The sequence below is a fragment of the Carex rostrata genome, chromosome 8, assembly GCF_964058835.1.
Source record: "Carex rostrata chromosome 8, lpCarRost1.2, whole genome shotgun sequence".
NCBI lineage: Eukaryota > Viridiplantae > Streptophyta > Magnoliopsida > Poales > Cyperaceae > Carex > Carex rostrata.
This window is the reverse complement of record NC_135925.1, coordinates 8734288-8806376: the sequence shown is the minus strand read 5'-3', so window position 1 is coordinate 8806376 and position 72089 is coordinate 8734288. Positions and strand designations below refer to the sequence as shown.

The window sequence follows — 72089 nt, the reverse complement described above, 5'->3', positions numbered from 1 at the left end:
CTTCTTTTGTTTTTGTTTATGCGTACTAGCATGGTTTATTACTCTTTTACTAGAGTCCTATCTGATGCAATATAACATTTTTGGGATTGGCTCGTATGAGACGTTTCCAAGTACTAACATTTCATTCGGTGCATCTGACTCTGATCAGACCTCCAACGGTATGATTAATAGCCAATTATAATAGAGAAAAAACTATATAATTTCCCAGCGCTCTATGACTATTTACCTTATTTAGCTCATTGTGCAGCTTAGATAGGAAAAAATTAGCGAATTTAAGTAGTTAATTAAATTCAAACTCATTAGTTAATTGAATACTAGATAAAAAAAAAAAAAATCTAACTTCTAATTACAATTATCAATCAAAATTAAAAAATATATTATGATTTTAATTCTAAATTTAATCCAAATTACAAATCATGATTTCAGAGTAAAGTCAGTACGGACATATTAAATTTTGATAAGAATTCAAAATCCAAAGGGAGCACGCACACACACAAACACGCCCCGCCCCCCCCCCCCCCCCCCCCCCCCCCCCCCCCCCCAGAACCTATCTGGACCCGCCCTGGATATCAACACTGTTACCTTCAATCATAATAACAAAATTTTCGAATAGCTCGTCAGTAGAACTGATATAGCGTTTTTTTTTTGGGAGAATCCCGGAGACGAACACATCGTACATTAGTAATGTTCTTGAATAAATGAATAGACGTATTAAATGGATTTTTTTTTTCTAATTTTTTCCGAATTATTTGCAAATTATTAGCAATTTTTATGATTATTTCTGAATTATTTGTACAGCTAAAATTTAAATTGCTGGTTGAGCCTTTAGTTGTCGTTAATTTTTTTTGTTGAGCGATTGTTCCAATAGCGCATTTATGATTAATCATTCTTTAGGTTTGATTTTCGTTGATTTTGTTGCTAATAATGTTATATGTACTGAAGGTAAAGGTACTGTTTTGATAACATTATCGCAACAATGTCTGAACAAATTTAAATCGTCTGAGCTGGGATGCTTTAAATAATTCGCGAGTGATCTATATTTCGAGTAATTGTAAAGATTATAATTTACCAAATTCTAGATCCCGAAATCCATGCTCTAGATCTTTATTTCCGATTTTTTTATTTATATCCAAAAAATAAATTAAATTACAAAAAATAACCACTGTTGTGTTGAAATTTGAAAATTACCCAATCCGGTTATCTAGTAACCGGATTTTTATTTTTTTTCCGGTTACCCAATTCCCGGATTAGTGAAATGGGTCCGGTTATTGGTTAACCGGAAAGGATGGAAATGTTTGATATGTATATGTCCGGTTAATGGTGCACCGGTTTTGTGTTTTTTTTTTTTTTTAAACATAAATTTTTTTTTTGTATTAAAATATTAGAAATGTTGAATATATTTCTTTGAAAATAGATGGAATAGAATATAATTTGATTTATTAGAAAGACTGCAACAAATAACCCGGATCAATATTTTTCAGATCGGATTTTTCGCGGCTGTAAGAAAAATTAATATATTTCTTTATGTGTTATTGGAAAAAAATAAAAATGCTTAGATTCCGAGTTATTGATCCCGGTTCAAAAGTCACTTCTAGGTAATCTAGAAAATATTATGATTTTTCTAATAGATTTAATTTATTAAAAGTTGTATCTATTTTGAAAAAAAAATAAAAACTTTAATTTATTTAATGATTGTTATTCAAAAATAATTCTCAAAATAGATACAACTTTTAATAAATTAAATGTACTAGAAAGATCATAATATTTTCTAGATTACCTAGAAGTGACTTTTGAACCGGGATCAATAACTCGGAATCTAAGCATTTTTATTTTTTTCCAATAACACATAAAGAAATATATTAATTTTTTTACAGCCGCGAAAAATCCGATCTGAAAAATATTGATCCGGGTTATTTGTTGCAGTCTTTCTAATAAATCAAATTATATTCTATTCCATCTATTTTCAAAGAAATATATTCAACATTTCTAATATTTTAATACAAAAAAAAAATTATGTTTAAAAAAAAAAAAAAAAAAAAACACAAAACCGGTGCACCATTAACCGGACATATACATATCAAACATTTCCATCATTTCCGGTTAACCAATAACCGGACCCATTTCACATTTCCGGTTAACCAATAACCGGACCCATTTCACTAATCCGGGAATTGGGTAACCGGAAAAAAAATAAAAATCCGGTTACTGGATAACCGGATTGGGTAATTTTCAAATTTCAACACAACAGTGGTTATTTTTTGTAATTTAATTTATTTTTTGGATATAAATAAAAAAATCGGTCTTTATTTTCTATAAATTTTATGAAAAATAAAATATTTATTTATATCGATTAATTGTTTATTAAGATGTAAATTATTTGCGCGAATTTCAACACCCATCAAACGGTTTGGATTTAGTTTTAGATAAAATTTGTGCAAAGCCTTTGACAAATCCCAATTCCATTAAGTTGAGTCAACGATTCAGCCGATCAATTTCTATCTTTTTGGATAATAATTTGGCAATTTTGTTATCAATATACATCCAATGACACCTCATTATTTCAAGTCTATTTCACGGGACACAACTCGGTAACTGTTGAGCTTTTTTAGCAACGTCCCGCTTGAAAATCACGTTGTAAATAGCCATATTAAATTATCCCAATAACCGACATTTTTATTAATAACCAACTTTAAATATATTTTTTCACAAATAATCAATTTTTTGAATTTTTTTTAAAAAAATACCCAAACTGATATATTATATAATGGTTTGGGATTTTTATTCCGAGCAGATCGGGATTTTTTTCAAAAATAAAATAACCATAATAATTCTCAAATCGCTATATAATACAGCGGTTTGGAATTTTTTTTAACCAATTAGAATAATTGGAATGTTTTAGATATATAATATTTTATTTTATAATTATTTTTCACAGAAGACCCTGAAAGTTTATTCGCCGATAGCCCTAAATAAATTTTTATTACAAAGAATTCCAATTACATATGTTTTATTTTATTTTGTGGTTGTTTTTCATCGAAGACCCTGAAAATTTAATCGTCGATAGCCCTAAATTATTTTTTATTACAAAGAAGTCTAATTATATATATTTTATTGTATTTTGTGGTAGTTAAGCGTAATTTAGCGTAGTTAAGCGTAATTTAGTATAATTAGCGTAATTTAACGTAATTAGTGTAATTTAGCGTAGTTAGTGTATTTTAGCGTAATTCAACGTATTTTAGTATATTTAGCGCAATTTAGTATAATTAGAGTAATTTAGAACAATTAAGTGTAATTTAGCATAATTAGCGTAATTTAGCGTAATTAACTCGATTTAGCGTGATTTGCGTAATTTACCGTAGTTAGCGTATTTTAGTGTAATTTAGCGTATTTTAGTATAATTAGCGGCATTTAACGTAACTACGGTAAAATATGTTGAATTACACTAAAATATGACAACTACACTAAATTACAATAATTATGCTAAAATACGCTACCTACGCTAAATTACGTTAATTACGCTAATTGCGCTTAACTGCGCTAAATTACGCTAATTATACTAAATTATGCTAAATATACTAAAATACACTGAATTACGCTAAAATACGCTAATTACGCTAAATTACACTAATTACGTTAAATTACACTAATTACGCTAATTACGTTAAATTACGCTAATTATACTAAATTACACTTAACTACGCTAAATTACGCTTAACTACCACAAAATAAAATAAAATATATGTACTTGGACTTCTTTGTAATAAAAATTAATTTAGGGCTATCGGTGATTAAATTTCCACTGTCTTCGATAAAAAATAACCACAAAATAAAATATAATATATGTAATTTGACTTCTTTGTAATAAAAATTAATTGAGTGTTATCGGCAATTAAACTTCGAGGATTTTCGGTGAAAAAGAACCATAAAATAAAATAATATATATCTAAAACATTTCAATTATTCTAATTGGTTAAAAAAAAACTTAAACCGTTTTTTGAGAATTATTATTTTATTTTTATTTTTTTGAAAAAAATTCCGATCCGCTTGGAATAAAAATCCCAAACCGCTGTATTATAGAGCGGTTTGGGTATTTTTAAAAAAAATTAAAAACTTAATTATTTGTGATAAAATATATTTAAAGTTGATTATTAATAAAAATGTCGGTCCCAAATCTCAATAGCCACTATCAGTTTTATCAAAAAAAAAAAAAATTATCCCAATAGTAGTACAACGCACTATTCCTGAACAGCCAACAGGCATTAAGTGCTAGTTAGGTTCTGTGAAATCTTTTCTAATTGACTTTCTTTCTTTGGAATTTATTGAATAATTTGGATCTATCTTCTTTCTGATTCTTTCATTCTAATCAGATATTGTCTCACGCTACTCGCTTGTTGCATCAATCAATCTAGGTGGATAGGTGACAAACATTAGCATATACATTGAACCATACCAATATGATATATGCGGAACGTCCATTGATTAATCAATTACATATTTCAAGCTAAAACAAAGATTATTTTTTTCTTTTATCTTGCTACAATGTGAGCCACTTGAATATTGGTGTTTAATTACTAGTGACTAGTGAGTTCCTACGCTGGTAACTTTTACAATGCTTTTCAAAAAAAAAAAAAAAAAAATTACTAGCGAGTTTGTTCGATTTTGGAATTTGTTCCCATAGAAAGAGTTTCGCAGTGAATGTATATTCATCAGATGAATTCAGAAACCATAAATAAGAAAAAGGAATTTACTAAACCAACTTGATTTTTTTTATTTTTACAAAAAATCATTAGAGTCGAAATGCTATTTCGATGCAAAGTTCTTTTTTTCGGACCGAATTGTCATTTTGATCCGAGTTGCTTTTGTAGATTTTGAAAAAAAAAATAATGTAGCTGTTGGTATACAACCTGTGAAAACACCTCGGACCAAAATGCTAATTCGGTACGAGAAACTCTTTGGACCGAAATAATATCTCGATTCTTATGAGTTTTATAAAAATCAAAACAATCAAGTTGTTTTGGTAAAAAAAAATTATTTATAGTTTCTAAAAAAATCTCTCGTCTGATTGCTCCGAAATAGTTGTATTGGTTGCTTGTTTACAATATTTATTTTCATTAATGTAGACATCCTATTAACAAGAACGGAATAAGAATTGGAAATACAAATTTAAAAATAAATAAAGAGAACTAATAAATGGAATAAGAATGGGGAATATAAATTTTGATATCAGGACAACACTAGCTTTGAAAGATGGTAAAGACGGAAGCACTTTTTGTTTTGGCAGTGTATTTTTCTGCACAGGAATTAATAAACAAAATATCCAAGCGTCGGTGCTTATCTCGAAAACACAAGCTACCAGTTAAAGCCACTTTTTCATTTGTCTTGAGTTGCAGTTTGATATTATATACCAAACCAACCCGTGCGTGAAATGGGAGACAATCAGACAACTACTATGGTTATGGTTATGGATAAATCTGAAATTCTAAAAAAAAGGATATTGGTTCAAATGTCTCATATTCTCTCGTCATAATAAATATATTTTAATTTTAGATCAGACATAGTGTAAATTTCAAAATGTATATGAAGAACTAATTTTATATTTTATGAAATATTTTAATTATCTTTTTAGATTAGTGCAAGTTTACGATTTTTGAATGGTCCAAAAATAATAATTTTGTATCTATCTAAAAAAAATAGTAAACTATTTATAAAATTTGGTTTCCAAGCACGTTTAATATGAATATCATGGTGAGTGGTTTGAATTGATTATTTAGATTTTAAAAACAAAAATAAAAAATATGAGGCATAATAAGATATGAAAGATATTAGACATTTGAGCCATTCACATATATAAATACATAAATCCAAAATTCTACCCAAAAAAAAAAAAACACATTGGTTCAAATGCCTCATATCCTCTCGTCATATCAAATATTTTTTAATTTTAGATCAAAACTGTTCAATATAATGTAAATTTCAAAATGTACATGAAGAACTAATTTTATATTTTTATGAAACATTTTAATTATCTTTTTAGATCAGTTCAAATTTACGATTTTTTGAATGGTCCAGAAATAATAATTTTGTACCTATTTAAAAAAAGTTGTAAAATATTTTCAATAATTATAAAATTTGGTTCCCAAGTACATTGAATATGAATATCATGTTGAGCAGTTTGAATTGATTATTTAGACTTTAAAAATAAAAATAAAATATATGAGACATAATAAGATATGAAAGACATGAGATATTTGACATTTAAATACTTCACATATATAAACACATAAATCACTTCAAATGTCTGATATCTCTGAATATTTTTTAAACTGAAAAGCCTTTGGTCAGCATTTCCATTGACTAATTAAAACTAGATTACATAACAATTACGTGAAAGGAAAAATTGAGGCATTTAAATGTAATCTAGTTTGACCAAATATTCAGCATTATAAAATATTCAATTAATAAAAATTGAGGTATCTAAAATATTCAAGCCCAAATATAACTTGTTGATATTACATACGTAATAATATTAAAATATAAATCAAATCAAATATATAAAAACTGAAGTAATTCAAAAATTAAAACCAGAACCGATCTATTTAAACTGAAAAATCGAACTATTTAATCCAAAAAAAAATCGGTTCGGTTTAGCACCAAATACTTTTGTTTTTCTATATGATATACTAAACCATAACTTAGCAAGTGAATTTACACTTTCCATCTCTCACAAGGTGCGTTTTCTGTTTTGTACAAAGCTAAACTTTTGTTTATACTGTAGTCATGTTGGATTGTGGTGTAAAAAGTGAAGTAATTTTTTTACTGCATACTTAAGCAATCAAATCAGATGTAAACAATAGTTGTACGATGAAGTTTCAAATGAGTAATTTAAATCACTTGTTGCACACTTCGTTTGTAAGATCTACCGTCACAGGGATTCGTTTTCAATTTCTCCACAGTTCGTCAGTTATAACGTACTTAAGAGTTTTTTTTTTTTTGCATAGAAAATAACAAAAAACAAAAAGAGTATCTGATTATTTTTTTTACTCATAGAAAGGACGATAATAGTCCCACCGATTCAAAATATCTAATATTAAAATGGGTAGGAGTGAAACCTATCACAATTCATTTTTTTCAATTGACAATAGTTGTACGATGAAGTTTCAATTGACAATTAGGTGTTGTCATTTTTTTCATTTTTTTGTCAATATCCGTGGTAGAGCTAGAAATTTGAATTCAATATCCAAACTAACCAGGCAAATCAATAGTGGTAACTAGGGCTGGGCAAAAAAGCTCGAACTCATAACTCGCTCATTTACAGCTCGTTTAACTCGGCTCATTTATAGCTCAGCTCATTTACAACTCGAGTTGGCCAACTCGTTTAATAAATGAGCCGAGTTCGAGTTGGCCCTAACTCGAGTTGCAAATTATTGGTCACAATAAATTTCAAAATAATCAAACCCGAATCTCTAAACTGTTATTTGTGCTTTGAGATTCGTGCAAAATATGTTTGAACTTGTGTTGTAATACTATCACTGGTTAAACGAGTTATAAACGAGTTGTGAGCCAACTCGAGTTGATAACGAGCTGAGTTTGAACTTGTGTTATAATACTATCACTGGTTAAACGAGTTGTGAGCCAACTCGAGTTGATAACGAGCCGAGTTCGAGTTGGCTCTACAACTCGTTATTACCATCTCAACTCGAGTTGGCTCGCTCGTTTATTAAACGAGCCGAGTTCGAGTTGGAGGTAACTCGCTCAAACTCGGCTCATTTACAGCCTGGTAACCAAGCACAAGCGAACCTAACAAATCTTGAGATTTGCCTCAGCCGTGGTGAAAATTCTATCAATATGGGTGTGAACAAAAACCCTGTTTGCTGTTAGGGACAACACTACCCTCTCTAGATGTCATTCTAACATTTAACATTGTGGATCGGTGGGGCTATTACTCGCCTTTCTAAGTAAAAAAAAATGTCAAAATGTACAAACAAAAGAAAAATAAATTGTACGATTGTAGCGACTAAACATGACCGCAGTGGCTAAGTATTTTTTTTTTTGTGAATTCACTATCCGTCATTACGTCTCCCCAAAACAATTGTACAATTAAATTAAAATAAAAAATAATCGTCCGAGAAATGTGACAGCAAATTTGGCATTTTCTCAACTTCCGTTCGGAATCGAATCGTCTGTCCCCCTGGGGACAGAAAATTTCTGTCTCCAGAGTCACTGCAGAGTGGGTCCTCATATAATCCTAAACTCAAAATCACTTTAATCATAAACCTTTTAACAGTAACTGGACCCACCCCGCAGTGACTCGAAGAGCAGAAATTTCTGCATCCCGGGAGCAGAAGATCTGGTTCCCTTTCGTTATGGGATAGCAAAGATGTACTGGTTCAGGCTTCTTTATTACTCTAGCAACCGTAGCACTGCCATGAGTCAGGGCTTAGGTGGTGATTGGTGAGTCGGGGATCTGACGCTGAGCCAACCCGTGCAATGATGTGATACAACATGTTTTTCTCGTGAATTCTTCGCTTCTTGGAAATTTTCTGATGAAATATTACAATTTGGAATCCCGTTTGACCGTTTCATATGAACAAAAATTGAAAATGGGCTTGCAGCCTTTTTAATAAAAAAAATAATAAATATTAGGATGCGGACTACTTAACAACAAATTTGTTCGCTAACTTTTAAACAAGTATAAAAATTAATTTATTAATTTAATATTCGACGAGTAAGAATGTAAGATGTAGTTTATACTTTATAGTTTATACATATCACATTTGTAAAATTTTGATGAATGATTAATCGTCCATCAAATAATATGTAATTTACAGGTTATAGTTAAAGATATCTGATAAAAAAAATATACATATATTTTATATAACATCAAAATTAATAGACAATCAATATATAAAAATAACATGTCTATAATTTTTCTAACATGATTGCAGAAACAATTTTGATGTTAATTTTTTATTGGCCTATCATTGTTATGTACACAGATGATTTGTTTCGAATATGGCGTGCTAAAAGTTTGCTCATTAATTCACTCTTAATCTTTATATACAGTTTATATACTTATATAAATTTACCTAGCATATATTAGTACATGATTAAATTTTACAATTTAAGAATTTACTCTGTATTTTATTAATGGATAATATTTATAAATTTATACCCGGTAAGGATTATCTGTAGACTGTAGTACCTGATGGCGCTTGCTTTGTTAATGAATGGTTCTCTGTCTGATCTAGAATTAACATTCATTATTACTTTTATATTATCTCCAACCGACACATTTTGTAAGGTTTTAATGCACATAGGTGGTAAGCTATTGTCCTTTCTTCTTCTTTTTCCCTTTATTTAGGGTGATCCGGAGTTAGTGGCGCAACCATACAGAGATATGTAACTGTCTATTTATGAATTTTGAAGTATGTCATTAAACTCGTATATATTGCCTTGGATAAAATAAAATTCTGTCTTTAGACTTGGGGTTTTCCTTTTTCTGACTGAGCCTCAATCCTTGGCGAAATCGATTGATCGAGTAGCTGCAAGTTATGCGAAGGCTTTCAAGTTTCAACAAATATCTTTGGAAATAGAATGAAAAGAAAAGGGAAAGAAGGGTCGAACAGTGGAACTACAATAAATCTGTCATTTTATTTTATTTCAAAGGAATGAACCAATTTTTTTTTAAGATGAATGACTCTAACTATAATATAAAATATAAAATTAAGTTTTGAAGTTCAAATGTTTAAAATAGGTTGAAATTAGAGAAAGAGTTTTATGAAATATGCTTTAAAGTAAAGAATCATATGAGCTATGTTTCAAAGTATAATTTAACATTTTGTTGCTCTAATTAATTTTTTCTTAAACATAATTTTGCAAAAGAAATTGAGTTTTCAATTTGATTCAGTTGATTCTTACCGTTATACTTGCGATTCTAATTTTATCATCAACTTACATATTCTGCTTCTAATAAAAAAGTATTAATATTTTTTGTTGCCGTGCTCACGATAAAAATTCTGACTAAATATCCGTCCGCAGTAGATGGAAGAGCGGATTGTCTGTATTTACTCAAAAAAACATCTTTTGAGTAAACGTATTTCAGGCATTTGTTTTTAAACAAAATCAATCCTGTCGCAACCTATAATTCACGGGGCCTTTAAAATTAATGTGAAACTGTGGATCTAGTTCGCACTGATCTTAAAGCGAATCAGACAGTCTGTATTAACTCAGAAGATTCTTTTCAGTTGATGCGGATACGAATTCGTAGATGGACTACTGTTGGTGGATGGTTCCGTTTATGTATGAGTCTGTCCCACAGGTACCTGAGCTACAATTTTAAAAAAATGAACAGTTCAGATTAATTCCATCCATATTCAACTCAATCCGATCACTATTTAGGAATTAGGAGTCTGATTTGAGATTTGTGCCAAGCTAAAAAAGCAGTCCGGATTTTTTGCTTGCACCGAAGGTACCTGGAGTGATACGGATTCTTTATGTATACTACTATAGCCATTAATAAAGCATTATCTTTACCCTGCCACACACTGATAATTTCACAGCATGGCACAATAAAATTGACCGTACAAGTCACTGTTAACTTGCATGATCCTGATGTATGCAGCTCTAATCATTACTCTCCCAACGAGGCATGACCGTATGCCAGCGTATGGTCATGAAATGAGCTGATCAGAGCAAGTCAGGATCAAACCCCGCACACGCACGCAAATTGCGCTTGTGACATGACCGCTACAAATGCGACTTCTTTTGTTTTTGTTGCTTGCGAACTAGTATGGTTTATTACTCTTTTACTACAGTACTATCTAATGCAATATAACAATTTTGGGACCGGCTCGTATGAGACGTTTCCAAGTGCTAACATTTCATTCGGTGCGTCTGATCAGACGTCCAACGGTCATGATTAATAGTCAACTTGTAATTGAGAAAAAAATGTTATACTATCCCAACGCTGCATGACTATTTACCTCGTTGTGCACTTAGCTATCAGTACGGCGGATTCAAGATTTTGGTGAGGCGAATCAGATTTAAATAGTTAATTGGATTCAAATTTATTAGCTAATTAAATATTAGATAAAAAATAATACTCTAATTTATAATTTTCAATGTTCTAACTTCTAATCATAATTATCATTCAAAATAAAAAATATTCTAATTTTAATTCTAAAACTCAAATTACAAATCAAGATTTTAGAGGGAAGCGAAAATAATTCCGAAGGGGGGGGGGGGGGGGGGGGGAGGAGGGAGTCGGTCCGAACTTATAAATTTGTACAAGAATTCAAAATTTAGAGGTCCGAACATATTTTTTTTGAATTATGATTGGTAATATTAATTATAAGTTATAGGATTAGAAATTATAAGCTAGGATATTAGAAAATATAAGTCAAAACATTATTTTTTTATCAGGTACCCAATTAGTTAATGGATTTAAATTCGATAAGCTATTTAAACCCGATTCGATATTTTTTTGCCCCCCTGACGAAAATCCTGAGTCCGCCCCTAACGACCATAGTAACTGAATTTCCGAATAGATCATCAATAACACTGACATAAGTTTCTTTTTTTCTTTGAGAAGCCCGGAGACGAACACAACGTATTATAGTACTTTCTTGAATAAATGAATAGACGTATTAAATGGATTTAATTTTTTTTGAATTATCAGCAATTTTTATTATTATTTCTGAATTATTTGTACAACTAAAGTTTTAAATTTCTGGTTGAACGTTGTTCCAAAAGCTCATTTATCATTAATCCTTCTTTAGTTTTGATTGTCGTTGATTTTTTTTGTTGAACGATCGTTCCAATAGCACATTTATGATTGATCATCTTAAGGTTTTATTTTCGTTAATTTTGTTGTTAATAATGCTATATGTACCCTCCTGTTTTGATAACATTATCGGAACAATGTCTGAACAAATTTAAATCGTCTGAGCTGGGATTCTTTAAATAATTCGGGTGTATCTTAGGCTGCTCCATCAATGAGAATTGAACAGGTCATCTAATGTAACTATGTAATTCCAGAAACGCTAGAAGATACCGATTTAATTCTAATTAATCAACCACGGAATTCATTTGTTAAAACTTCTTTTTGGAACGATGTTTTTTTTTTTTTACTTTAAAAGCGTGTTCAGTTGTCACAAATTTTAGGGAATGACATTTAAGGTACAAGGAAAGGGGAGGTAGCACAATTGGCTAGAAAAATGTCATAGAGTTGTTATACCCAAAGGTCGAGAGTTCGATTTCCCCTCACGAACCTTGGTAGCTACTACCAAGTTTTCAAAAAAAGACATTTAAGGTACAAGAAATTACGAATTAACTTTCAGAAACCCGAACACATGAGCATGTACGAAAAGAGTTATAGAAATGTGTTAAAATGAATGTTTGGTTATATTGTAAGAATTGTTGAGAAAAATAATTATTTTTCTTTCTAAATTCTTGATATCAATATTCAATACAGTTGTTCTAATTAATAATTGTTAATATAATTAAATAAAATGATTAAATAATATGATCACAATATTTCTTAATTATTAGTTCATAACGAGGCTTTTGCTCGTAAACTTGTTAATAATTGTTAATATAATTAAATAAAATGATTAAATAATATCATCACGGTATTTTTTAATTATTAGTTCATAACGAGGCTTTTGCTCGTAAACTTGTTATCCAATCATGAAAAAAACAATTGAAACTTAAAACGGCAAATTGGTGATAGCTGGTTTTTAAAAATACAAATATGTATTTTTTTTTTATAATTTTGTTATAGTGAAAAATATTTTTGTTTCTCAAATACTTTGAATTCATTTTTATTTAACAACAAATATTATAAATTAAATTGTAATTAAAAATAAGAGAATTTAATTGCAACAAAATCTGGGAGCTGCAATTGAGAGAAGTCAAACACAAGGACAAGCTCAAAAAAAAAAAATCAAACAGAATACACGGGCTTTCACTTTGGAAAATTTTCTTTTGAACCAACATGATTTGTTTTTTTACCAATAGTTTATAATTTTTATCACATGATGGCCTAGAGTATTTCCATTTTCAGACCATAAAATACTAGAATTCACTGATCAAGTGGATCAACTAATATGGTGTTGGAGCCGAGATGGTGTATATTCTTCTAACTCGGTATGCAAGGTTATGGCAACAGGTGGATTGATTAGATGGAGATACATGGAGATTTGACGCAGCTATGCACCTCCCAAGGTTAAATTCTTTAGTTTTTTTATGCATCCATCATAAACTATTAACCCATTATACCATGAGTACAAGAGGAATGAACTATCAATTGGAGTGTACAGTATGTCAAGATTATTCCCTGGAAACGGCGTTTCGTGTTCTATTCCAGTGCAGGTATGGATCTAGTGTTTGCAGTTGTATGGGACTCCTCATTTCTCATGATGATTCATTGGCTGATACATGGGATAATTCATGGGCTGCATATCGGGTGGTGTTAGAGGAGAAGAGGATTTGGATAACAAGGGTTATGGGGGTTATGGCTGTGCTCTGGAATATTTGGAAGCATACGAATTATACCATATTCAGAGAGAAGAAGGTGCATCCAGCGGTACTTGCAGCTAGAATTCGAGCAGAGACGTAATCGAGATCAAGATGTAATGGGCTCTGTTGTCTAAGCTATTGAGTTTTTTTTTTCTTTTTGTAGGAAGATGTATTAAGCAAATATAATTGTAATTTGGTAGCTGCTACCAAAGTTTAAAAAAAAAAAAACCAATTCCATTCCAACTAGGGGTGATTAATGAGCGAGTTTGACCAAGTTGGGGTATGTTCATACTCGGCTCATTAGTTTAATGAGCGAGTTCAGCTCGAGTTGAGAAGACAGTACTGAATTGACAGCTGTGCTCATGCTTGAGTTGACTTGTGATCATTAGACGGCTCGTTAAGAAATCAAGCTTACAGGCAATTTAAATTTTGTTTTGAGTTTTTTGTTTAAGATTCCTCATTCCAAAATTAATTTTCATTTATAGAATTTAACTAATTATCATAATCCAACCTTATTAATTCGTACATAATTTAACAAAAAATTATCTATAAATAAATTTAACAAAATCAAACAGTTATATTCTTATCGGTTCTCACGGCCCTACATGTCACATACTCATAGCTATCTCCTTATCACATACCTACAAATTTGTATTATCAAAACAATAATAAAAAAACATCTTCAACAATAATAGAAATTTACTGTTAAACAAAATAAATAAATTAGTCAAAAATTATTCAGTCTGTAATTCACAAAATAAATATATTTGAGTATTGTTAAACTATATTGTTTATTGTCATTTGTTAGCTTACAAATGTTAGCAAAATCGGAAAGCAAGTGTAAACAAACCAGAATTATAGACAAATCACATTCACAAGCAACAAGCATTTATTTGAGTTTCAAGGGATTGGATGTGGCATAATTTCATGTAACTCAGTTTTTAATGAACGAGTTATGAGCGAGTTAAAGTATACTCATGCTCAGCTCATTAAGTTAATGAGCGAGTTGATAATGAGCAAATTGTAAACAAGCTGTTAGTAAACTTTTAACGAGCAAATTACGAATGAGTTACAAATTATGAGCAATTTACTCACCCCTAATTCCAACCGGTCATGTGATCTCAATTAGTTCAAATCCTATCCATTCCCATGAGATTTTGGACACGAACACGCGTAATGTTGCAAGTTAGCATTTGTGTTTTGAGTGTATAAGTTCTTAATATAGCTTTATCCGTTTGTGTTCGGATTATTCGGTTTAAATACAGCCAAATTTATTTTAATTTGTATTTGATAAACGTGTTTAGTTGTTTATTTTCTTTGATGACCGTATGGTTCGATTTTAACTGGAATAGAACAATTGAGAAACTTCTTTTACTATTTTATTATGAATTATGAAAAATGATAAAAAAAATAATCTAAAATATTGCTAATTTTTTATTTTTACCTATTTTTTATCATCTTTTAAAATCATAAAAGTTAATAAAAAAATTCAAAAATAATAAAAAATGATATTTTACAAGTTCATCATATAATTAATTTACTGAACTACTTAGATCAAAATTTAAAATTTATACGATATTTTTGAAACAATAATACATTAAGTCTTATGCTATTCATAGCACCTAAAGCTTATACTCCTATACAATTTCTTCATTTTGTAATGAGAAGGGATCCAATTAGATCTTGTTTTGGAACATTGAATTACACTGTTAATTTTTAAAATTTTCAAAGTTCAAATAGTCTTATCTAAATCGTTCAATATAATGAATATATTAAAATGTGCTTAGAGATCAAATTTATATTTTTTTGAAATTTTTTTTACTATTTATAAAGTATTTAATAAAATCGCTATATTTAGATCATTGAATTTTTGTATTCATCTTTATAAATAATAAAAAAATTAAAAATTTGATTTGCAAGTATGTTTTAACATAATCATTATGTTGAACGATGTTAGATCCACTGTTTAAACTTTGAAAATACAGACTTTTGTAATAAGTTGACAGGCAACTTCAAAAAAAGTATAAATGTATTCTTTGGGCCCCACTGGTGTGTTTTCAAATGGACATTGAGATAAATGTGCCGGACAGCGTGTGTCAGCAACAAATTATGACCGTCTGATTCTTTCAAGATTTGTGCTGCCTGCAATCTCAATACCTCCCAAAAATTAACACTTCGTGCGCTGTCGTCAAATCCTTCTGTTTAGTTCAAGTCTATTTTTCTGGTCTCTATCCAGCTGTCCTGTATCTCAGTATCGCCATCTTTGGCATTTAAGTGTAAATGACTCATGTTTAATTTAAGCCGACGAGACAGAAAAGAAAAAAAAAAATGTTCTTTAGATATTTTGGCATCTTCCTGTCAGACAATAGTTGCTTTTTTGGAAAAGGCAATTTAGTGGTCATCAATCGGCTAACCATAGTTTACAAGTTTATTCCATTCTAAATAAACTACCACCACTTGGCATCCTTGCTTACTGTGCTGGACAATTGTACTGCCTCTACCCTGAGCCATGAATTGCTCCTAAGAGAAACACAACATAACACAAAGAATAAGCGAAAAAAAAATGCACAACAAACGAGACACAACACTAAATTACATTAAACCTCGTTTAAACATAAGACGGACATTTTTTTTTTTTTGGCTTTCTCTTTCTTTCATAAAATGTACACAAAAGATTAGAAATAAACAGACAGCAAACACAGAGAGAAAAGAAAAAGGAAAAGTTAGTCTTCACACAAAGCACCAAGCTACTTAAGTACTGAACCCTACCACCTTTTACACCAGAGTAGTACACTGAGCAGTCTTTGGGTCCCACATGGCAGGAAGAAGGTACTTCCTCCCACCCAGTCCTTTGGCGTTGAAGCTAGCTCTAGTGGTGGGGTCCACTAACAGCTGGCCTGGGTAGCCCGGGTATGACCCGGTACCAAATATACCGGTACAGGCTGTGACCGCCTCTAGGGGTGCATTTGCTGGTCCCTGAAAGTATCCATCTCCGAACGGATTTGTCACAGCCGCAGCGAGTAAGGTGGCGAGGTTTATGATCATACCATCCACACCAACATCTCCATTTGGGGCACCCAATGGAGGTGTTTGGGGCCCGTAAATCGGCTGATGGAACGGCCAGGCACACTCTCCAGGGCACTGTGCGACCGAGTTCCCTACCCAAATGTATGCAAAGTGGGACCTGCCATGGCGCCCGGCTGGCGCAGAGCCATGGTGACCACACCGGCTCATACAGAACCCTTCAACTAACACATCCTCTCCAGTGAGAACAATAGCAATGGAGTTGCGGTGAGGGGATAGGCGAGAAGCAAGTTTGGTCAGGTCAGCCGAGTTGAGAGACCGACCAAGAGAGAGATCAGAATCCATGACCTGACTACCAAGGGTGAACCTGGTGGAACTGTTTTGGTACAGAGAGGTGGTGCGCCACCACGTTGAGACGGAAGGGGCAGGGGAAGGGGAGGAGAGGGAGCGAATGAAGTCAGAAACAATGGAGATATGTAAAGGGGGGACGAGACCGTACCAGAGGAGGTTTATGGTGAGGTTGCCGGTGAGAAGAGGGCCGTGATGGTAACGAAGAGAGATGGGTTCAGGTTTGACGAGGTAGAGAGAGCGGGGGGTGGTAGAGAGGGTGGCGGTGGGAAGGAGTGTGAGTAGAGAAAGGAGGAGGAGAGGAAACATTTTGAGTGGTGAAGGGTTTTCGGGTTTTGGAAATTTTGAAGGGGTTGATGTGTGAATGTGGGATTGGAAGTAGAGACTAGAGAGTGTGTTTATATAGGGGGGCTGGAGGGTTAATGAGAGGAGGAACCGTGCTGTGCACCCACACTGGTGTGGATTTTTGGGGGGAAGCCAGCCACACTGTTTTCGGCATAAATATCGTGTTGATATTTTTGGATGTGTTCTTTAAATAATTCAGATTTAATGATGAACTGATCTTTGATTTTATTTATGATTCGATATGAGCAGGAGAAAAACAAATTAGGATCAGAGAGATCTGAACATGTTCCCATCAAATTTGATAAGGCATACTCATCTTAGCGGTGACTGTATCAGTCCAGTTAATTCAGTTTTTCATCATATTTGATTTAGTATCTTCTGGGTTGTGTACAAAGAAGAATTTGATACAGTATAATATATTAGAAGGAACAAGACAAATATACATACGACGAAAATAATCACTAAAGTTCTATCATTACAATAAAATAAGAATAGTTAAATTTGTGCTATATAATACACACATATATTTTTTTAATTGTTCATTGCTAAATGCTTTTGAAGATACTCGTTATCTAATATCATCTAATATTTAGTTTGTAACTCTTTTAAATCAATACAATTTTATATGAGCTTTCAACAAAAAAATTACTGAGATTTATTAAAAAAAATATATTGTGTTTTGCTTGGATGTTTAAAAGCAGACTTTTTGTTTAATCAGTCAATATTTGAGAAATTGTATAGTGTTGGAGTCCGAATCTGTTGTAATTCCGGAAGGAATTATAGAGCCTTGAAATTTCAATATCAATCGTTCAAATATTTTTTGCACAGATCTCGAAAAAAGTAAGTTTTCATGCACAAATCTCGAAAAAGACCAACAGTTCGGATTGGAATTACAGGGTCATGTAATTCCCCAAGAATTACAGCGGATTTATTTTCATAGTTCTGACGTAAAAAGTTTTTATCTCAAAAATGAGATTTCGCTGTGTCATTGATTAGAACTCCAGCATAAATCCAAGGGCTTAAAAAGATTGTTGAAAAAAATCATGACATGACATTTACTGACAGGATTTGGTTGATTGCTTGAAATAACTGTATGGTAGCAAATTACAATTTACGTGACGATACTTATTTGAAAAATAACATATAATTGGCACAACATGTATTTACAGATCTCAGTTAATTAATTGAACTTTTCTGAAACAGAAGGAAAGTGAAACTAAACCATATCTATGTGTAGAACCAAGATATTTAGATTCTTTTTTAAAAGACAAAAGGTTTTGTTTGAAGCAGTGCTGTAAATAACGGTTTTCGGTCGTAGAACATATAAGGTGTCGTCTGGTGATTAATAAAAAATAATTGGGAATAAACGATCATACTTAAAAATAGTTATCTAATTAGTCAGAAAAATTCATTACAATTTAGTCACTGTTAATGACTAATTGACCGATTAATCGGACTAAACGGACGTTTTTTACAACACTGGTTTGAAGTATTATTAGGTTCAATGTGTTCCATCGGTATAATAACAAACTATTAATTTAGTTCTAAAGTTTCTTATTCGCTGTGTTTGAAAATCATGTCTTGTAAATAATATTGGTTTAATTTTGTCATACGATAATTGTCACTCAAAACTCATTTTATTATACCAGACGACGAGATGTGGTAAGTGGTAACCATTATACATTTGTGCTGGTTTTATAGAGAGAATTTCATGTGCACTCTCAAAAATCTTGAAATTGCATATTTCCCTCTCTAAAACCATAATATTATATTTTTCTCTCTAAATTTCAAAAACTCACATATTTACTCAATTTATTACTATCTATTCTTACTCATTTTAATTTGATAAAGTTATTATTTAAACATTTATAAAAAAAGAAAAAAAATGCATAGTCCGTAAGTGAAAAATCTCCAGTCTTCTAATTGATCGGTTTTTGAGAGTAAATAGTTCATTTATTTACTCGTGATGCTTGCATGATGGCATTAAGACATACATTTATGTGCACACATCAAATGAGCCATTCACCCTCACAGTTAATCGATTAGAAGAGTGAACATTTCTTCTAAATATATTACACATTTTTATTTTTAAATAAAGAGTGAAATTGATATTTATAAATTTAAAATGAGTGTTAACATCAAAGACAATAATTGAATAAATTTGTGAGTAAAATTTAGAGAGGTAAATATGCTATAGTGAAATTAAGAGGGTATTATGTAATATCGAAGTTATTGAGGGGCATATATGAAATTTTCCCTTCTATGAAAAAAGTTGCAAATTCTGGTCGCTAAAATTAACAATATGTATTTTTTCATTAAAAAAAAAAATTTGTATTCTTTGAATAGTTTAATTGGGGTTTGGGGAGCTCCAATGCATTCACAAATCACAATTGTCCTTGAAATGACTTCTCCTGTGTTACAATTCACGCGTATAATATATTGAAGTTCTCAGATTCTCAATTAGTTTCTAAATATTTTAATTTAAATAGAGTAAAATCACACTCTAGTCTATTCCTTTATGTGCGACCAAACGGGCAAATTATAATAATTATGGCATTAAATCGATCTTTCTTTCTTTCTTGAATGTTTTCTATAATTTTTTTAAATTTTACTCACAAATTTGAGTAACCAACAGTCCTAAGTAGGGGTGTTTATTGGATCCAGTTTTAACATAATTGAGTTAGTTTGGACCAAACAGTTCAGTTTTTTCGGTTTAATGATTTGGTTTGTTTTTTGGAACTGAATTATAACTTCGGTTCGGTTCGGATTTGTAACATATACAAAATATAATTATGATATTAATAATTGAAATCGATATCTCTTTCAATTGTGACTAATTAGATGATCTCTAGTTATTAGATGCTTGGATCCCATTAAAGGATAGCTTTTTACTTGAATTAATTAGAGCAGCCACGATTTGGGTTATTTGGCTAACTAGAAATAATGTATGTTTCAATAATGCCACAATTCCATCTGTATCCTCTATTGGTTTGAAAATTATAGCTCTAACAACATACTGGTGCAAATCAAACTTAGATGAATCTTTTTTTAAACTTAGTTTAATTTTACCCATGGATGTCTCTAATTTGTCCCAGGCAGGTATGGCTATAACCCTCTCGAAGACCGATACATCTCAGGAAGTCAACAGCAGTTGGGATTCCGAGGACGATCCTTGTCATGGTTTAGAGGGGTCAGACCTCTCTGAGTATCTCAGGGACCGTGCTGACATGGATGCCACTGATGCCGCTTTCTTCTCTACTGGCACCCCTGATCCTAATACTCATGATAGTTCTTCTCTTACAAACTCTCCTGCTGCATTCTAGATGTTTTAGTCCTTAGATAACCTCAAAACTGAATTCTAATGTTTTGCTTCTTAATGTGCTGCGGCACTATTTCTGCTGTAATCCTTTAGTCATTACTAGTGGTGCTTTAGATATCATCTGACTGCTTCACAGTTGGAATGATCTTTAGACTAAAGTTTGGTCTTTATTTTTTGCAAATGGAACTCTATATTGTATGATTATTGGTTTCTATTGAAACAGGTGGCATTAATGCCACTATTATCAAAAAAAAAAATTGAAATTGATATACGAAATGTCTGAATGAAAATTTTCAGGAAAATTTGTAATATTTTAAACAATAAGTAATTTTCTTTGTTAACATATCAATAAGATGATTAATTTAATTTAAAGTTAATTATAGACGTATATTATTAATTTGAAATTTCTTTGACATATTTAGAAACTTATATATAAAACCTGTAAATAAAATTAGGAATTTAATAGATTGTAAATGTACGGGAATAAATTAATGGAATATTTTATACACAAAAAATAAAAGAAATAACAAATTATAAGAATGAATCTTATAGTGGGACCCTATGTCATGCACTATTCTTATCTCTATTTAATTATTTCACTTTATTTCTCTCTTTCCTTGCGTGGCAAAAGCTTCTTGCGCCACAGTGGTTATTAATTGATTAAATAGGGGAGCTGCTTGCTCTTTACCGTGTCTAGTAAGTCTCTCTTCTACTTCTCACTTTTTCTCAAACCCTCTTCTCTCTCTCCTCTGTTTGTGTGAGGCAATGTTAGAAGGATTGCACTGATGTGCAATTTCTCTCTTTATATCAGCGCACATAGAGTATGTACAATCTCTTCTTGTTATGTGACCGGCCATTTTTTTTAATACTCTTAAAAAAAAAAAAAATTTAAAAATATCCTCCGATTTAATTTTTTTTTATAAATCTCCCGACGCCTAGTCCACGGACGGCCCAAAACACAAGCGGACAGCCTGGCCCACGGGCGGTCCTCTTTTTTCTTTTTCTTTTTAGAGATCTTAGTATTTTGATTTAAATAATTTTGTGAAGAAAAAGTTTTCTTGTTTAGAGTGTATGTCAAAAAATAAAACATTTGATATATTTATGAAGTGATGTCGTAACTTTTTATAACTTTGATTTTATTTATTTTTATTTTTTATTTTTTTTGGTGAACTCTGTATACTGTATATATTTATGTATGTATGTATGTATGTATGTATGTATGTATGTATGTATGTATGTATGTATGTATGTATGTATATATGTATGTATATATATATGGAGATAGACTAATGTGCTTTCGGTAGCATATGGACCGAAATACACACGGTCAAAATTTGTAATTTCAAAATCCAAAAAGTCGATCTGAACCATTCATTTTGTTCTCCATATTAATATGTGCTTGGAGACCAAATTTTACATTTTTCTGATTTTTTTTACTATTTATTAAGTCACTTTGAAAATCGTTAATCCAACGGTTTTACTGTTTTGTTAAGCCACCGTTGGATCAGCAATTTTCAAAGTGACTTAATAAATAGTAACAAAATTTTAAAAAAAATGTAAAATTTGGTCTCCAAGCACATATTAATATGGAGAACAAGATGAACGGTTCAGATCGACTTTTTGAATTTTGAAATTTCAAATTTGGACCGTGTGTATTTCGGCCCATATGCTACCGAAATCATATTCGCCTATCTTTGTATATATGTATATGTATATATATATATATATGTATATATATATATATGTAGATAGGCTAATGTGCTTCCATAAGCACTTGGCCCGACGTGCTGCCACCCCATTTTCGATTTTTCAAAATCCAAACAGTCGATCCGAACCGTTCATCTTGTTCTCCATATTAATATCTGCTTGGAGACCAAATTTTACATTTTTTGGAATTTTTTTGCTATTTATTAAGCCATTTTGAAAATCGCTGATCCAACGGTGGCTTGCCAAACAGTAAAATCAGGGGTTCACCGTTGGATTAGCGATTTTCAAAGTGGCTTAATAAATAGCAAAAAAATTCCAAAAAATGTAAAATTTGGTCTCCAAGCAGATATTAATATGGAGAACAAGATGAACGGTTCGGATCGACTGTTTGGATTTTGAAAAATCGAAAATGGGGTGGCAGCACTTCGGGCCAAGTGCTTATGGAAGCACATTAGCCTATCTCTCTCTCTCTCTATATATATATGTATATGTGTATATATATATATATATATATGGGGTCTGTCTAAATTGCTGCTGGCAGCATTTCGGCAGAGGTGCTGCCGGAGCTATATTTAGCTGTGTGATGTCTAAACAACAAATCCAAACCGTTAGATATTTAATCTATATTATAATCTACTTGGAGACCAAATTTTACATTTTTTTGAATTTTTTTACTATATATTAAGCTGGTTTGAAAACCGCTGATTTCAGTAAATTTCTGCAGCATTGAAATCAGCGGTTTTCAAACCAGCTTAATATATAGTAAAAAAATTCCAAAAAATGTAAAATTTGGTCTCCAAGTAGATTATAATATAGATTAAACATCTAACGGTTTAGATTTGTCGTTTGAACATCAAAAAATAGAAAAAACAGTGGCAGCACCGCCGGCAGAAATGCTGCCGGCAGCAAATTAGCCACAACCTATATATATGTATGTATATATGTATATGTATATATGTATATATGTATATGTATATATGTATATATGTATATATGTATATGTATATATTATACATATATTATAAAAATCGAAAAAAGAGAAGAAGATCAACAAGCTGTCAGAGCTTAGAAATTTTTGAATAAAAGCCAAGTTCTTAATTAGTGTTATATTTAGACTTTTGATATCCAACTGACAAATAAAATCAAAGTTCACCAAAAAAAAAAATCAAAGTTATAAAGAGTTACGACATCACTTCATAAATATATCAAATGTCTTATTTGTTTGGCATACACTCTAAACAAGAAAACTTTTTCCTCACAAAATTATTTAAATCAAAATACTAAGATTTCTAAAAAACAAAAAAAGAGGACTACCTGTCCCACGGGTGGTCCGCTAGTGCTGTGACCTGCCCGTGGGCCAGGCGGTCCGCTTGTGTTTTGGGCCGCCTGTGGGCTAGGCGGTTGGGGCATTTATAAAAAAAATTAAATCGGAGGGCATTTTTAAAATTTTCTTTTTTTTAAGAGTATTAAAAAAAATGGCCGTTATGTGGCTCATATAATTTCAGTAGTGAGCTTTAAGCAAGTCTAGTTGTTATTTGACTGTTAAATTAATTAAATTAAGGAACTTGCTTAATAGCTGAAAGTATTTCTGTCTTTTATATATATGGCTAGTCCAATCTGTTGTGAGATAGTTATATCCTTATAAGAAATTAAACATATTAACTCTACTTCATGGTCTACAAGTGCACATATATTTCCTTGTTTTTAATTTAATATTAGTTTCTTAATTTCTGCAAAATTAGGCAACTAAATCTTTGACCATAACAATACAATTTTGATGTATATGTATTTTTAGCATCAGTACTCAAGTTGCTTTGCTGCACTGGTTCTAATTTGCAACCCTGCTAAACTAAACTTTAGAAGAAAGCTTAATTGAGGTAGTAAAAGAAATTTCTTTCAATATAGACACACCTACATGTTTATTACACGTATCTTTCTACCTATATAGATGGTACTTTGTTATAGATGAAAGTTTGTTTCATTGTCCTTTATAGCTTGATTAACTACATGTTATTTTAAAAGAAGAATAATGCAACTCTGATTTATAAAATAATATTTACTATGATGAATGCATATAGATATAACTTACATGATCGTATATATAGAAAAATGATCTTAAATATGCATTTTTAATAGTATAAATAAAAAGAGCTGAAAGCATAATTTAAAACTGTATACTGATTTCTAAAACACAAATCTTTGATCGAGTTGAACAAATAGCTATCTTCTTTCCTAACCATTGGTTAATTTCGAAATATCTATAACATGGTCCAATGTGCAATGATGGTCAATATACGGCCAGAACCTAATTTTATTTCTCCTTTATATATTATTTATAATTAGTATTAGTTAGCCCATAATTCTTTACTTACTGGTTTAGAAAGTGATGATTTTTAGTTCTTAATTTTGAATCGGAAATTCTTTTAAACAAAGATATGAACTCGACTATTCGAATCAAACAAGCTTATCGGATGTGTTTACAGAATGACAACTTGGCTTCGAATCACATCGTACCCAACGTTATTAGGTGCGGGGGTTTACTGGCTTTGTTTTGATATTCATTTCTAAGAATTAAATTGTATTCATTTTCCATGTTGAATATTTGATTGACTGCATTATTTGAACTGTTACATCATATGCATAACACAATACAAATGAAACAGAATTACTAGTAAGTTGGATGACTTGCCATTTTGGTATGGTTTATCGATTGTTTGTTTCTTGTTTTAAACAACTGAGTGATTCCATAGTTACCGAATTTTATTGAATTTATTGATTACTGCAAAGTCTAGATCATGACTAGATTTTGACCCAGGACCCTTGTGCACATATGGTGAATGGCCTCAACTGAACTCAGTTTCGGTTGGGTAGAGGATATTGTAAATTGTGACCGTAAGGATAGTGAAACCGTGGTAAATGTCTATTGTTAGTCACTACTTATGAGAGGTGACAATATTGCTTATATTGGATTTCGTATCATTGAATTGAATTGTTCAATTTTATTAAGTGTCTGACTATAAACCAGACTGAATAGAACGGTACAAGTCAAATACAACATATACAGGTATGTGTAAAGATAGACGTGGATTGATGGTGGGCATTTGTACAGGAAAGAAGGATGGTATTTGCTTGTGTTACCAAACATGATAATATGGGTTTAAGCCAAATATATCTCTATTGAGCTTCATTTGAAATTATGTGAGTTGAGATTCGATTGAATATTGTGATTGAGCATATGCATTCATTTAATATATATAAACTGAACTCTTAATGTCAAGTTGCGAGGATTTAATTATGGATATGGATTCTTACGAATCCAGTAGCCCGAATCAAATTCTGCATTGAGAAATATCGTTGTTATTTCGCACCCCTCCCCCTTTGTGGGTTTTACAGGTTTGTCAGACGAATTGATGCGTTTATGGGTTATAATTGACAGCAGGGCCAAACAAAAGATATGGTATTTGGATTGTAGTATCTGATAGGATGTAGATAGTATTTCTCTAAATACTATACAAAATTAGTATCATATCATTTACTCATGACACTGATCGAATTGCATGGAAATGGGATAATACTGAGGTCTTTTCGATGCAGTCATTAAACAAATTTCTTAATTTTGGAGGGGTTAAAATAAGCCAAGCTATGCTCTGGTGGCAAGTGCCACTACCTCATAAAATCCAGATTTTTATGTGGCTTATGACACATAAAAAAATTCTGACCAAAGTTAACTTGAGTGATAAAGGGTGGTCTGGTTCCCTCAAATGCCAATTCTGTACAGCAGATGGAACCATAAATCATTTGTTTCTTAAATGCCCTTTGGCACAACATATTTGGTTTTGGATGGGTAGTACTATCCATCACTTCAAGGAATGGAATACTATACAAGATATAGTTTCCTTTGCTTGTAACCTAGATAAACACTCTCAATTAGCCTTCATAGTAGTCTTTAGTGCGGTTAGTTGGACAATTTGGAAATTGCGGAATGAAATGTGTTTTCAAAATAGAACATATAAGACTTTTCATTCTATCATTTTGATGATCATTGCTCTATCTAATTATTGGACAGGTTTGTTCAAGCGTCCAGCCAGAGAGTTAGTTCCCTGTTGGTTGCCAACTGATGTTGAGGCGATTCCACTGAGGGTGTGGGACCCAGAAGACACTCAATTGGTGATATTTCAACCATCTGGCGACGGTTCCTCTTCCAACAATTCTGATCGATCCTGATTCATATATTTAGAGTACTTAGATTTATTCACCTATTTTGCAAATTATATGTGTGAGGGTGAGATGAGAACCTCCTAGCAGTAGTCTATCTTTTGCGGTTTGCTTTGACATATCCCAGTAGGGGAGACAGTTATTTTGTTTTTTTTTTTTGTTTTCTCAAGTCTGGGAGTTTGTGAACTTTGGTTTCTGGAATGAAACAGGCTTTAAGCCTTTTATCAAAAAAATAAAAAAATATTTCTCTAGCATCTTCCACCACCAAATGTTTGATATATCTTGTGAACATTTTGGTTTGGGATTAATGTAATGGATTATATTGGTAATGCATAAAAAGATTCATGCCTTGTGTGTATCGAATTGGAAATATCATGGTAAGCTAGCTGTCACACTCCCGGATTTGGAGTGTGGCAGGATTGAAAATTTTTAAAACCGAAATAACCAAACTAACTGAACTTTTATATATTATGAATTTGGTCCGGACCGTCCGGGTTTATATCTTAATAATCTGATTTATTTCTTAATCAATTGCTTCAAATACTTAAGTTTATTTCTCAATATCCTAGTTTATTTCTTAATATACTTCGGTTTATTGTAAATTAATTGGTTTAAATAAAAATAATAATATATTTTGATTTGAACCGAACAAACCGAAATAAAACTTCAGTTCAAATCGGTTCGGTTCTATTTTTGAAACCGAATTATAACTTTGATTTACCTTTTTTGGTTCGGTTTCAACCAAATTTATCCGATAAACACCCCTAGTCTTAAGTCTTTTTTTCTAAAACCGAACCAAACCGATAAACACCTCTAATCTTAAGTCTTTTTTTCTAGCCAACCATACTATCTCCTCTTTCTCGAATATGTTCCATAATAAATTATTTGTATTAGACCGCGCATCGGATTACATATTTCATTGTCTTTAATTTTGATTACCCTTGTTTTCCAAATTAACAATCGTGTTTTGGAAGAGTGTTATTGAAAAGGAAACAGTGAATTGTGAGATTGTTATTCGTAAGAGTGATGAAAGATTGCGCATCACAGTATAATAATATTTTTTTTGCGGTAAAAGACAGAAAGATAACACATCTCTTATCATTTCAAATTACAGTGTTCGACATAATATTTAGAAGAAAATGCGTCATTTTACTATTTTGGATGGAAACAGATTTTTCTAATGCCCTCTTAAACATAGGATCGGAGGAAAATCGATTTGAAAGAGTCTATTACTAGACTAGTTGTTCATAACTCCATAAACTAGTCATCACATCAAAATATCAAATATATAGATTGCAATATAAAAATCAATAATAAAATAATTATCACGTTTTTATAGCGTTTAAATATGATCTTCTTAATAAAAAGTGCATGTGTGATAACGGAGGAGATGAGAAGGAATAGAAAGGGAAATTGTTATTTTTGTTTTTAATTTTGTTGTGTGGTTGGTTTTTTTTTTTTTTTGGCATTATTTATAGAGAATAATAACATAAGCTTTAAAATGTTACATGAGGTTTAAAAGGTAATTTTTGTTAACCTTATCTTCCTATTTAAAATCCAACAAAAAAAAATTATTTGTAACTTTTCTAACAAGGTACAAAATGCAACAATTGAAAGTGTAATGATATAAATATTCAAGTCAATGAGCCACCTTAAAGTAGGGGAGGAACAGCCACAAAGACCAAAAAAGTTATAAAAATATACTTCTACTTTGTACTTCTAAAAATAAATTATACAAATAATTTTGTAATTCAACGTAATTATAAATTTTTGTGCCATATCTTTGAAAACCCCATTTCAGTCACTGAGTGGATCAATTGGAAGAACTGAATTTAGTGATCAATGCATTTTCCTTTTTAGTATATTAATGATCAAGCCTGGAAGCTGAAAAAGGGGTGCAGGGCGCTTCAATTTTTTTTTTTTGAGAAACTGCCCATGGGCTTTGCATTAATTCATAAAGTCTAAAAATTACATAGTGGTAATTGAACCCATGACCTTGCATTAATTCATAAAGTATGATTAGTGTGAATTGAACCCATGACCTTGCACATACCAACTAGAGCACAAATCACTAGACTGTCAATACACTTGTTATTTTATGAGGGAGCTAGAATATATAAAAGTTAAAAATAAATAAATCAAAAGTTCAACTAAATTTTAATATACATAATTATTAATTTTAAAATCATAGGGTGACTTAGCACCCCCACCATACACGTAAATCCACCCTTGCGCTTATCCTGAACGCATGGGTTCAGGTGATGTATTTAGATTTACTTCCTCATCTAATAGTTATAAAAAAGAAGAAGAAAATTTTGCTTGCACAAACACGTTAGCTTAAAACTACTGAAAGTATGTTTATGAGAATTAAATACAGTGTCATTAAATATTTATAATACAAAATAAAGTTATTGTCTCACAATGCGGATAGGTAACTAAAAGAAATTCTAAAGGCAGGGCATTATATTGAATTGTTTCTATTTAGCACTTAAAAAAAATTACAAAGTTGATATACTTTAAAAAAAATATATATAATCTTGATCAAAACACTTGCGCACCACCGTGGTACGCAAGTATTATATGCGTTTACCTCAAAAAAATTATATGCGCAATCAAAATGTTTGTACAATGTCAATATTAGATGATCTTAAGAGAGACGCAAATAATATTTGCGTTTTGACCAATATTCAATTTTAAAAAAAGATGCCAAACTATGGATTTTCTGTTTTTTTTTAAACCCCAAGTAAAAAAATTCAGTGCATTATACTGGATTACTGGGTCCAAAGGTTGGGTTCATTTCCATCATGTGTAAAGTGTGAACCGTGAGGACCGGGACGGAAATAGCGACTCAGCCTCGAAGTTCTCAACGGGACCAAGTCACCAAAGCCATGTCCAGGAGATGAAGGATACCAGAAAACTTGGCCTGGCCCACATTCCAACATGGCAATCTAATCCATCTCCTGATGAAAAATCTGAAAAAGGAAAATAGTACAATGGTACATGCCCCGTGCTACCTCACGGTCACGGACAGTGAGGACTGAGGAGAGCTGTAAACACTGGTATGGTGTTTGGTGGCACGACTTGTGAGACAACACTAGAAAACATCAAAAGATGTGGACAAGGGAAAAGAATCAGCAATCCATAAGATTGGACGGGTATTTACTATTTAGAGTTATGGTAAAAACGTAAAAAAAAAAATTTCTATGTTTTGGGTTATCTATAAATGCTGGACATAATTACTTTTTAATTTGGGATAAATAATATCCTATCGTAAAAACACTGACGGGATCATAAAGTAAATTTTTGCTCAAGACTTTCGGGAAAAAAAATCTAACCAGTAAATTGGACAAAAGAACAATGGATAAATAATAGAATACGGGATCATAAAATATATTTTTGGTCAGACTTTCGTGAAAAGAATGTAGCCAATAAATTGCACCAAAAAAATTGGATAAATAATATCCGATCGTAAAAAATTAAGGAATTATAATATAAATTTTTGGTTGGCTTTTGGACAGAGAATCTAGCCCAAATTAAACCCAAGGATTTTTCAAACTTTTTCGTTTTGAGTAACGAAAAGGGGCCAATCCAACTAATCATTAATAATCACACGGAGAAAATAATCTTTAACTAATTATTAATATTCATGTGAAGATTTTTAACTGAATTTTGAACATGCGACTAGGGCTGCTCATGAGCCGAGTTGAGAACAATTTGGAATCAACTCGTGAACTCATGAGCCGAATTGAGTCCGAGTTGCTAATTCAGTTCTGAGTCAGAAACTTCAATTTAGAACCAACTCACGAGTAACTCGAGTTGCGACGAGACGACTCGTGACTCATAATGTAGTACATAATGAGACAATCTAATTTAATTATAACAAAAGAAATATTACATAGTTTACTAAAATAATACACAATTAAAGCAGTACATAATGAGACAATGACCAATACATAATTAAAAATTACAAAAATACCAAAACAATACATAATTAAAAATTACCAAACATATAAGATTTAGCTGTTTGAGAAGCGATGATTTTTTTTTTTTTAGTTTCAAGTAGCAATACAATAGATTGTGGGAAACAAATTAATATAAGGTTTGAGGACGCAATAATTAGGAATATATATATTAGGGTTTGCTATGAGTCCAACCGAGTTTGAGGCAACTCCGATTCGACTCATAAATCAACCGAGTCAATAAACTCGAGTCAGTTTCAACTTGTGAGCTTTTTGTGCACCCCTACATGCGACTTCTCTTTAAATAATAAAGACATACTACTGAACTAAATGTTAGTTCTTAAAATTATTACATTTTTTTAGGACTTCCAAATTTCCATCTGATCTAATTTTTCTCCTAATTTGAATTAGTTATTTTATAATGGAAGCAAGTAAATAGGGTTAGAAACCTTTCATTTATCTTTACTCGAAGAATCGGAAGTACCTGTCATGTCATTGTCAACACTCAGTAGTTTTGAGTTTTGACAATAACAGATACGCTCACCCTGCATGCATACATAAGCATTTTTAACTGTTCACCATTTTACAGCTGTCAATACTTCCAATTAAGCAGCTAGTTCTCCATAAATCAGAAAAGCGACGCACCATCCTTTCCCTTGTGGGAAAGATGTGCTGGCTGCCGCTATTGCCAAGGCCGCAAGCTCCGTGCAACAGTACAAGCACACCAGCTGTAATCCAGAGGTATTTTCTCTCTGTTGCTAGATTGAGTAATTGGCTAAATAGTAAACATGCTTCAATAAATTGAAAAATTATTGTTGAGGTTATAACTTAATTAATATTGTAATGATATCAATTTTAATAATGAAATTTCAGAAAATTATCTGGATCATTTTTTTTAACATTTAAATATCTATTAGCTTTGAAGTATAATATATATTTTTATTATAAATCCCAATTAGTTGAATTCTAATTACTCGAATACACTTGTTCATATATCATCTTTTAATAAGATTTCTAATTTCTTAATATATTTTCAAGATCATTAAAAATAAATAAAATTAAATCTATTTTTTTTTAGAAAAAATCAGGATCATGCCCTCATTTGCATTAAATGACTAGTGTTACACAAGTAGTATAACACAGATTTGAAAAGTAAAATTAGGCTCACACAATGAGCCTGTGCAAAAGAGAAAACATCAAATGAAACAAAAAAAATTAAAGCGAGCAAAACAGAGCAGTCTACCTAGTCAGAGAGAAGAAAGAAAGGGATAAAGAAATAATATACTTTGCATGCGTATGGCCTATGTTGTTGCTCTTGAATTTGTTGAAACAGGTAATTAGCAGTGTCATGGAGCTTGTCCGTAAAGATTGTGGAGCATCTCTCTTGCCATATCTCTCCTCCTTATTAAGGAGTTTAATATTTAGATTCGGCAATGATTCTGATTTACTGTTTTTTTTCGGAATGATCCTCAGCCGATGAATTTTTCAAATTATGAGCTTCAACACTTAAGTATGCATTGGTCGCGCCGCATATGATCCCAGTGCCCGTAGACCACGCCTCTGAACCACGCACGGCACCTGCGGACCGAGCCTGTGCACCGCGCACCCTTTTTCTTTTTCTTTTTTCTGCTGAAGGTGGGCTTTGAACCCAGTTGGGTTCTGTTGATACCAAAATTCTTACCACTACACTAGAGTTCACATATATCATATTGTAGATAAATATAGTATTTAACTATTTTTTTCTACAAATTTAATTTAAATTATCTCTTATTCTTATTAAGGAGCTTAATGTTTTCTACTACATAATTTGCTCCGTTACTGTGCACGGACACGATTACTAGTAACGAACTATGGTTCTTGTAAACTGCCCTTTCGTCTCTGCCGAGGCCCTGTTAGGTGAGGGCTGCTCCTGCCTGTTGTATCGGCATTGTTAGTCGAGTAAAGCTAGCGTGTGACATGCTCACCAAGAAAGTTTGGTGAGCATAACTCCAAAAGTATATCGGATCGACGTCAAATGCCAAATCCAAACCGTTGAAATCCATGTACTTCATGAGTGATGCATATACATGCAAAATTTTGAAAGTTTCGAGTTTATTTGCTATACGGTCAAGTGGTCAAATAAATAATAAAAATTGAATATATAAAATAACTTATAATAAAATGTTCATTTCTTTGACCACTTGACCGTGTAGCAAATAAACTCGAAACTTTCAAAATTTTGCATATATATGCATCACTCATGAAGCACATAGATTTCAACGGTTTGGATTTGACATTTGACGTCGATCCGATATACTTTTGGAGTTATGCTCACCAAACTTTCTTGGTGAGCATGTCACACGCTAGCTTTACTCTTGTTAGTCCCATGTTTATCGTGATATGGTGGTATATCATCTTGGTTATCTCACATTCATCAAACAGGTGCGATACATGCATGTTTCTTTTTTTATGAAAGTATGACACAACGATGTCAACGATTAACCATGCTCCATAATTAAATCTAAAATTAGCGCATGATATTTATAGAGTGCATATATCGTGACAATGAAAAATTATAAAATTCAACCTTTTTGTACCCTATCAAGTAATTAAAATTTTTAATGGTCCAAGATAAATAGCATTGCTGACGATTTGCTGACGAATCACATGTACTGAAAAATACTTAAATTGTATAACATCTGGTTGAAATACTACTTACATGTCCAATAATATACTTATTTTAAAGTTTGACCTCATCTTGATTTGATCATGCTATAGCCATAGGCGGATCCATGTAGAAATTGGGGCAGGCAAGTGGCTACTTATGGATTTGAATTTTTATATTCGACTCAGTACTAATTGTTCAATGTGTCTACTCCTAATTTGATGTAGTGCCTACTCCTAACACGAATTAGTCCGATTCTTGAACCGATTCCTTCCGAGCTTTGATGATTCTACGTTTTTTTTTTTTTGAATCTACGATACTCTATTTCGTAAATATAATTAAGGAGAACAAGAGAACAAGAAAGATCTGACAGTAAGATCTATCATTCCAATTAATGAGTCGGGTGAACTTTTTGAACCTTTTTATTATTCAATACTTATATTTCGCTTAATTTTTTTTTTATCTAACTTTTGACATCTAACTTTTTGAGCCTTTTTCTATCATGTCACTTTGAACTTTGTCAAACGAATTTTTAATTAGCTTAGAAAAAATATTTTCATGTTGTGTCAATCAATTTTATAATTATAATATATTTTATAATAAACATAATTATAGAAATTGAGTTGCAATTATGTACTCAATAAGTTAATAATTTTGAATCCAATTAATTATTTGAACTCGATTAATGCTCTACCCAGACATAAGTACTGTCACAAGGTGTCGACAAAAACTTAAAAAGTGAAGAAGAGCTCATTAAAAGAGTGGTGGACAAATTAAGGAACTCGCAAATGGGTTAGAGATGGAGAAAGGAAATTCCAAATAGGCTAGAGAAATATTCTTTAATTAATAACACAGTTTGTTATCTAGAGAACAGTAGCGAATCAGAGAATAAGTTTTTTTTTTTTGAAAGGAACCAGGCAGAGGCTGCCACAGAGAATAAGTTAATAGAGGAAACAAAGAACCAATGTTTATCAACGATGAACAGAACTATTAATCGTATCATCTAAGGTAACAAAATATTTCTGTTTGTATCTGGACCGTCCAATCAGAATCTGCACGACTAAAGTAGTCATGTACGTAATACGTTCCATCTCGGACCGGATTGGCCCGGATTCCTATCAGACGGCTCTGATCTAAACAAAACTATTATGTTACCTCACAGGATACGGATTCTTATTATGGAGAGATACACCTGAGGATTTTTTACAGGACTGAAGCCTGACATTTACTTCAATATTTTGTTGCTTCAGTCCTGTTTTCTAGAGTCTTAATTTATCTTTGATATTGATTTTTTCAATTTTTGCTGTAATTCATTCACAGGGTTATTTCTCACAACTTAAATTTTTTTTAACAAATCAGGATAATTAAATACTTGCAATTAAAAGGAGATATTAAAAATATATACGGAAATGAAATTTTTGAGTTTTTTCAAATATATTTTTCATTATGAACATTTAGTCTTCAGTCTAGACTAGTGACTAAAATAATGCTTGTCATATATGAAATTACATGTTAGAATTCGGTTAGATGTTTCTTTGTGAATATTTAAAATTGAAGACTTGACCTTTTTTTTTTCTAAAAGAAACATTAACGCCTACAGGACTGCTGTTACAGTAATAATAGAATGCTAGTATAATTAGAAAAAATATTTGAAAATGTCGACATATACTTTCTCTGTTTCTTTGACCGACGGTTCTTTGTTTCAATCATAAAACCTCTTCACATTGAGATTGATATAAGCATAATACATTCTTTATTGCAATGTTAAAACTTAAAAGTGAAGCTAGCGATTCAGAAAAAAAAAAAAGGAAAGAAAAATACAACCGTGGTGAATGTTTTGTTTTTGCAGTAAGAAGAAGAATTTCCCCGGTGGTTGGTTCCAAATTGTAATTGAGATTTGAGGCCTCAAAGCGAGTATCATCATAGAGCTTTCAAATACATAAACTTTTCAAAAAGAGTGAGTTTGGCCGACAACGAAGAATGATTTGGTTGCTATATCAAAGTAGCATCATAATTGCACCGGAAAAAAAGGGATAATCATGCACTACTAGTAACTCCTAATTACATGCAAAACACGTATAAATGCTGATTGATTGGATCAAATAACAATAAATAAATGTTAAGCTGTAAAGCGGAACAGATTTAATTAGTACCCATGTAGCGAGAATAGCGGCTATTCCAATCCATCCAAACATACTCAGGAATAGAGAGAATAGCGTTATTCTCGCTATTCCTACAAAAATATGGAATAACAAACTACTCTCTCAAATGTTCAATCACTGTTCTCGCTATTCTAAATGTTCAATCCAAACAACATTCCGAATAGCTTTGAGTTAGCGCTATTCTTAAATAGTAGCTATTCTAACTATTCTTAACCTACTATTCTCAACAGTAGCTATTCTAGCTATTCTCTAGTGCATCCAAATGTACCCTAAAGGGTTAAAGGCTTAAAGCACTCCCAATATCTCATAAACGGCCGGAGTAGCAATTCTGTCGTCGGATAAAATTTAATTATTATTTAACGTTTTTATTTCTTTCATTTCGTGAAATTAATAGGGTGATATTTTACGGTTTTGGATCTACTTTCCACAAATTAAATCCACGAGTCAAGCCTCTCCGAAACCGCAAATTAAATTCATGGTTTCGCAAAACTGAAAAAATAATGCATTTTAGTCCAAAACCGTGATTTTAATTTATGGTTTTGAGTTCCAGAAATTAATTTTGCAGTTTCCCGCAAATATTCTATAAAAACTGCCCCTATCTCCCTCCTCTCGCACAATTTAGACAAGAAAAAAAGAAGAGGAGACGAAAGAAGAAGAAGAAGAAGAAGAAGAAGAGAATTTCGGAAGTGGATTTTTGCAAGTTTTTTTTTATTTCTTTAATTTTAAATTATCTAACTTTTCATTTTGTGTTGTACTTGTAGGGTTATTATTTTTTAAATTATAGTTTGTTATCTAGACCAACCAAAATAAAAATAATAATTTGTGTGAAATTTTTTATTGAAGGGAAAATTCAATACAATAATGATGAGAACTTTTACAGTATCTGGCCTAAATATCATTTTGGAATTTTTTAAATTATTCTAAACCATTTTGGAATTTCCAAAATTATTCTAAACTATTTTAAAATTTCCAACATTATTCTAAACCATTTTGTAATTTTCTAAATTATTCGGACAATATTGTAATTCATTTTGAAATTTTCAACATTATTCTAGATCATGTTAGAATTTTTTAAATTATTATAAATATTTTGGAAATTTCTAAATTAATCGGACAATATTGTAAACAATTTTGGAATTTTCGGACAATATTCTAAACCATTTTGGAATTTTCTAAATTATTTTAAACTATTTTGGAATTTTTTTAATTATCCTAAACTATTTTGAATTTTCCTAAATTATTCTAAACCATTTTAGAATTTTCTAAATTATTCCGACAATATTCTAAACCATTTTAAAATTTTCTAAATATTTCGAAACCATTTCGAAAATTTCTAAATTAACCAGACAATATTCTAAACCATTATGGATTTCTAAATTATTTGGACAATATTTTAAACCATTTTGGAATGTCCTAAACTAATTTATTATTTTCTAAATTAATTTATTTGATAAAATATTAAATTACAAAAAATTAAAATTTTCTGAACTGAAGGGCCAATTGATCAGACAGTCGAATAGAGAGAGAGAGAGAAAGGAAGGGGCTGTGGAATGAATGGCATGAGAGGTTCTGCGCCTTGTTTAGGCAAATATTCACAACGTGAATTGAATTCACAGTTTTAGCTTAAAACCACTGGTTTTTTCCGGTATTATGAAACTATGGATTTGTTCTATGGTTTTGGAGAGGCTAAAACCGTGAATTTAATTTGTAAAAAATTGGTCTAAAATTGTGAAATAAAAACGCAGCTTAGGTATTTTTCGCAATTTTGTTAAACAAGATGTAAAATTTTAAATTTATTATTGTTTTTGGATATTAATAAAAATTTCGGGTCTCCAAAAGAATATAGAGAGAAGCTGTTAAGTACTGGTTTCTGTGGATCTATAGATATGTTCTAGATCATTAAAGGTGTGTACTTATTTTCTATGATGCTTTCTCGGATCAATGGATATTACTATTGATAGATTTGAATTGTTCAGGTGGTGCCTATTCAAATGCTGGACAGAGAGGCGTGTCTGAGGTGGACAACATGAGGTGGACTCCAGTACGTACCAATGCTTTGGCGATATCGGTCATGGCATGATCGATGTTTGCAGTTTGGACTTTGGAGGATGTTGATGCCAATTTTCGCCGTTGATTGCAACAAATAGTGTAAAGCGCGCCTTTGTTGAACTTTTTATGTTTGTATTGATTTCTGTTTCAGTTTAGTTGCCGCTGGTAAAGGTTGATATTAGGTATGTTGCGGGCACATGGGTGAGACGGAGAAAGGTTATGTAACTTATGTTTTATTTTCTCTGTTAGTAATTTAGTATTGATGTGGCAATGATTAAAATGGAAGTAATTAAATATAATATGACGTGGTTTAAATTCGTAATACGAATGTAATATAGATATATATAATTCTACAATAGTTTGTTTTTTTATGACACGTTAATATATAATTTTTTTTTTATGTTTTTTATGAAAGAAAAAAGTTCTGCGGTATAACTCATGAATGATTAATAGTATTTATAAAAGAGGAGGGTTCAAATGCCTCAATGTTTTTGTGCCTCCATCTCTCTCCATCATTTTCAAAGTTCAAACAGTCGATTTGAACCGTTTAATCTAACCTCCATACTAAAATATGTTTGGAGACCAAATTTTATATTTTTAGGATTTTTTTTTACTATTTTTTTAGATAGGTACAAAAATACTGTTTTTAGATGGTTCAGATTTACTGATTTTGTACCTATCTAAAAAAACAGTAAAAAAATTCCTAAAAATATAAAATTTGGTCTCCAAACATATTTTAGTATAGAGGTTAGGTTGAGCGGTTCGGATCGACTGTTTGAACTTTGAAAATGATGGAGAGAGATGGAGGCACAAAAACATGGAGGCACAAAAACATGGAGGCACAAAAACATGGAGGCATTTGAACCCTCCTCTTTATAAAATATATTTATATTAGTCCATTATTTCTAAAAATGTTGGAAGTGATTTTGTTTTTCTGAAAATTTTTTGAGGTTGAGCTTTAGTCTCTGAAATAGGGATTCGGACATAGTATTCAACTATTTGCTAAGATGAAATGAAGATCAAGTTTTAATTTTTAATGATCCATAAATGGCTTGTATTTAATTATGTTTCAAACCTGCAACTTTTCTCACTCTAAGATATAATTTTGTGTATATTCCCCATCCAATTTTGATTTTTGAATCTCTAACATTCTATACATATAAGACATTGTCTTTACTCTTTAGCAAATACATTGAAGAATGATTTTTGTCAATCATACAATTTTGATAGCAAGTGTCAAGTGTCAAAACTCTTTATATTTATTTATGTGAAAGAAAACTTGGGGCATCACAGTTGTTCTTCTTTTTTCTCAAAAAAATAAGTGATAAAAACAAGAAAAAAAAAGTAATAATTCAATTCATCACATTGATGAAACCAAGAGAAATGATTAGTCAGTTCAGTGGGGTATTATTTTGTAAGAATGGGTATAGTGGAATTGGGTTACTTTTGGTGGCACTTGCAGTTTGCACTAGAGCGCAACTGGTGGCTCGGCTAGGCATAAATAAATATAGTTCATTGGAACAATGTGCTTAACAACTGGTTTCATTTCGTGCATCGTTCTGGAAAGTTCTTCAATTAAGGTGCCACTACGGTACCATGGTAATAGTATATGCTATACGTTCTGGCTTGACGCATCAAATTTGCTTATATTTTTTGAGGCAAAGTCGTACGCGCACGATTGCACGAAGACAATCTCTGAAGGAAGACAGTTGCACGTGCAGCGGTGTAGGAATAGAAATCCGTGAGAAAATGGCGCATCTTTGACCTCAAAATCTGGCCCCTCCTTGGAAGGGCTCTCTAGAATTTTCTTCTATTTTCTGAGCTGTTTGTTGGAGGAGAAGAGGCCCAATTGTGTGAAAAGCGGTCTGAGCCCTGTTATCTCTGGACCCGTTTGATTGCATTTCTGTGGTTGATTTGTTGCCACGTTCATCTCCTCCGTATTTTACAGACGATGACTGTATACATTTCATGTGGCAACTGGCAACCTTTTACTTTGCCTTGGTCTTTGATGATCCTGGTAGCTCCAACTGGATCCGATAGCTGGATTAAATTAGCGTGGAAAAGCAAAGTTTCTATAGCAGAGCTAGGATGTTATATGCTTATTAAGATGAGGAGAGATCAAGTTACAACAATTTTTGAATTATAACAAGTTATAACAAGTATTATTTATATTTTTAAAGATTAAATCGTCGATTCAAACCGTTAGATGTGATCTCTACAATAAAATGTGCTTGGAGACCAAATTTTATATTTTTTTAGAATTTTTTTACTATTTATTAAGATGGGTACAAAATTCAATGGTATGAATTTAACTAGTTTTTGTACCCATCTTAATAAATAGTAAAAAAATTTCAAAAAATGTAAAATTTGGTCTCCAAGCACATTTTATTGTAGATATCACATCTAACGGTTTGGATTGACGATTTGGACTTTAAAAATGTAAATAATACTTGTTGTAACTTGTTGTAACTCAAAAATTGTTGTAACTTGATCCCTCCTCTAAGATAAGTTGATGAACACAACTCTAAAAGTAAATAATATTGTCTTTAAATAATAAATTCAAACGGTTGAAATTCATTTATTTCACCAGTAATACATTTATATGTAAAATTTTGAAAGTATCGAATTTATTTATTAGTACCAGATCAAACAGTCAATAAAATAATAACAAATGACTACATAAAATAAAACAACTTATAAAAAGTTCATTATTTTTATCGCTTGACTGTATTAAATAAATTCGAAACTTCAAAAAATATTATCTACATGCATCACTCATGAAGTAGATGGATTTCAACAGTCTGAATTTATCATTTAAAAACAATCTAATAAACTTTTAGACTTTTAGAGTTGTACTCATCAACTCCTCTTAATGAGAACATCACACTCTAATTTTGCTCAAGTTTTCTCGGGGTGTTATCTCTGTGTTCTAAATTTCTCTTTACATGCTACACCTTCTCTAAAGGCTGTACTAAAAGCATGGATAAGAACAAAGACAACGCAACGAAAAAACACTCCAGATTCATGATAAATTTTAATTCCAAGCAATGCTTTCTAATTTTTTTTTTATGAAACTTTTCGATCTATTTGCCAAAAAAGTTATACTTCATAACGGTTACAATGGAACATTACATTATTCATGCTTGCCGCATTCATCGATCAGTTGCCACTCTTTATCACGCGTTATAACTCTTACATCAACACATATAACATATTGATACATGACAACGTACTAGAATATGCAATAACGGTTTCTTATCTAGATGCGTCAATGCATGAATGCAATGTCTCTGTTGCACTGATATCGCATTGGTACATTGCATTGCAAGATTGCAGAATAATCCTATTTACGATGCCTCTTTAAATTCTGATTTATTCGATATAATTCTTTTTTTTTTAAATATTGACAGAGGCTGTTTGTTCGATATAATTCAAAACATCAAAAAAGTTCACAGGTATATCTCAATACCAATTCCAACATTTTCCCTTCGCGACTGCGCCCCCTAGTACCGGAGATTGGAGAACTACGTTCTCATTTGATAGTGAAAACTGAAAAATATATATATATATATATATATATATATAGAGTCCGGCTAATGTCATAACGTTATAATTTCAATCTAAGTTATAACGAGTATGTTTTTGAGTTTTCAAAGTCCGAATAACCGATCCGAACCGTTCATCTTGTTCTCCATATTAATATGTGCTTGGAGACCAAATTTTACATTTTTTGAGATTTGTTTACTATTTATTAAGCCACTTTGAAAATCACTGATCCAACGGTGCCTTTTGGTTTTACTATTGCCGTTGGATCAGCGATTTTCAAAGTGGCTTAATAAATAATAAAAAAAATTCCAAAAAATATAAAATTTGGTCTCCAAGCACATATTAATATGGAGAACAAGATGAACGGTTCGGATCGGTTATTCGGACTTTGAAATCTCAAAAACATACTCGTTATAACTTAGACTAAAATTATAACGTTATGACATTAGCCGAACTATATATATATAATCTTCTCTAATTGAAAGAAAAATAATAATCTTATATGGCATTCTTTTAATGGAAGTCAACGTATCTGTCAAAAACAATTCAAAGGTTAATTCTAGCTTTAGGAGCAAGCTGACAGCAAAACTCAAGCTAGTTTCAGCTGTAAAGGGTGCAATCCATCAATTGACATACAAGCAACCACATTTCCGGCGTAATCGAGAATACCATGACATTGTTGATTTTTATTAAACGATTCTTAATAAGAGAGTACACGCTTATTAAGAGCTGGATCTTTTACTCGATCAAAAGAAAGCAGTCAATGCCTACCACATCTTAAAAAAATACAAGATTTAATTTAAGGTTACTACATGAAGAAACAAGAATTCCATGAACACAACTACTGACTAAAAAGAATTCAACCACTGCACTTTACAGAATAAAACAAACCTCGTCTACTGAAAGCTTCAATTAACATGACACACTAAAATAAATTTACTATTATCTCACTCAAAACTCTACACCAAGGTTGAACAGGACGATGTAGCCGGGTCGAAGAGAGCCGGTAACATGTACTTCCTCCCACGGGCGCCATTGGCATTAAAACTTGCTCCGGTAGAGGGGTCCACCAGCAGATGCCCTGGGTATCCTGGAAAAGCCCCCTTCCCATAAATTCCTGGACAAGCCGTCGCGGCTTCTAGAGGTGCCTCCTTTGGCCCCTGATAGAATCCATCTCCAGATGGATTTGTCACTGCACCGGCAATCATGCTACTGATGTTAATTATCATTCCGTCAATTCCGACATCTCCATTAGGAGCAATAAGGGGTGGAGTCTGTGGGCCATAAATCGGCTGGTGAAATGGCCAGGCACACTGGCCGGGGCACTGAGTGGCTGAGTTCCCAACCCAAACAAAGGTCGAACCGGTTTTTGTTAGGGTACCATGCATACCGCATCGGCTCATGCAGAAACCTTGTACAGCTATGTCCTGAGCCGTCAGTACCAGTACAATACCACCTTTCTTTGGCCGGGCCTTGGCTGCCAGGGCGGCAATCTGAACTGAGGTAAGAGATTTTCCCATGGAACACTTGGCATCAGTAGTTTGGTTGCTAAGTAATATATTAGAATTTTTCTGGCCAAACTTGGCGCCTGAGGTTTTCGACAGGTAAAGACTGTTTATTGTGTTCCACCATTGCGAAACCGAGGGAGATGGAGATTGAGGTATCTTTGTCAGAGACAGAAGAAAATCTGAGATGATTGATTTTTGGGCCGGCGCAAACCTGCCATACCAAAGTACCGAGATAGGAATGTTTCCTCGGAGCACGGCACCACGGTGGTACGTCAGCGGGATCGCCGGTGGTTGATACAGAGCAGTGAGCCGCCTAGTGGCAATACACAAAGGAGAGAAGTTAAGTAAGAGTGTCAATAGTAGTACTATAGCACGACTAAAAGAGGCCATTTGAGATTGAAGTTCACTACTTGAGGCTTTGTAAAGATTTATAGAAGGCAACGATGTGAGGTTCGACCAAGCTTCTTGCTAACAATTTATCCATTTTTGTGGTTGATATAAATTTTTTAATGGAGATGAACACGTGGGGTGCAGCTGTATATCGCTATCTGTAGTCTGTCCACTGTTCTTGCTACGTGTAAGCGAAGAATCAAGTGAACCTCTTATTAAATAGCAATAAAATTGTCAAAGACGGCGCTGACGAGTGTGTACAAAGCATACTGCTGCAAGGAGGCAGAGAATTCCTGATATGCATCGCATCCGATAAATTAGTTCGAGCAATTCCCAGCTGTTTGATAGTTATCGAGAAGTTATTATATCATAACACAATCTGCAGTGGTCTCGTTGATCCAACACTTGGAATAGATTTAAGTTGAAGGAAAACAGATCCTCTGCTTCGCCTTATTACACTATCAATATCTAAGACAGTCTTTTTTACATAGCTATAGCTTTTGGTGTCTGATTAATCATGAAATTTAATGATTAAATTAATTAAATTGGAACAAAGGAAGTAATGTAATAATATTACAATAAATTATATTTCCTGAGAAGTTAAATTTAATAAAGTATATTTTTAATTTAATAGAGTTCAAATTTACGTGGAGGGATGCAATGCTGATTATTTTAGTATCTAACAACGTCAATTTTTTTTTTATTTGGACTTAAATAATAAATTTATCGTCGGATGTATTGTACATATAGAAAGTTGTAGAAGTATCGATTTCATTTTAACGATAATTCAAATATGAAAAAATTGAAAATAAAATTGGTATTTGCTCTTGATACATTGGAAAAAATAAAAGTAAAAAAGATGCAATTTTCTAGTGTATAATTAATATGTATATTAATGATAGAAATGGTAGCTGCTACTAAGCTTTCAAAAAAAAAATTGTTAGAATTATCTTATTATTGGACTAGTGATTATGAATTAATTAATATTAGTTAGTTGCAGTATTTTCAATGCTAAATGGAAAATTAACAATTCTCATAACTTTCGCGTAACATTCTTCTCTTTGTTGTTAACGTCAAAATGTTTGACAAAGAAAAGAGATGATATGTACTTATTTTTCCTCTTATTGGGCATATCGATCAATTAATCAACTAAGACTCTTTCTAAGATATAATGCAAAAGAAGTAAGAAATACAAGAGAATTAACAAAATGGTTCCTGGCTAATGACTGATAACTGACATGGTAAATATTTCAGTTTCGAATATATATTATTTCCTCAATAGTTTTATCATAGCATGATTATTAACCGAACCTTAGTTCACAAAAGTCTAGGCAATTTTAAACGAATCATAAAAGGAGATCACCATTTAAGTATCTATTTGGACGACGTACCTAGTCCAGGTTTCCTTTGACAGATATGTCATACTATATTAAAGTCTGGTTCTATGTGACTATCTAATTTTATTTTTTAATATAGAATGGATCTTTTAACAAAACTATTGTTTTTGTAACACTTAGTTTTCTTTAATAATTTTAATTTCTTTAAACACATATAATTACAATTTTCAAGACAAGTCTGATGATAGTGACAAAGGTACTAAGGTGGTTGTCATTGCACTTCTGTACCATCATAATCAGATACGCCTTGAAAATTATAAATATACAAGTATTAGAAAAATATTATAAAAAAAGTAACATAGTGTTAATAAAAATAATATTTTTGTTAGAACTAGCTAATTTCATATTAAAAAGATAGTCAACCGATCATTTTTTTTCATCATTATATGTAAAAAGTAACTAGCTTACTTTTGACGACAAATTGTTCAAATGTACTCCATATCTTCAAAATCAACTCTGAAGTCTGAATAAAATGTTAGATGGGAGAATTTGAACTGCCCGATCAAACACAAGGCACAGATAAATTTTAATTTACAACGAACGGCTCAGATGCTGTCAATTCCTAGGAGGTACCACATGGAGACAAGGAATGTGGAATTCAGGTACCTGGAAATCTGGAATGTGAAACTGCCAACTCTTCTTGCCTTGGGACCAAAATACCCAAACTACTTAATATTGGACCAAAATAGATTTAAAGTTAGTTCAAGTTCGAACCGTCGGAATTATGATCCGGCCCAAAAAAATTAAAAGCCCAATTTCCATTTGAACATCTCCAAGCGTTGAAGACTGAAGATTCACAGTCGCAGCGTAGCGTAAAACAAATAAAGTATTTACAGTCGCAGCGTAACTTCTCCTTTACTTTCGCCTCTTGCCCCCTCAATGCCTCATGCCTAGTTGGCCACCATGCCTCCTCCCCTTCCCCATCGCCTCTTAATACGCCTTTCCTCTTTCCCCACCTTCAAATCCCCGTTACATATTACTATAATAATCTCTTTGACCAACTGCATGTACAAGCAAATTAGGTGACCTTTGGCACGTACGTAATCAAGCTAGGCCCTCCTATAAATCTCAAACCTGGCATCAATCCCTATTCCATGTACGTAAGTAAATCAATCAGCCTAAACATGAGCTACTTTAAATCCCCTCTTTTTGTTCCATTTTGTCTGATTATACTTTTTCTCAGTGCACGATACTCTTATGGCGACTTTGTTGAAGACTCACCAGCAAACTTAACGTACCACGACGGTGCACTGCTCACCGGCTCAATCACTGTCAACTTCATCTGGTACGGTAACTTCACAGAATCCCAGAAAAGCATCCTGACTGATTTTATAGTCTCTCTCTCTGACGGCTCTGTCAAGACCGAACCATCGGTTGCCTCTTGGTGGAAACCTCTTAAGAAGTACTACAACAACACTGGTATCTCTTTCCCAACTCTCACCTTAGGTAAGCAGATAAATGATATCTCATACTCTCATGGAGATTCTTTAAACATCTCCGACATTCCCCCAATCGCTAGCCAGGGACCACAGGAAAATTCAATTAATGTGGTTGTGACCTCGGTTGATGTTGGAGTGGAGGGTTTCTGCATAAGCCGGTGCGGGTTACACGGTTCTGGGCCTGGCTCAAGCACAAATCGGTTCACCTATATCTGGTTAGGTAATTCTTCGGTCCAGTGTCCGGGTCAATGTGCATGGCCTTTTTCTCAAACCGATGATGGCCCACCTACTGCGCCCCTTCTACCACCTAACGGCGAGGCTGGTACGGATGGAATGGTGGTAAATTTGGCAAGTCTTTTGGCAGGTACATGTACAAATCCATTTGGAAACGGTTATTTTCAGGGAGAGCCGGAGACACCATTGGAGGCGGCAACAGCGTGCCTGGGGATTTACGGAAAACAGGCTTTCCCTGGTTATGCTGGGGGGCTGTTAATGGACCCGACTAATAACGCGAGTTACAATGCGCATGGGGTAAATGGGAGGCTGTTTCTTGTCCCAGCATTGCATGATCTGACTAACTCAGGTTGCGTTACCACCGTCTAAGGTTATACTGGTGGGCTGGGAGGAATGCATGATGTCATGTTTTCATCAGAGTGCCAGGACATGAGCCAGCCTCCTCTCAAAATACTATGAAAAGGGAAAAAAAAATGTTGTACAAGTAATGATCTCATGATGGTTAATTATTCTTTTAGTTATATGTATGTATTCAGTAAAATGTTCCGCTGTGGAAATTATCGGACGGAACAAAGAAAAAAATTGTAATATGCACATCTTGTAAGAAATTTCCTGTTTTTATTTTTTACAGTAGACTGATGAGAAGTGTCGCTCATGTGTACATCAGAAATATATGTAATAAAAGACAACTGCATGCACAATAAATATTAATATACTGGCTGTCTTTTGGATCTCAAGTAATAACAGTTATTTGCTCTTAAAAATGAAACTGAAAATTAATTGGGCATTGGCAGCGATAAATTTCCATGCCTTATTACAGCATTTACATCCAAGCAAAACTTTCATATCCCTAAAATTAATTTTAGAGTTTCTAATAGATCACATCAACACTAAATTAAAAGGATACAATTTAATAAGAAACTCTCCTGCATAGTTTCTTAATAAATGAGCTTTTTTAGGACCTAACGCAGAATCGCATATAATTAAGTTTGTGTTATATGGCCTAAAATGAATATTTGCAATGTCCCTGTTTGGCCCAAATTATTCTTTTACATGTTCTTACGGGATTACCATCTTACAATTTTAATTGAAGATGCTTTTTGAAATTTGCATATGATTTTTTAAACAGGTACTTAGTTTGGAGTCCGCATCATCTGCATTTAACTCAAAAGAGCATCTTTTGAGTTAATAGATATTGACCGTCCGATTGTAAATGGAGCCCATCCGGTCCATGCCTAAAATATAGGAGGTCTTCAATATTAGTGCGGATTCAATTCGCACGAAATTTAAAGCTGATCGGACGGTCCAGATGTATTAACTCAAAAGATTCCTTTTTGAGTTAACGCAGAGGATACGAATTCCTTAGTTTGGGTATTCACTCGTGCACTTTTTATACCGATTATCAGTGTTTTAAATGCGGTTTTGTTCATGCATGCGGAAGGTCACTGCATGCCGCATATGCGGATTTTCATGCGAATTTTAAAATAAAAATTCACGTATATATATATATATTCATATTCATATATTTGAATTTATTTTTACATAATAACATAACCAACAATAATTTTTTGAATTTTTTAATATAAATTTTAATTAAAATACAATCAAATTATCAAAACTGTATGGGAAGACTGCATGGCCGCATATTTCAGTCCGCATGGCCGCATATTTAGACCGCATGGCCGCATATTCAGACCGCATATGCGGCCGCATGGAAAAACCGCATGAAAAAACCGCATGGACATTTTGAGCACGGCTGCCGACCGCATACACGGCCGCATTTTAAAACACTGCCGATTATAGCACCCTAGCGGAACTTGCATCTCAGTTACAACCCCCAATTGAGGTGGACTGGAGTGTGAGGAATTAACCACATCTGGGAGATCATGAGGACAGACAAACATTTTAATACAATGACAGGGCCGATTATCTCGCAAACAAGGGAAGACTATACCAGGATGGGGGAAAAGTATCATCTGCGGAGTTTTTCCGTGCGGTGCTGTGCGGCGCTTTTAATCAGATCCGTTCATTTCGAATCGGACGGACCAGATCAGATCTTGCCCGAATTTTAAGAAAACTCAAAATTTGGTGAACCCTTAATCCAATCCGTCCGATCCGAAACGAACGGACCAGATTAAAAGTGCCGCACAGCACCGCACAGAAAAACTTTGCAGAGGATAGCGTTTCCCGGGATGGGAGCATATATACTGGGTATACCGTATACCTACCCTATGTTTAGACATTAGTTTGGCAGATCAAAAAGATTGTTAGGAGTTTGGAGGTTGTTTTGCTTTTGTGATTGTGCCTACGGGTTTTGAATGTTCAAAGAACAAAAACAAAACAGTGGCAGTTATAATGAGGAAGGGGTCAATTGTTTGAATTGGAGATGGATGATGTTGCATATTTCTGTACATAAATCAATGCTTTTCTTATAGTATGTTGAATTGTTTATTACTCATATTTGTACGGTAGTCTTGTTCCCTACCTATGCTCCTAATTTTCACTCAAAACTCAAAACTCAAAACTCAAAAGAGAAGCATTCTACTGCATTTCTTGAATGACATCAAAATTGACTGGAGGACTAACTCAGAGCTTCGGGCCTATGGGGATTAATTAATGGGTCGACATTCTGTCTGTTTAATGAGGCCTTGGTCTTGAGCTGGGAACTAAAAAGAGAAACTGTGAGAAGTGGTACTGTTCGGGCCTTTTAAAGCTTCGGCTTTAAACCTCTCAATTAGGCCTTTTCTTTCAGTGAGCAGCCGTAATGATGAGACTAACCTTCACGGCTTCACTAACATCCAAGAGTCATCGTTCTAAAATTGAAAACGATCCCCGAAAGCAAACAAAACGAGTACGTAGGCGGTTTGCTCTTTCCCTACCTAGCTCTAGCTAATCAATCAGATACAAACATAATACTGACGTTTTCCCTTACGTTTCACTTCCCCAATTACCTTTTATATCTCCTCTCCTCCAAGCTCCGTTTTGCTCTTACTAAAGCACCTCTTGCACAGTTGCACTTGATTCAAGTCACTATTAATGGGTTGGAGGGGCATTCTTGGATTCGATTATGGCATTGTACAGGCCCCACTTGGACCTGATATCTCTGGCCCCGAGCTTGTCGCTGCTGTAGCTAATGCCGGCGCAATTGGAATTCTTCGAGCGCCTGACTGGGTAATATGAAGGCCTTTACCTTTTACAATCTAGTTTCTATTTACTCCTTGCCCGCAATGTAAAAGTATTGGTAAATTTTGGGAATCTCTGCTGAGCATTTTATCGAACATTAAGTGTGCAATTGCAATAATCATAAATCAAGCAATAATTGCTTTCCGGTTCGTTACACTTTGGTATTAGTGGTGGTCATTTGAACGTATTTAATTGTAAACTTCTTCATGGTTTTAGTTAATAGGAACATAAATTTTAACAAAATTTAGATGATCTCAGTTGGAGAAGCTGTTCTTCCAATTCACCTTTCCGGTTCGTTACACTTTGGTATTAGTGGTGGTCATTTGAACGTATTTAATTGTAAACTTCTTCATGGTTTTAGTTAATAGGAACATAAATTTTAACAAAATTTAGATGATCTCAGTTGGAGAAGCTGTTCTTCCAATTCACCTAAGTACCTTACAATAAAATTGCTGCTCCCATTGAATTTTGCAATGAATCACCTAATTCCTATATTGACCTTTGACTAATACCAAATACTGCTGATCTGACATAAAGTGTGCATGTGTAGAAGTACCTATTTATTGCGGCATCCTCACTATATTTTATCTTAATTATACTTTGCAGGAATCACCAGACTACTTGAGAGAGTTAATTAAAAGAACGAGATCCTTAACAGAGAAGCCTTTTGGTGTGGCAATTGTTTTAGCATTTCCCTATGACAAGAATTTGAAGGTCATATTAGAAGAAAAGGTTGCGTTACTTCAAGTTTATTGGGGAGAATTTCCAAGAGAACTTGTAGAACAAGCTCATCATGCTGGGGTTAAGGTTTTACACCAAGTGAGTTCAAATTCATCCTCATTAATGCATCCTTCTACAATAATGTGAAGTGATAAATGTAGATCCTTCACATTCTTTTTTATTAAACGGAGAAGGCTCAAAGCTTTAGAGTCCAATTTCCATGATTATAAAATTAAGAAAATAAAGAACTTCTTTATGTCGGAAAAGTGCCTTTCATTAGGACTATTTGCAATTGGCTATTTGAGATCACCAAATAAATTTGATATTTTTGCAACACATTTATATATATATATATATATATTTCTTTTTTTTGCAGATTGGAAGCTATGAAGAAGCAGAGAAAGCCAAGAAAGCTGGTGTTGACAGCATAATTGTTCAAGGCCATGAGGCTGGTGGTCATGTGATTGGACAGGTGGAAGTTTTAAGAATCTAATTTATCTTTGAGAACCTCAAGTTTTATCCTGTTATGAGTCAGTATTGATAAATATCCATTTTCAATAAAAAAAATTGTCTAGTACAAGTAATGCATTGTATCACGACTACCTGGATTTGCAACCAAATTGTTATGATGCAGACCGATTGATTTTAATACGTGGCACTTTTTTAGCATGATGGAGTGTAGTGTTTAGGAAGATGCAAGTGTTATAGGGGGGTTCAACAACTTAACCTCTCTCTTTCCCTTTATTTGAATTGACTGTTTAGGAGGGATTGATGGCATTGCTCCCAAGGGTAGTAGATCTTGTCTCTGATTGTGGCACCTCAGTAATTGCTGCAGGTGGTATTGTAGATGCACGCAGCTATGTTTCTGCTCTTGCCCTGGGGGCCCACGGTGTCTGTCTTGGAACAAGGTAGCTCATACAGTCATACTTGTTGCAGCAGAATATATAAAAATGGCCGTGTTCTCTTGGAAGATTAAAATTTTTTAGTTGGAGAAATTTGTGGTCTTCATATTGAAAAACCACCTTTACCTTCATAATACCCTTACTTATTTATTATATAATCTTTTTTTCTACCAATAGGTTATGTTTGTTAACCAATATTACTTTTTTGGACTTGTTCGTAGAAATTGCGGTCTTTAGGTCATTTTCTATGCAGTCATTAGCAGTCAATAATAATTGCTACTTCCAAATTTGCAATTTTTGTCCTGAGATTTTTATCCCAAATTTCAGTATATTTTTCCTTCAATTTTACTGTTTTTCCTCACTTTTAAATATTTTTAGAGAGATTCTTGTTGGTACTCCTGTTATTAGACTTTTCAATTCTGATGCAGATTCCTCGCAACTCCAGAGAGCTTTGCTCATCCCTTATATAAGCAGAAGTTGGTTGAGATGGACAGAACTTACTACACAAATGTGTTCGGTCGTGCCAGGTGGCCTGATGCGCCACACCGAGTCTTGCAAACTCCTTTCTTTTGTGAATGGAGAAACCTTCCAGAAGAAATAAGCGAGGCGAATCAGCCCATCATTGGCCACTCTGTTATTCATGGTGTGGTATGTGAAGAATAATAAATATGGAATTTATTCTTGGTTTAGATATTTAATTACCATAAGAACTATGGAAACCTGGAATTCCTTTAGCAGCTCTGGTACCGTATAGTCTGTTTCTGTCTGCTAGAGAGATACTTTGCTGTTATTAGTAAATGTTGTGAGTACTGATGTTTAGCACATCAGTCACCTTTGTGTGTTCAAATTATTTTCCCTTACTGATCAAGTTTAGTACCTAGCAAATTAATTTCTTGCGAAATTTTCAGCCTAAAGAAATTCGGCAGTATGCTGGTACAGTTCCAAATGCAACAACTACAGGTGATATAGAGAGCATGGTTATGTATGCGGGTCAAGGGGTCGGGCTTATTAAGGAGATTCTACCAGCTAGTCAAGTCGTGAAGATGCTGGTGGAAGGAGCTCAAAGAATCATTCGTGAAAGTTTCTTGTAATTTGTGCAGAAGTAATATGGAGTGTGGACAAGTTAGTTGCCATGGATGGACCCCTCTTGGCGACTTTTTTTTGTCTCATATAGGAACTATTTTGCAGCACAACAAGCAACATAAAATAAGCAATAATTATAATAACAGTTGTTATGAGTCATTACTGTAAATAAACCACAGACTAAGGAGTTTTTTCATGCCTGTCTTTTCTCTCTTTTCCTCTTTCAAAAGCTTCTTTTCTATGTAGTTTAGAGTCTTCAATTCCTCCAAGTAATAAATTAACAATGCATAAAAGAGACTTCTAATTAATGATTGATTTCGCGGAACCCTCGTCTCTCTTCAGAGGCGCCAGTTCAATTCTCAAGAATAGTAGATGCCAGGTGCATCGGATCCCTATAATAAAAAATGATTGGCTTTGCTGCTGGATATTTGGCAAATTGAGATTGACCAATGACGGCTACTACTTCTGAGGTGTGAAGCATTCAATTCAGTACATACATTTGGTATGTGGAACAGAGAGAAAAACCCAATTATCATGAACTGCAGCATTTTATGTTTCATCTGACACGAAATTTGCTTGAACCGAGCATATGGTTATACCGGGTTTATGTTTGTCTGTTCTCATGATCTCCCAGATGTGGTTATTTTCGTGACACTCCAGTAGTAACATCATTCGCGTATAAAACATTTTTTTTACGTTTCCGAACCGAATAAAATGTAATTTTGTTTCTTTAAGGAATTTTTTTTTTACATACTTATTGTACCGAATCATTACCGAATTATATCTGATTCATGAATTTTTGAATTCGCCAAACCGAATTCAGACTTTTCGTTTGTCCCTATGGTTGTAACTGAGATGCAAGTCTGCTAGGGTGCTATAATCGGTATAAAAAGTGCATAAGTGAATGCCCAAACTAAGTACCTGTTTTAAAAATCATGTTGTGCAAATTTCAAAAGGCATCTCCAATTGAAATTCTAAGATGGTAATCCCGTATAGGAGTGGCAAAAAAAATAGTAGTTCATGATTCAATTTAAGTTTGATTTGAGTTCAATTTGATTCGAAATTAGTTCATTTTAAAACAAATTAAACTAGTTCGGTTCAAATCTTATTCAAATCAAACTCAAACTGGATATAATTCGTTCAAAATTGATTTGCGAACTATCTAGGTTCGAATCTCAAATAATACAACTAATGGATTCAACTATTAATCTTTAATAATGCAGGAACTGAACTTATATCACAGCTCAAAATTGTTAATATAATGGTAACTTATAATAGAAAAATGTTTCAGCAGCGTAACAAATTAACAATGGAATAAGTTTCATTTGACTAGGTCCATGCCGTGGTTTTAATCAATCCAGCAGCGTAAAAGGTAAGGAAATATTGAACTGGCTCATAATCCATTAGTGTGAATTCGTAAAAGGTAAAAGGAAACCGTGTGAATTTTGTTCCGCGAGAAAAAAAAACTAATGCATAAATTACTGGTATAACTAGAGCTACCAAAATAAATTTGTAGTTCATAATTCATTTGATTTCGATTCGAAAAATTTGTAGTTTGCAATTAATTTGATTCAAAATTAGTTCGTTTTGAAACAAATCAAACCAGTTTGATTCAAATCTTATTCAAACTCAAACTCAAACTGAGGTAAGTTGGATTTGGTTTGATTCGTTTACAGCCCTAATCCCATAAGAACGTGTAAAAGAATAATTTGGAGTGAGGGATTTAATTACACCATTTTGTGGTGACACATCTTGACACAATATTTTTTATAAGTTATTTTTACGATTTTAAAATTCAAATAGACGATCCGAACCATTGAACATGATCTCCATAATAAAATGTGCTTGGAGTCCAAATTTTACATTTTTTGAAAATTTATTACTTTTTATTTAGATTTTTTTTTTAATTGTTGTTTTTTGAACGAATTATACTCAATTTGAATTTGATTTGAATAAGATTCGAACCGAACTAGTTTAATTTGTTTCAAAACAAACTAATTTCGAATTGAATTAAACTCAAATCAAACTTAAATCGAATCACGAACTACGATTTTTTTTGCCACTCGTATACGGGATTACCATCTTAGAATTTTAATTGGAGATGCCTTTTGAAATTTGCACAGCATGATTTTTAAAACAGGTACTTAGTTTGGGTTTTCACTCATGCACTTTTTATACAGATTATAGCACCCTAGCGGAACTTGCATCTCAGTTACAACCGTAGTGACAAATGAAAATTTCGGATTCGGTTCAGCGAGTTCTAAAATTTGTGATTCGGATATAGTTCGAAAATAATTTAGGAATAATTCGGTACAATAAGTAGGTCTAAAAAAAAAAAACCAGCAACATTTTTTCAAAAACTAAAAAATAAATAATTTGACATTTTTTCGCATTTTTCTCATGAATAATACATGACTCACGTTTCATACGAGTTTTATTCGCGAATAAAACGTATTATAGATTTTTTTTCGTTTTATTCGGAGTTCGGTTCGGAAACGTAAAAAAAAAAAAATGTTTTATACGCGACTTAAACACGTATAAAACACGAAACATGTGGTTACAACCCCCAATTGAAGCGGACTGGAGTGGAGTGTCACGAAATTAACCAAATCTGGGAGATCATGAGGACAGACAAACATTTTAATGTAATGCATGTGCTTAGAGGCCACAATGAGATGGCCGATTATCTCGTAAACAAGGGAAGACTATACCGGGATGGAAGCATACTGGGTATACCGTATACCTACCCTATGTTTAGACATTAGTTTGGCAGATCAAAAAGATTGTTAGGAGTTTGGAGGTTGTTTTGCTTTTGTGATTGTGCCTACGAGTTTTGAATATTCAAAGAACAAAAATAAAACAGTGGCAGTTATAATGAGGAAGGGTCAATTGTTTGAATTGGAGATGGATGTTGCATATTTCTGAACATAAATCAATGCTTTTCTTATAGTATGTTGAATTGTTTATTACTCATATTTGTACGGTAGTCTCGTTCGCTATCTATGCTCCTGCGAATTTTCACTCAAAAGAGAAGCATTCTACTGCATTTCTTGAATGACATCAAAATTGACTGGAGGACTAACTCAGAGCTTCGGGCCTATGGGGATTAATTAATGGGTCGACATTGTGTCTGTTTAATGAGGCCTTGGTCTTGAGCTGGGAACTAAAATGATAAACTGTGAGAAGTGGTACTGTTCGGGCCTTTTAAAGCTTCGGCTTTAATCCTCTCAATTAGGCCTTTTCTTTCAGTGAGCATCACTAACATCCAAGAGTCATCGCCTCATCGGTCTCGGTCGTGTTCTAAAATATCCCCGAAAGCAAACAAAAGGAGTACGTAGGCAGTTTGCTCTTTCCCTACCTAGCTCTTGCTAATCAATAAGATACAAAGATACAAAGATACAAAGATAAGAGCAAAACTAGAGTTTGGTGAGCACAACTCCAAAAGTATATTGAATTGACTTCAAAAATTAAATCTAAACTGTTGAAATTCATGTACTTCATTAGTGATACATATACATACAAAATTTTAAAAATTTCAAATTTATTTGCTACAAGGTCAAGCGGTCAAAAAATAATAAAAATTCAATATATAAAATAACTTATAAAATCTTTATTTTTTTGACCGCTTGACCTTGTAGCAAATTAATTTGAAACTTTATGTACATGCATCACTCATAAAGTATATAGATTTCAATGATTTGAATTCGGCATTTGAAGTCGATCTGATATACTTTCGGAGTTATGCTCACCAAACCCTATTAGTGAGCACATCACACTCTAACTTTGCTACAAACATAATACTGACGTTTTCCCTTACGTTTCACTTCCCCAATTACCTTCTATATCTCTCCTCCAAGCTCCGTTTGCTCTTACTAAAGCACCTCTTGCACAGTTGCACTTGATTCAAGTCACTATTAATGGGTTGGAGGGGCATTCTTGGATTCGATTATGGCATTGTACAGGCCCCACTTGGAGCTGATATCTCTGGACCCGAGCTTGTCGCTGCCGTAGCTAATGCCGGCGCAATTGGAATTCTTCGAGCGCCTGACTGGGTAATATGAAGGCCTTTACATTTTACAATCTAGTTTCTATTTACTCCTTGTCCGCAATGTAAAAGTATTGGTAAATTTTGGAAATCTCTGCCGAGCATTTTATCGAACATTAAGTGTGCAATTGTAATAATCATAAATCAAGCAATAATTGCTTTCCAGTTCATTACACTTTGGTATTAGTGATAGTTATTTGAATGTATTTAATTGTAAACATCTTCATGGTTTTAGTTAATAGGAACATAAATTTTAACAAAATTTAGATGATCTCAGTTGGAGAAGCTGTTCTTCCAATTCACCTAAGTACCTTACAATAAAATTGCTATTCCCATTGAATTTTGCAATGAATTACCTAATTCCTATATTGACCTTTGACTAATACCAAATGCTGCTGATCTGACATAAAGTGTGTATGTGAAGTACCTATTTATTGCGGCATCCTCACTAATATTTTATCTTAATTATACTTTGCAGGAATCACCAGACTACTTAAGAGAGTTAATTAAAAGAACGAGATCCTTAACAGAGAAGCCTTTTGGTGTGGCAATTGTTTTAGCATTTCCCTATGACAAGAATTTGAAGGTCATATTAGAAGAAAAGGTTGCCTTACTTCAAGTTTGTTGGGGAGAATTTCCAAGAGAACTTGTGGAACAAGCTCATCATGCTGGGGTTAAGGTTTTACACCAAGTGAGTTCAAATTCATCCATTAATGCATCCTTCTACAATAATGTGAAGTGATAGATGTAGATCCTTCACAATTCTTTTTTATGAAACGGAGAAGGCTCAAAGCTTTAGAGTCCAATTTCCATGATTGTAAAATTAAGAAAATAAAGAACTTCTTTATGTCGGAAAAGTGCCTTTCATTAGGACTATTTGCAATTGGCTATTTGAGATCACCAAATAAATTTGATATTTATGCAATACATTTATATATATTTTTTTATTTTTGCAGATTGGAAGCTATGAAGAAGCAGAGAAAGCCAAGAAAGCTGGTGTTGACAGCATAATTGTTCAAGGCCGTGAGGCTGGTGGTCATGCGATTGGACAGGTGTTAAGTTTTAAGAATCTAATTTCTCTTTGAGAACCTCAAGTTTTATCCTGTCATGAGTCAGTATTGATAAATATCCATTTTCAATAAAAAAATTATCTAGTACAAGCAATGTATTGTATCACGACTACCTGGATTTGCAACCAAATTGTTATGATGCAGACAGATTGATTTTAATACGTGGCACTTTTTTAGCATGATGGAGTGTAGTGTTTAGGAAGATGCAAGTGTTATAGGGGGTTCAACAACTTAACCTCTCTCTTTCCCTTTATTTGAATTGACTGTTTAGGAGGGATTGATGGCATTGCTCCCAAGGGTAGTAGATCTTGTCTCTGATTGTGGCACCTCAGTAATTGCTGCAGGCGGTATTGTAGATGCACGCGGCTATGTTTCTGCTCTTGCCCTGGGGGCCCACGGTGTCTGTCTTGGAACAAGGTAGCTCATACAGTCATACTTGTTGCAGCAGAATATATAGAAATATTCGTGTTCTTTTCGGCCATTTTTATTAATACCCTAAAAAAAAAGTTAATTTTAAAAATAACTCTGTATTGGGTTTTTTTTTCATAAATGTCCCGATCGCTGAGCCCACGAACGGCCCAAAAAGGCCACCAGACCGATAACTTTGATTTGGTTTGTCAATTGGATATCACAAGTTTAAAGATAACACTAATTAAGGACTTGGCATTGATTCAAAAATTTTCAATCTCTGACAGCTTGTTAATCTTCTTCTCTTTATTTCTGATACTAAAACAGTAGTTTAGAGCTACTAAAATATATTTAAATCTCAAATTAAATCTATATTCATGCACAATACACCATAGACTGACATATGGTATGGTACCAAGTCCAAACTCAGCAGCCAAGCACTAAAAACATCAAATTTGACCTCTTCTGGTAAATCAGCAAGTCTGGACTAATACAATAATCAAACTGCAAAAGTGATTACACTACCATGTAGAGCATTCAAAAATACATATAATTGACATAAATTTCAATTTATTTGGATTTTTCTATAATTAGTTATGAATTTCCAAAGTTCGGTTTTTCAAAAAACTTTAAATATCCATAACTTTGGATAGGAAAGTTGAATTTGCGTATATGACCACTTTTCGAAAAGGGAGAGACGAGACGGATCCGAATATCACCCAGAGAGTCACCCCTGAGTATTGAAAGCATCATAATTTAAAAAAAAACGTCGTTTAGTGCCTCAAAAATTCAGTTTAAGTTTTCGGTAGGTATACAACGATCGGTATTTTTTTTATAAACGTCATATGGGTTTTTTTTTTATAAACTCATTTTTTTTATATTATATGTATATATAATGTAATATATGTACATGTATATATAATGTAATACATGTACATGTATATATAATATAATACATGTACATGTATATATAATATAATACATGTACATGTATATATAATATAATACATGTACATATAATTAAGTTTAAGTTTAAGTTTAAGTTGTAATAATGGTATATATAATACATGTATATATATATGTATATATAAACTCATTTTTTTTATAAACTCATTTTTGTTATTCGAAGTTTAAGTTGTAATAATGGTATGCGCTTGTTGGACGAACTGGTACTGCCAAGCGATTAATCGGTCATAATCATAAATAATTGGCCGATTAGTCAGGAAAATCTGTGACAGTTTGATTGCCGCCAACGACTAATGATCAGCCGGTTAATCAGTCTAAACAGTCGCTTTTTACAACACTGATTTAAAGTATCATTATTTCTTCTTCTAAAAAAATATCTTTATTCTCAAAAGTTTTTGGAAGTACATTACTATTTGTGAATCATGTACTAAAGAATTTTTTTAAAATAAATTAGTTTTTTCGTTACTTGATCAAAATTAAAGTGTAAGGTATCTTACAATATTTTTGGGAGTCATTTAATCAAATGTTATACTACAAGAAGCAACAAGCCCTTTTTTCTATTGTAGAATGGTAGCTTTCTTGATATGTTTTATGTCTGGTTCAAATTAACAAATAACACAAGATTATGCATATGTTCGTCAAATAGATCGCATGTTATACTCGTGCTATTTGTAAAGATGAGATCAGCTTAATTTGAAAATAAGGTTGACCGAACTCGATAATTACAACGAGATAGATCTACCATTGAAAATTTAAATAATCCATGTTATACTCGTGCTATTTGTAAAGATGAGATCAGCTTAATTTGAAAATAAGGTTGACCGAACCCGATAATTACAACGAGAGAGATCTACCATTGAAAATTTAAATAATCCATTTCTAACAATTTTTTTTAATTAATACTGGCAGGTCCTGTTTAATTTTTACTTTGATCCATCTAACCCAGTTGCATTCAAGGGCAATATTCATTTTCTTCATAAAATCATTAAGATTCTCAAAATAAAAAATAAAAAAGAGGACCGCCCGGACCACAGGCGGTCTAGTCTCTAATGGACCGCCCCTGGCCCGGGCAGTCTGCTAGAGCCTAGAGGTGTGGCCCGCCCCTCCAGGGGGCAGTCTGATAGGGGTGTGGCCCGCCTCTGCAGGGAGCGGTCTGGTGGCTTTTTTGGGCCTCCCGTGGGCCCAGCAATCGGGGCATTTATGAAAAAAAAACCCAATGCGGGATTATTTTTAAAATTAACTTTTTTGGGGGCATATTAATAAAAGTGGCCGTGTTCTCTTGGAAGATTAAAAAATTTTAGTTGGAGAAATCTGTGGTCTTCATATTGAAAAACCACCTTTACCTTCATAATACCCTTACTTATTTATTATATAATCTTTTTTTCTACCAATAGGTTATGTTTGTTAACCAATATTACTTTTTTGGACTTGTTCGTAGAAATTGCGGTCTTTAGGTCATTTTCTATGCAGTCATTAGCAGTCAATCCTAATTGCTACTTCCAAATTTGCAATTTTTGTCCTGAGATTTTTATCCCAAATTTCAGTATATTTTTCCTTCAATTTTACTGTTTTTCCTCACTTTTAAATATTTTTAGAGAGATTCTTGTTGGTACTCCTGTTATTAGACTTTTGAATTCTGATGCAGATTCCTCGCAACTCCAGAGAGCTTTGCTCATCCCTTATATAAGCAGAAGTTGGTTGAGATGGATAGAACCGACCACACAAATGTGTTTGGTCGTGCCAGGTGGCCTGATGCACCATACCGAGTCTTGCAAACTCCTTTCTTTTGTGAATGGCGAAACCTTCCAGAAGAAATAAGTGAGGTGAATCAGCCCATCATTGGCCACTCTGTTATTCATGGTGAGGTATGTGAAGAATAATAAATATGGAATTTATTCTTGGTTTAGATATTTAATTACCATAAGAACTATGGAAACCTGGAATTCCATTAGCAGCTCTGGTACTGTGCAGTCTGTTCCTATCTGCTAGTGAGATACTTTGCTGTTATTAGTAAATGTTGTGAGTACTGATGTTTAGCACATCAGTCACTTTTTGTGTGTTCAAATTATTTTCCCTTACTGATCAAGTTTAGTACCTATGCAAATTAATTTCTTGCGAAATTTTCAGCCTAAAGAAATTCGGCAGTATGCTATTACAGTTCCAAATGCAACAACTACAGGTGATATAGAGAGCATGGCTATGTATGCGGGTCAAGGGGTCGGGCTTATTAAGGAGATTCTACCAGCTAGTCAAGTCGTGAAGATGCTGGTGGATGGAGCTCAAAGAATCATTCGTGAAAGTTTCTTATAATTTTTGCAGAAGTAATATGGACAAGTTAGTTATTTGCCATGGATGGACTCCTCTTGGCGACTTTTTTTTTTTTCACATATAGGAACTTTTTTGCGGCACAAAAAAGCAACATAAAATAAGCAATAATTATAATGACAGTTGTTACGAGTCATTACTGTAAATAAATCACAGACTAAGGAGTTTTTTCATGCCTGTCGTTCCTCTCTTTTCCTCTTTCAAAAGCTTTTTTTCTATGTAGTTTAGAGTCTTCAATTCTTCCGAGTAATAACTTAAAAATGCATAGAAGAGACTCCTAATTTTTTACAGATTAATGATTGGTTTCGCAGAACCATGGGCTTAGTGCAGTGGCACAAGCCCTCATCTCTCTTCAGAGAGGCGCCAGTTCAATTCTCGAGACTATTAGATGCTGGGTGCACCGGATCCCTTTAATAAAAAATGATTGGCTTTGCTGCTGGATATCTGGCAAATTGAGATGACCAATAATGGCTACTACTTCTGAGGTCTGAAGCATTCGATTCAGTACATACATTTGGTATGTGGAACAGAGAGAAAAGCCCAATTATCATGAACTGCAGCATTTTATATTTCATCTGACACGAAATTTGCTTGAAGCATATGGTTATACCAGGTTTTCAGTTGTGAAATTGAACTGTAATAGATACGTTGTCCCGGGCTTCTTTTCTGTAGTCATATCTACAAGCTTGGTAAGTTGTTAATTAGGATGATTTGCCTCCATTCCTCTTCCTCACCAAAAGAAAGTTGGTCAATTAATAGAATAATAGTAACTAAATGTATCCATTCTGAAAGCTGACCAAATACAGTGGAACATGGTAAAAGTGACAGATTAACATTACGTCTAGTTCAGGCTATAATTGGTACGATATCTACTATTATATCTAGACAGTGTTAGCATCACAAAATCCTTCTGCCACAGAAAGCGAGGTTTATGCCACTAGATCCTGATCGATGGCTTAATTCAGGGCTTCATTCAGAGAACAAACTAAACCTCTTCTTTAATTTGCGGTGTACAGAAAACTTTTCATCAAGTACAAGTAGCATTAGCAATGTCAATATATAATAAAAGATCTGAACAAGATTTTCAAATTTTCATAAAAATTACATTTACCTTTTGATAGATTAGAAACGTAACCAAATGTTTTGGTTAATTACAAACTTCTTTTTTATTATTAAAATAATAAATGAAAAGCCTAGTATAATTTGTGTAACCAATAGAGAAAGGATTGCAGAATTAGAGGTAGGGCCCAAGCCCTAATTCGAAACAACAATAAATTAGTTTGGGCTCAAACAAGGTTATTTGGGCCTCCCAAGCCTACTAGGGGACATCTAACTATCTCACCGTGATCTTGATAGCTCCTATCAAGATTATAAAAAAAAAACTATCTCACCGTGCCAAGTTGTCACCGAATTGGGACAAAAGATAGCTACGAAATAAGGATGATGAAGTCATCCTCTCAGTGTACTATAAATGAGAGAGCTCTTGCCTTCATTTATGCTCTTTTGCTAATAAAGACTTTAAACTTTATACTAAATACTGTTACCAAGCACGACCAAGCGGGAAACGATAAGAAAAATGACGTCTGAATCTAAATTTCTATTATGTTTAAATTTAACGAAATTACGTTATACATTTTGTGGAAATGAAGTTGGATAAGGAAAAGGGGCCTTTCTAGCTCACGCCACCATGTTCTTTGGTCTTTTCGAACAAATCAGCTGCACGATAGCAATTGTTCATTTGTTTGTAGACGGGGGCGATCTCTTAATTATGTTTAATAATCTAGACTGGGGCAAAGACGCAAAGTGGCTAAATTAATGGATCGATCTCTCTCCATTCTTTATTTCAGCATGCGCTCGTGTTGCATTGAGTAGCACATGCTTAGCAATCGACAAAAAAAGAGATGAGAAACTCAAAAAATTTCCTCACAAATAATTTATGGTACGTATCATTATCAACATATGAGCTTGAACTGTCCCGACGGTGGGTCTACTTGGTTACATTGGTACCTTGTGACAGATTTGGTTGATGTAATGCTTAACCAATATATAATAGGTGTCATCACATGCATCATCTATTATTTAATCATATGACACGTACGCTTCTCTTTTACTTGTATCATTGGTATTAGGACATACATTATCTCTTTCATACATGATTATTTGAGTAAAGCTAGGGTGTGACATGCTCACCAAGAAAGTTTGGTGAGCATAACTCCAAAAGTATATCGGATCGACGTCAAATGCTGAATCCAAACCGTTGAAATCCATGCACTTCATGAGTGATGCATATACATTCAAAATTTTGAAAGTTTCGAGTTTATTTGCTACACGGTCAAGTGGTCAAAGAAATGAACATTTTATAAGTTAATTTATAAATTATTTTATATATTCAATTTTTATTATTTCTTTGACCACTTGACCGTGTAGCAAATAAACTCGAAACTTTCAAAATTTTGCATATATATGCATCACTCATGAAGTACATGGATTTCAACGGTTTGGATTCAGCATTTGACGTCGATCCGATATACTTTTGGAGTTATGCTCACCAAACTTTCTTGGTGAGCATGTCACACCCCTAGTTTTACTCTGATTATTTGTTGAGGAATAATAAATTTGCTAACATTGGGATATGTGGTTGATATACTTATTGCAGGCACCAACTTTGTCAAGTTGACTAACACGTCACATTTGGCACCCTGGTCAAGCTCTCCAACAAAAAACCCTGTTTCTAAAGCTAGTCTGTACTACATGTCTATATGCACTGTATCTGACACATTCTCTCGTTATTCTCATTCAGATATCATTCTTTTACCTCTGAAATAGCATTGCTATTATGTTAAATTAATAGTTTAATACTATTTTAAATTATATATGCAATTTAAAGTTTTAAACAACATTCGTACTATTTATTAAGCAAAAAATTATCACTCATTTCACACTAGCTATTCATTGCCATCCGTCTCGTACCCTAATCCAAATATGATAATTTTGCTCTATTTCTTTAACGATTGAATCTCATCCTATATATATATAGAGTAGAACTAGGGTGTTCCTAAGTCAAGCCCTCCTGTGAACTCAACTATAAAATCATTTAAATTGCAAAATGTTGAAATCATTTTATCTTACAAGTGATGTGTCTTTATGTGAAAATTTTAAAATTTCAAATTAATTGTATAAAGTTAAGTGGTCAAAATTAAAAAGTTTATAAATTAATTTTAATACATTCATTTTTTGGACGTCTTTTGACCACTTAACTCTATACAAAATTAATTTTAAATTTTAAATTTTAAATTTTCTGCATGTAGACGCATCACTCGTAAAGTAAAATGATTTCAACTGTTTGAATTCGTCGTTTGAAACCAATTCGATAGATTCTAGAGTTGAGTTCAGAAAACTCGGTGAACTTAGGAACACCCTAGTTCTACTCTATTATATATGATCATCTTACAAGTATGTGCTACATCGCTACTAGTATCAGCAATCGTCATGTTATAAATATGCACTACCTGTTAAATTTATTTTATGTATTCCTATTGTGTTGCTAAAAATGAGACAATGCTTAGCTTGACCTATTGAAGTACCCCAAAAGAAAAATGTTTACCAAAGGAAGGTCAAGAAATAAATGCGCATAAACTGGAGCGGTGGTAAAAATGCTTGTTCATATATGCCACTGGGTCTATCCATGGAGAGAGAAATCTGATCAAAGTTCATATATGCCACTGGGTCACCTGGCATCCAAAAGCTTACTTTTACTGGACCACTAATCGCCAGTACTGTCCATGTGTTTTGCCTTTCTCATTTACATCAATTTGTTTTGATTCACTCATTAAATAATTCAAATCTTCAGGGGAGATGAAATTTGAATTTGATTGGAGGGGCAGGGGGGCTCACTTGAACAGCTCCAAACAGGTCTGAAATAAGTCTGGTAAGAGCAAACCATTGCACATTGGTGTCACTGTACAGTGTACACATTTAACTTTGCGTTTTCCCTCTGACAAATGAAATACAATTATTTTGGTAAATTTTCTGAAAAGAAAACAGTAACTAAATTCTAGTCCGGAATTTTGGTTGACGTGTTTATACGTAGAGGTCACATAGGGGCAGCCGGGAAGACCACTGAAATACACTGTTGAATCAGAAAAGAAATAATAATTTTTGAAGTTCGAAGAGAAGAAATAAATCAGTTGATGAGAAATTCGGAAAATTGGGTGCCGTTTCAGATCTCGGATCGATGGGCCGGACCACAAATTAAGTGTTGAATTTTCGATAAATTGGTAAGGAAAAGTCAGAGAGGCTCTTTTGTCTTTTTGTGTGCATTTGATGATCCTCGTTTCAGATCTTGAATTTACATCGGACAACCCTAGTTTTTGGGAGTCCGCATCGTCTGCATTAATTTAAAAGAGTATCTTTTGAGTTAATACATACTGACCATCGTCCAATTATAAACCGAGTTCATTTGGTCTCGGTCTAAAATATAGGTCTTTAATATTAGTACGAATTTAATTCACACAAATCTTAAAGCTAATTGGATGATCTACATGCATTAACTCAAAAATTCCTTTTTGAGTTAATGCAGAGGATACGGCAGAGAAAATTTATCATAATATTTAGTATAAGATGATAAAAACAAATATAACTTTATTTATGCAAAACTGCAGGCTTTATACAATATGGAACTCTCTAATTCAACAAAAATTGCATTTTGGGCCCTTCAACTTAACCTTTCTTACTTCGATTGAGATGTAGTCATGTAGAGCTGTGCTTGATACACCTGTAGAGCAGGAGCCGAAGTAAAATGAGCTAAACTAAATGAGAATTTGTTCGTATCTGATGAGATCTAGATATAATCAGTCGAGTAGAACTAGGGTGTTCTTAAGTTCATCAAGAGATAATCTAAAATTCGTCAAATCGGCTTCAGATGATGAATCTGAATCGTTGAAATCCGTCTACCTTACGAATGATGCATTTAGTGAACTCAAATCTAAAACCCGTCAAATTGACTTCAAATGACGAATCTGAACCGTTGAAATCCGCTTACCTTAGGAATGATGCGTCTACATGTGAAAATTTTAAAAATTTGAATTAATTTAGTATAAAGTCAAACAGTCAAAAACGTTAAAAAAAATGAATGCATCATAATTAATTTATTAAGCTTATAATTTTGACCGTTTGACTTTATACTAAATTAATTTGAATTAAGATATGCGGGTACTAACGGTTCGGATTTATAATTTGAAATCAATTTGACGGATTTTAGACTTGAATTTATCAAGAATTAAGAACACCCTAGTTCTACTCATAATGAGTCTGCTATAATAATTAGCAAATAAATTTGATTAAAAAGTAGCTAAAACTAAAAAGAGAAAACATTAGAGAGAGATCTGGCAGGAAATAAATCTGCTACGATTCCAACAAGAATTGTAGGACCAATATTTTAGAATGCACGAATTCCAAAAATAATTGGTTTTCATGCACAAATCTCTAAATAAATGAGTGGTTGAATTTAGAAAAGCAGGTTTCTACGATACATTAGATTCGTAGCAGATTTATTTCCAGATCTGGCATCTTGTCCCGTACTCCCGCGTCATTTCTCTCCGAACTCCCAATTCTTATTAATGACGAAATTGTCCTTGAGCTTATTACACTTTTTATCGTGTTTGTATTTTTTTTTTCAAGTTTTACCTTAATCAAAATTTCCATTAATCACTTTTACTTGCAACAAACCGTTCAGAAAAAATATTTCAGGAAGCAATATATTTTTAAGAGTAGAACTAGGGTGTTCTTAAGCTCACCAAAGTGTTTGGTGAGCTAAACTTCAAAACCCATTAAATCGGTTTCAAATGACGAATCCGAATCGTTGAACCCGCCTATTTTACATGTGATGCGTCTACATGTAAAAAATTTCAACATTCAAATTAGTTGAGTATAAAGTCAATCGGTCAAAATTGGAAGGTTAATAAATTAATTTTAGTGCATTCATTTTTTGAACGTTTTTTGACCGTTTGACTTTATACTGAATTAATTCGAATGTTTAAAATTTTCACATATAGACTTGTCACTCGAAAGGTAGGCAGTTTTCAACGGTTCTGATTCGTCATTTGAAACAGATTTGATGGATTTTAGAGTTAAGCTCACCAAACACTTTGGTGAGCTTAAGAACACCCTAGTTCTACTATATTTTTAAATATATAAGGATCAAAATGATAAACAAGTAATACTTCAAGAGACCATTTAATTTGCTCTGAAAATATTACTTTTGAAAATGCTCAGCTATTTATTTTTTAAATAATTATTTTTAACGCTTTTACAGTTGTAATTCCGAAGGTATGCTCCCTAATTGTACAAAATTACAGTGATTGTTACTCCCATGATCCGGGCTATAAATGAGCCAAGTTTGAGCAAGTTATCTTCAACTCATGCTCAGCTCATTTAATAAATGAGTGAGTCAACTCAAGTTGGGATGCCAATAATGAGCAGTAAAGCTAACTCAAATTCAGCTTATTATCAACTCGAGTTGGCTCACAACTCATTTGACCAGTTAATTTTCTTAGTTATAGTTATATACTAGGAAAGTAAAGTTTATATGAATATAGGCAATTCAAATGATTTAGTGAGAGTTTATCTAAACACAAACACTTTAAACATAATTAACAAAATAACTAACAAAACAAAAAAAAACTCCAAATGACAGCTTAGAAGTCATTTAGAAAGACATGAGATTTATTGTGATGAATTTTGTGTAACTCGAGTTGTTAATGAGCGAGTTGGGGAATGCTCAAACTGAACTCGTTTATTAAACAAGTCAGCCAATTCAGGTTGGAACTGACTCAAGTTGTAAATGATCGAATTAAAGCGAGCGAGTTACGAATTTGAGCGATTATGTACAGTCCTAGGCCATGACTAATATGACAACAATCATAATTCTATAAGGGCCTATTCGACTGCGTGGCCTAGTCGGCCAAGCCTCGATGGGCAATCGAATCTCGGCTCGGCTTTGCTCTTGACACTCAATCACCACTCTATGGGAAAAAAAAATCACTCATAGTGAATTTTTTTTTCCAACGCGCATAGTATTTCAGCCATTAAAAATTGAATCCGAATCTGAGTCCATTTCCGTTCTCACCTGACAGCCAAATAGGCCCTAAGTATTAAGGTGTTGAGTGGGTTAGTGGGCTACTAAATGTTAATATAAATTACTTAAAAGTTTATAAGAATATTTCTTTTATTAGACGTAAAAGTTAAATGTTAAAAACACATATTCATATGATAATGTTTTTCTTTAGGGGAAATTAGATCCATGCCACCCCAAAACTTCAAATTTAGAAATATGCCACCTCAAAGTTTTGATTTTGTTAAATGCCACTTCAAATCTCACTTATTAAGATTCATGCCACCATCATCAAATTATTATACATTTCTAATTAAAAATAAATAAAATTTGTTGTATTTTGAGTGGTATTTTTGTATATTCCACAAATATCCTCACCCTTTCATTTCTACACCCTTAATGGGTTGGATCTGAACAAAAGAAATGGTTAAACATTACCCTCACCCGTCGTTCTTTTCATTTGTGCATCCTTTCTTCGTCTCCTCTCTTCCCAGTCGGAAAGAAGTTGCTGTCGTCTGCCAACTTGCCGAGTACTTGCTGGTTTCTTACACTTCGCATCAAAACTTTTTTTAAGGCAAAATTGGGACAAATTGAAACTCAAGTACTTAATTAAGCATAAAACTCCTGAAAAGAGATATAACGAATAAAAATCACTTTATGGACCTCTGAGCACGCAAAGAAGATCTGGGCTGCAGTCATTAACCTATTTATTAGAATATGGGCGAGATCAAACAACAAAGTTGGTCACGTCTCACTTCTCTAGTCAGATCGCTTGCTTTGACCGAGCGAAGAATGTGCTTGATTCTGTTGAGATCGAACAGTCTAGTTCTTTATTACAGAACCTCAGAGGCGTCATTTTGTGAACGCTGGGCATTTATGTCGTTGTTGGTGGCTCTGGCGGAGAGGAGGGTTTTGGATTAAGGTTATTTTGGTAACTTCAATTATTATGTAAATTGTTAAATTAAAATTATATATTCATATTGTATTGGTAATTCATATTGTATTGGTGGCATGAATCTTAATAAGTGAGATTTGAAGTGGCATTTAACAAAATCAAAACTTTGGAGTGGCATATTTCTAAATTTGAAGTTTTGGAGTGACATGAATCTAATTTCCCTTTTTCTTTATTATATTTTCAGAGCAACTAGCTCATTGTTAAAATAACGAGCTAAATTTTACACCCTGTTCGGCCGCGTTACTGTCAACTGAATTTTTTTTCCACAAAAATAATACTTTTCAGTACAATTTTTGTGCTCATACCCATTCTCAATTGAAGGTCGAACAGGACCTACATGTACAAATATTTTGTTAAATAACTAATTACTGGACACATTCCAAGGGATGAAAATAAACTTCAAAGGTTGGCTCAAAAGAAAATTTCTTATTGGATATTTATTTATTTTATATATAACATAGGAGTAAAAACTATTGGGTTTCGGGGTAACCAAAACCCGTTTAGGCTTAAGTTGCGGAAAGAACGTAAAACAAAAATTTTACTTCTAACTTAAGGCAAGGATTAAACAGGGTATGTCAGGAAACTTTCCAAGGCGGTCCACCTTCAGTATTCCTTCGGCATCAAAACCCAATTTAATCCTTTTACAGATCTACTCCATGATTGATTTATAAAACTTTAATCTACTTACCAATTAAATAGATTAATATAACATATTAATACCTTGTTTCCAAATCACAGTTGGAATGCAGACCGAGCGAGTAGAGCTACATCACGGGAATGATTCTCCTCGGAGCACCAAACGTATGGTGCCTCTATAGGTTATCCACCAGGACTAACCAGAGAGCGGTTTATTTCTTTTTCCAGAAATACCGTAAACTGCGGAATTCTACAAAAACACTATTCACAGGGAAAAGACGAAAACCCGTAAACACGAATTTTTGGTTACTCAGTTTCACAAATAAACAAAACTGAAATACCATGAAATTCGAGAAAACACTATTCACCAATTCCGTAAATATACTTCACAACAACCCGCAAGATTATACGTCAACTATGTATAATTTTCTTTTCTCAACCGAAACACTATTTGGGAGAGAAACGGAGAAAGAGAGAAAATACCGATTCGATTCGACACGAAACGATACGAGTGAATTAGTGGTTTTTCTCTCTACCCCTCCACCCCTATTTATAGGGTTTAGGGTCGGTTGCTAAAAGACCGAAATACCCTCGGGTGGATAAGGATGATGACATGTCATGATGACGTGTCATCTGGATAAGATTGATGACGTGTCATGCGGATAAGACTGATGACGTGTCATACGGATAAGGATGATGACGTGTCATGCGGATAAGGATGACATGTGAAAAGACAAAAATGTCCTTGGCCGAAATCAATATCCATATAATTATTCTGAACAATTATATTTCTTGCGGTTGTTGTTTCGGTACGTTTATAAATTAACCGCTGTTTTTTCTTGTCATCTTATATGACATTTATAATTTAATTATAACACGTATAATTAATTATAACCATCTTACTATTGATCATAACCAATTTATAATCAATCACAATAAGATTCTTCGATTAACTCCTATATGGTGTGACCCAATAGGATCTGTGTTATGTTTGTAAATAAAATTAAAACTGTTTTAACTTCTATAATCATGAGAGGCATCTGGCAAAACGCATCATGACCATCCAATTACACAGATGATGCTGTACAGTACAATATCACGATCCAGTAAACAATTTACTTGTGTCAGTTCTTTTGTCACATAGCTATCAGATCAGTTTCAAGGTAGATGTGTGTCATCCTTGCTAACTTAATCTTTTCTTGATCTTGAGCAGATTATCAAGTATAATTACTCTTGTAATTATACCGCATGCAGATAATCTAACTCTACCAAGGGGCCCAGTGATGTTATAGCTCGTACAAAATACGAGGGACAATAGTACTTTTGGTAAACCATTACTTCCTCAACATAAGTTATGTATGCCGAAGAGCTACCGTTATAGCTACTTTTTACAGATAGCGTTAGGTAACAGTCACAGATACATCTCTTATGTAGGAAAAATGAATACCTCATACTTTAGAACTTAACACTGAATGAAAGCATTAATGACACGAACACAATTCCGTATAATGTTTCATTTGGGGTGTGTCAGATTTCATGTTCCTGGAACATATATCTATGTGATTAAAATGACAACTCCTTGTCTATGGTCTGTAAAACTTGACCATCATTTAATTCACATACTAACCTAGTAACGGTTAATTAGTGTTCCTGCTAATTACCTCGGTTAGTGACTTCTTAAGAGTATATCATCTTAATTATGGAGTTTCACAATTCCAGTCATGAACTCGAAATGATCCATAATACAATAATACTCAAGGCAACAAAATGATATATAATTAAACATCTAATTCATGAACAAAGTTTTATGATAAATTATCGTATTATTGACTTCTAGATTATTACACTAACAAAAACATAGATGAAGGTTGAAATATCTCATTCGTGTCTCATATTTTTATTTCCGTTTTCAAATTACAAACAGTCGATTGCTCCATATTAAAATGTACTTGGAGACTAAAATTTATAACGACATGGTATGATTATCAGATGAGGATTCAAATGTCTTCATTTAAAAAAAACTTGAATAACTCAAAATTTAAATATTAAAAGTAAAAATGAAATCGTTGGATATGATCTAAATCATTTTATCTATACACATGTAAAATTATTAATATTGTTTTCATGTAAATTGATTTACATTAAAACAAAAACGAAATATGATAATTTTTTACGAGTATATAAAGAAAATAATATAAATCACATCTAACAGTTTTAAAAGTTAAAATAAAACCATTGGATATGATCTACATCATTTTATTTATGTACGTGTAAAAATTTATAACATTTCAATTTTATTTTGATTGTCATCAAGAGCCTATAAAAACGTACTAATGCGAATGATTTGTAGACGTATATTTTTGAACTTATTGATTCACATAAAAACAAAATTAAAGTGTGATAATTTTTTATAAGCACATAGAGAAAATAATATAGATCACATCTAACGGTTTTATTTTAATTTTTAATTTTTCAGTTATTCAAATTTTAAAAAATAAAAAAATAGTGGAGACAAGAACAGTCCTCCTTAAACAAATATAATTTCTAAACAGTCAAATATAGCCTCTACGTCAAAGGCGGCGAGGGATATTAATACCCACTTTATTCCTTTTCAGATGTAACAAAGTTCTTTCCATCATACCAATAAAACAGTTACAGATGGAACATTTCCCTTGGTATCGAAAAGACATGTAGAGATTGATTGAAAGAACTACACACTGCTGCATATATTATCCTGCACAGATCAAAATCCTTCAATTCCATTTACATTTTTGGTTTCTCCTTTTTTTTCCATATTTATTATTAGGCGACAATAGATGGCCCATGACTTAGCTTGCCATACAGTGGTCACGCTGGCGTACGGTACAACCTCTCTCGATGG

The 72089-nt window shown here is 33.0% G+C and overlaps 4 protein-coding genes and 1 pseudogene across 5 annotated transcripts; 3 read left to right on the top strand and 2 right to left on the bottom strand.

Annotated features, from left to right (window-relative positions):
• Positions 1 to 16096: 16096 nt before the first annotated feature.
• LOC144558851 (protein EXORDIUM-like 2) lies at positions 16097 to 17252 on the bottom strand. The gene has a single exon (XM_078307756.1). The coding sequence runs from the start codon at positions 17197 to 17199 to the stop codon at positions 16294 to 16296; it is 906 nt and encodes a 301-aa protein (XP_078163882.1). The 5' UTR covers positions 17200 to 17252; the 3' UTR covers positions 16097 to 16293.
• Positions 17253 to 41619: 24367 nt separating this feature from the next.
• Positions 41620 to 42735, bottom strand: LOC144558308 (protein PHOSPHATE-INDUCED 1-like). The gene has a single exon (XM_078307122.1). The coding sequence runs from the start codon at positions 42732 to 42734 to the stop codon at positions 41796 to 41798; it is 939 nt and encodes a 312-aa protein (XP_078163248.1). The 5' UTR covers position 42735; the 3' UTR covers positions 41620 to 41795.
• A 1972-nt stretch (positions 42736 to 44707) lies between these two features.
• Positions 44708 to 46533, top strand: LOC144558536 (protein PHOSPHATE-INDUCED 1 homolog pseudogene; annotated as a pseudogene). Its single transcript, XR_013512936.1, has 3 exons — positions 44708 to 44827; positions 45154 to 45227; positions 45315 to 46533. The product of XR_013512936.1 is annotated as a protein PHOSPHATE-INDUCED 1 homolog pseudogene (transcript).
• A 2138-nt stretch (positions 46534 to 48671) lies between these two features.
• On the top strand, positions 48672 to 51892 carry LOC144558222 (uncharacterized). The gene is made up of 6 exons (XM_078307011.1): positions 48672 to 48975; positions 49594 to 49806; positions 50084 to 50179; positions 50470 to 50615; positions 51038 to 51257; positions 51518 to 51892. Exons 1-6 carry the CDS (start codon positions 48841 to 48843, stop codon positions 51698 to 51700), a joined length of 993 nt encoding a protein of 330 aa, XP_078163137.1. The 5' UTR covers positions 48672 to 48840; the 3' UTR covers positions 51701 to 51892.
• A 3604-nt stretch (positions 51893 to 55496) lies between these two features.
• LOC144558223 (uncharacterized) lies at positions 55497 to 60776 on the top strand. The gene is made up of 6 exons (XM_078307012.1): positions 55497 to 55744; positions 56216 to 56428; positions 56694 to 56789; positions 57079 to 57224; positions 59827 to 60046; positions 60309 to 60776. The coding sequence occupies exons 1-6, from the start codon at positions 55610 to 55612 to the stop codon at positions 60489 to 60491; spliced, it is 993 nt and encodes a 330-aa protein (XP_078163138.1). The 5' UTR covers positions 55497 to 55609; the 3' UTR covers positions 60492 to 60776.
• The last annotated feature ends 11313 nt before the right edge of the window (positions 60777 to 72089 follow it).

Excerpts from the sequence above, each read along its gene's own strand:
- LOC144558851 (XM_078307756.1), bottom strand. The coding sequence starts at position 17,199 with ATGTTTCCTCTCCTCCTCCTTTCTCTACTCACACTCCTTCCCACCGCC.
- LOC144558308 (XM_078307122.1), bottom strand. The coding sequence starts at position 42,734 with ATGGCCTCTTTTAGTCGTGCTATAGTACTACTATTGACACTCTTACTT.
- LOC144558222 (XM_078307011.1), top strand. The coding sequence starts at position 48,841 with ATGGGTTGGAGGGGCATTCTTGGATTCGATTATGGCATTGTACAGGCC. Across the intron at positions 48,976-49,593 it reads TTCTTCGAGCGCCTGACTGG|GAATCACCAGACTACTTGAG; the intron begins GTAATATGAAGG and ends TATACTTTGCAG. Across the intron at positions 51,258-51,517 it reads ACTCTGTTATTCATGGTGTG|CCTAAAGAAATTCGGCAGTA; the intron begins GTATGTGAAGAA and ends CGAAATTTTCAG.
- LOC144558223 (XM_078307012.1), top strand. The coding sequence starts at position 55,610 with ATGGGTTGGAGGGGCATTCTTGGATTCGATTATGGCATTGTACAGGCC. Across the intron at positions 55,745-56,215 it reads TTCTTCGAGCGCCTGACTGG|GAATCACCAGACTACTTAAG; the intron begins GTAATATGAAGG and ends TATACTTTGCAG. Across the intron at positions 56,429-56,693 it reads GGGTTAAGGTTTTACACCAA|ATTGGAAGCTATGAAGAAGC; the intron begins GTGAGTTCAAAT and ends TTATTTTTGCAG.